This window comes from Protopterus annectens, chromosome 5.part0 (genome assembly GCF_019279795.1).
Source record: "Protopterus annectens isolate FY-2018-M chromosome 5.part0, PAN1.0, whole genome shotgun sequence".
Taxonomy (NCBI): domain Eukaryota; kingdom Metazoa; phylum Chordata; order Ceratodontiformes; family Protopteridae; genus Protopterus; species Protopterus annectens.
The window spans coordinates 1,014,882,090-1,014,954,178 of record NC_056735.1 but is presented as its reverse complement, the minus strand read 5'-3'; positions in this window follow the sequence as shown (position 1 = coordinate 1,014,954,178).

Genomic DNA, 72,089 nt, shown 5'->3' with positions numbered 1-72,089 from the left:
GCTACCTAAAACCTTGAAGCTTTGCTTGTTACTCATATTTCATTTTCTGGAGACACTGTTACTCAGAATCAGCTGGATCTTCTAATAGCTGATATTTCCTAGTTTTATTGGCTGCAAGTAGTTTGGTTCAATTATTTTTGAATGTCTGTGCTACCTAATGACAGCATTTCAATATATGACTCATGCATCAACCATATGTCATTTGATTGATTTCAATGCATTTAGTGCAGTCATTTCACTGCACTCTATATTACCTGAACTGTAAATGCATATAGCTTTGTTTGTAAAAGGAGTGCTCTTGAACCCAAGATTATGATGAGCTACAGAAAGTGGTCAATAGTCTCTGCAGAGTTTTCTAAATAAGGTTGGCAGTTTTTGTTATTCCTGGGTGTAAAGAACTCTCAGCTAAAACTCTTCCTACTGTTATTGACTGTGTTTTTGTGTTTTTGATTTATCCTTTAGTCCTGTACCAGCCATCTTTACAATACTCTTTTTATTCCCACATAAAGGTAGTTAAATTTACCTTGTGATTTTTACTCTTCTCTTGAGGAATGCATTACTACATTTTGTATATTTATTTTATACTCAGCAAGGAGATTTTTTGTAAAATGTTTGCATCTCATACCTGCCAACCATCAAGCCTTCCTTTGATCAGACATTACACTAACACTGGGAACGGCATCATCCTGTCAGCCATGTGGAAAACTTGTATGGTCTCTGGCATAATTATGATGACATCATTTTTTTCAGTTTCTGGCCATACCCCACCAAACGTTTAGCACCCCTATCCCTCATGGATAGAGTAAACATTTTAACATCCCAACATATCCTTGTTTGACTAATAAGTGAGTTATTCATATGCTGCAGTGGTTAGCATTGTTGACTCACAGCAATGGGTTCTCTGGTTTGATCCCCAGCTGGGTTGCTTTCTGTGCAGAGTCTGCATGTCCTCCCTGTGATCGTATCAGTTTCCTCCAGGTGCTCCTATTTCCTCCCACATTCCACAGACATGAGCAGGTGGATTGGACACTCTGAACTGGCCCTGGGGTTTTGAGAATGTGGTACAGATGAACTACGGCAGCAGGGCTAGGCACCTAGCAGTCTAATTCTTGGCTCTAGACAATTGTCACTGTTGAAGTGACTTCCCAACCTCAGGTACAAAAAGGGGTTAAGGAATGAAGGATGGATGGATCAGTTTTATGGGTAGGAGGCTTATTTCTGTTTTTCCAAAACACAGATTGCTTACAATATGAATCAATTAACAGCTTATATTCATTACATGTACATAAATCATCAAGAAGATGGGGAAGAATATGTTGAGTTGATGTTTAAACACATCCAGTGGTGGAAGCAACATAAATCTGTAAATCTTGTGCAATGCATCCTTTGGTCACAATAATGTAATAACTCTGTTTCCATTACTTGTTTATAGGTAAGATATTCTATAAAAACATCTGTATTTTATGAGTGTTGAGGAAATGACACCAAATGAAGGAATACTGTCATAATTAATTAAATTATGTACATGTAATGTGTTGGGAATGGAAAAAAACTGGAAGGGCCAATTGCTGGGTAGTTGCAGTTGAACTGAATGAAACTTGAAAACTATATAAATATGTATGTATATATGCATATGTCTATAAAGAGACAGCTATATATATGTGTGTGTGCGTGTGTGTGTGTGTGTGTGTGTGTGTGTGTGTGTGTGTGTGTGTGCGTGTGTGTGTGCGTGTGTGTGTGTGTGTGTGTGTGTGTGTGTGTGTGTGTGTGTGTGTGTGTGTGTGTGTGTGTGCGCGCGTGTATATAAATAAATACATATTTCTACCTAAGGAAATAAAACTATACTTGCCACTACTTATCTCCTCCCTACTCTTTCTTATCGCGCTTCCATCCTTACTAATCTCCAGGCTTCACAAAATTTGAAACTTGAACACTGCTCTAACAAAGTTTCTAAATTTACAGCACATACCCTTTTCAGAACTCACCATTGTATAGCACTGAAAAGCCTAAACACCAACTAACATATACACAACTTCTTGCCACCTGTAAAATTATCCAGCATCCATCTGCCTGTCCTGCACTAAAAAACATTCAGCACAACTCTGTTCCCAGTTGTTCATCGTTATCCAGTGACAAAAAACTCCTGTCTATCTATAGACCTAGCAAATCTGCTGGGAATTGTCTATACTTGTAAAAGGTTGCTAAGGCCTAGAACTCCTTATTATATCCATCAGATGTATACCCACCCTCCCAGCTTTCAAAACAACTTGCTAGCTAAAATCTGGATCTGTTCTTGATCAAAACCAGGATAGCCTATATCCATAAATATGAACAAGTACCTCTTCATTCATTATGTGATGTCCAGAAAATATTCCACTGAATTGCCACCAAATAATTTGATGTCTCCCACTATCTTGAGTCAGTAACTAAGGAGGTTCAATCCTCACTACTGACTCCAATGCGAGACTGTCAAACAGGAGTAATATTTCACAATTTCCCTTATGAGCACAACAGGAACAAACTCTATAACCTGGGACTGGACTGTATACTTCTGTCCACCCATAATGTAACTCCCTATTACACACTTTAGAGCAATGTATCCCAGTTTAAGACCTTTGATACACTCACACTTAAATAAATTAAATCTCACACATCTAAACACTTCAGGGAAAGCTAGACACAGATTTCCAGCTGTGTCCCTTCCCCAAAGTGATACAGTAATGGAACCATCAATCAGTGTGTCATCATGCCCTTTTAAATGGGTATTCAGTTATGAAAATTAGATATTAAAGCAAATGATAGCAAATGACCTAAGCAGCCAGGCTTTCGGAATTGCCCGGGAGTAATAAAGGCAAGTATAAGCACTCTCAAATCACTAAAGAAAAACACTGATTGAGCAGTCACAACGTTAGTTAATAAAAATATTTAAAGATGAGCAAAATTATTAAAAATATAAAACAGTAATTTCCAATAAACAAACAGAACTCAGTCACCAGGAAAATGAAATCAATACTGAGGAATAGAAATCCAGCATTTAGAAAAACTCTAACTGAATTAACTGATTAATTATAATTTCCTATCTGACTAAAGAACTCTATCCCTGATCTAAACTAAATTATTATAAAAGACCAAAGGCAGGCTTATAGTTTTTGGTGATTTCTTTTGGGAATTCACTGCACAGTACATCTGTGAACAACTCACAGCTGTAACTGACAACTGTAGCTGACAACTGACTTTAGCAAGCTCTGTTATAGAGTAGTCTAACTGTCACAACTGTTCCAGTCCTAATTTTCATTTCATATTTGTAAAATTGACTAAGAGCTGTTTACCAAAGTTCCTTCCTGTCGTTCAGCTTCTGACAGTAACACATAGCAACTGCCAGCATTCTGATGACATCATCTGCGGATCAGCTGAATCTGAAATTATTTGCCTTTAGAATCTTTCTTCACAAACATGCAGTTAGAAATGTAAAGAACATTGTTCAAGTCTTTAAAACATTCTTTGCAAACAGTTTATAAATCAACATGTAAGAACCTATTTACAATAACATAGCTAGTCATGCTGGCATATAATACACAGGTTAATCTGAAATTATGTACAAAACCTCAGTCAGACATGCTAGCACAAATAATAGTGTCCAAATTTTTCACACCGTATATCTTCTTATTCTCCCTTCTTTACTCACTTCCTTACCACTAATTCTCTTCACTGACTTTCTCTCTAAATATACCATAAGCCTTTTTTCCCCTCACTTCATATTGCATCCTATTCCTAGTATATTAAGTTACCTTTATTTGTCTATAAACTGTATAAAATTTCTCTAAATATTAAATAATTGTCATATACCTTGTATTGATTCTTAACTGATGTTTTTATATTGTCTAATTTGTTATAATTATTTAAACTGTAGATGTTTTGTTTTAATTTTGAAGACTCTAAAATTATTGTTCTTAAATGTTTTGTAATAATTTGAAGCTTTCTATCTGGGCTGCAACTGAAAATGGGTTTCTACCCAGTCAGACATTTCTGGTAATCAAATGTCAATAAATAAAAAAAAAAAAAATACAAGACCATATGTTCGACTTTTGAAATTTCAAACATGTAAAAAAAAAACAAAAACAAAAAAAAAAAAAAAACTAAAACCTAGCTACACATTGCTAGAAGGGGGGCAAGCCTCCCCCACCTCCTGCTATTTAAATATACAAACTCCGAGATTGCACTACTGTACGTAAAATGGAAATTTTCCCATTCTGTGCTATAAGGAGCTGTCCGTTCAAAAGGTTCAAACTTGCATAAGTCAATCATATGGCCTCGGCCATATGAAAGTCGGCCTTTTGAAAGCTCAATCATCTGTAGGGGACCCATGTGTGTGTGTGTGTATGTATATATATATATATAAATATATATATATCTGTATCTGTTGCACTCTCTCTCTCACTATATATATATATATATATATATATATATATATATATATATATGTATATATATATATATATATATATATATATATATATATATAATATATGTATGTGTGTACATATATATATATATATATATATATATATATATATATATATATATATATATATGGGTCTACTGCTTTTCATCGAATACCACACATTCGAAAAAAGAGCAGTAGACTACTCAGTTATGCTAAATTGCACTTTCGCGAACTCTGCTTCTATGAATGTATCACACCACAGTGAAGGACAGCAGGAAAATGTGCTAGGTCCCCCTCTGTGGTGCGGTAGTCACGGACCTTATGGTTAGGGCACGGGTCATGGTAAGGGGATAGCTCTACTAGCTATCCCCTTACCATGACCCATGCCCTAACCCTAAGGTCCATGACTACTGCACTAAATGGCAGTACGTAGCCCATTCACTGAAGCGGGTTTTGCGAAAGTGCACTTTCGATTAAGTGCACTTTCGCATAACCCAAGGTCTACTGTGTGAGTTTGAAGAAGTGTATTTTTTAAATTATACAGTAGACCCATATATATATATATATATATATATATATATATATATATATATATATATATATATATATATATAATAAGCAAAAAAAGTCCCAAACCAAAGTGTGCAAAATCCAAAGATATAAATCAGACAAAATCTCAAGGTATGGAGACAGGCACACTGTTAAAGATTCCAGAAGTCTGTTTATTATTCCAATTCCACAAAAATGTACTGTGTAAGCGCTTTTGTAAAAAATTACTTTCTCAGACACATCATAACACTTAATAAAAGACTCAGTTTTTATACCATACCTAATCAACACAAACCAGTTTCCCTCCAAAATATTTAAAGGTATATACATATTTAAAATCATTGTTCATTCATATAATGAACTGACAGAACTGAAATGGATTTTTAGACTCGGAGCCCATAGAGGGTACGGGCTGAATGATACACTATCCCTCTTACCTGTCTTAAGAAATAAGAATATTAAGAAATGAGTTTACATGGCAGAGGTTTTATGAAAACGTTTTATAATTATATGTTTTAACATGTTATTGAACTTGTATTTTATGTTAAATTGATTCATTATATGAATGAACAATGGTTTTAAATATGTATGTACCTTTAAATATTTTGGAGGGAAACTCTATAAATAAATATATATATATATATATATATATATATATATATATATATATATATATATATATATATATATTTATATTTATATATACATATTTGTGTATATGTTTGTGTGTACGTATTTGATCCAACAGGTTATTTTGACTGAATCATACTTTGCCGATGAATCACACTTTGCCGAATCAAAACTGACAGAACTAATTTGACTTAAATTAAATTTGACTGACTCTTGATTGACTGAAAATTGTAAAGAAGCACTGATTCTTTGAATGTGTTTTCACTTTTCTCAAATGTTGTGTGATCGTTGTAAAACAGAGCTTGTACATGTACTTTTAAGATGCATTTCCAGATGTAAGCATATGCATATAGATAGTAAGCATGTGCAGGCAGTAGTGCCATTTTGAGATAGCAGTTAACATGTATGAGTGTGGCAGACAGTCTTTTTACAAGTTTATTTAAAAATAATAATAATCCAGAAGGCAGAATTCGCAAGAAACACACTATTTTAAAATACACCTTTTAAGACTTTATTCCATTAAGTACGTTTGGCTAGAAAATATCGGCCTTCTTCAGACATTCAAAAATCATGTGGCAAACTCTTTTATAGCCTAACCCAACCATTTGAGTCTTAAAGACATAGCATTATAAAACAACAACATATTCAAATGAAATACTTTTAACAATACATTTTTAAAAACATTTATATAAATATTTATATATAACTATCTATCAAAAGTTTTTAATTTTAACTCACAAGAAATAGACACTACATCGTTTAACCCTGGATAAGCAGATGCCTGGATAAGCAGACGCATTCAAGTGTAAAATTCACCACAACTGTCTATGTTCTAAAAAAATACCCCATGACCCCACCTGGGTTTTTTTTGCAATTGTTCCAGTATGACAAATTTAAAACTATGGCTTGGAAATTCCTTTAAATGTTTAACTAAAACACTGGTTTCTTTATATGTACGCATATCATAAATGTGTTCATACATTATGTGGGAACGACTGAGCAAAAATTTAAACAATGCTTGTACGAACACATTTATGATATGCATACACATAAAGAGACCAATGCTGTCTTTAAGACTCAAGTGGTTGAGTTGGGCTATAAAAGAGTTTGGCACATGATTTCTGAATGTCTGAAGAAGGCTGGTATTTTCTAGCCAAAAGTGCTTAATGGAATAAAGTTTTCAAAGGTGTGTTTTAAAATACTGCTTTTCTTGCTAATTCTGCCTTCTGGATTATTCCTATTTTCTCAGTTTTTGGTTCTTGTTTGTTACAAGTTTATTTAAGTTTAAATTACAAAGCCTCATTCCTGATGTGTTTGTTTGTAATAAAGCTGCTTGAACTGAACCCACAAATGTTGGTCTGTTTAATCCTGACCAGATGAGTGACATGGTGTCAGAACTGGGATTAAGAAAACAACTTCTTCAAGCCATGAGGTGCAGAGTGGAAGGTCAAGGCAGATTAAGCTGGTTGCGTGAAACAGAGTTCAGACAAACAAAAAAGGGCCAGAAACAAACTTAAGGTAACAGAATTTGCACAATTGATTTATTTGGCACAGAAAATCAAACAGAGCATTTGTTAAGGCACAAAATGCATTATTGATCAAATGAGTAGCACAAGGCATATTATTAATGAAACGAAAGGCACAGAATGCATTATTAATTAAATGAAATGTTTAAAACCATATTTAATAAAACTAGCAGAAATATTCACGTAGGGCTCAGAATTACCTTTGTTTTGCATAACGAAAACGTTTACAGTAAAATGGATACATGAAAAGTATAATGGGCATAATAACAGATTAAAAGGGCATAACGAGTACAATAAAACGGCAAAATAATCTTAAAAAGCAAGGCAACTGCATATTTTTTTATTAAAAGACCATGTTTGGGGACAAACTACTATTTCTCATAAACCAAAGCCATTCAAAGCATAACTAGAGTTGTTCAAAGTATCTGAGTATGTAAAGTGTTTGCAGAGTGTGTGCTTTACTATGGTGAAATTATTTCAAATAGTTTGCTGGGTACAAAGTACAGTTATATTCCAAAATTCAGTTGCAGTACAGACATTTCAAAAAGTTTCTTGTGCTGTGTACATTTATTTGCAGTCTGCTGCCATTTCCATGTGTTTCTTACACAGTACAGAGTTATTTTGCAAAGTACAGCCATTTGGAAAGGTTCTTGTGCTGTGTACAGTTTATTTGCAAAGTGCGTTCATCTCAAAGTGTTTCTGACTCTGAGATTTTTCTGCTGTGTACATTTATTCACAAAGTACAGTCATTTTGAATTATTTCTTACACTGGTAACGAGCGGTTTCATAAACTGCAGTCATTTCAAAGTGTTCCTGTGCTACGGAAAAAGACCTGGCAAAGTGCAGTTATTTCAAAGAGTTTGTTGTGCTACTGGGCATAATAACAAGTACTGGCATAAAGTTCTGGCATATATTTATGTGTGTATGTTAGTACATAAATTCAAGTACCTTCAATACTGTATGTTGATATGACAGATGCATTTCGCAGATGGAGCCCACTTGTGTTTGATCATAATAAAGCAGAGAATTGGAGAGTATTTGAGCAGGAATACAATATTTTCATAGAAACAGCTTTTTTCAGACAAAGATGTACATACAAGAGTTTTCATTTTGCTTAACTTAGCTGGGTCAGAGGCCAGTGAAGGAGAGGGTTCATTTGTATATGCACCAGCAGTATATGCAGGAGAGGGAGAAAACCACCATATTGTTGTACCGGCTGAATCAAGGGAGGACCTTGAGTGCTTAAAACATAAATTTAGAGAATGTGCCAGGTAAAACTTTTGCAGCTTATATCACTGACTTGTGAACTAAGGTCAAATTGTGCAGATTTGGTGACTAGAAAGATGAGTTAATAAAGGACAGACTTGTGTGTGGTGTTAATACTGCTGCAGTGAGAAAAATGTTGATTCATGACAGTGATTTAATGTTAAGCAAAGCCATAGAGATTTGTCAAATCCATGAGCTCACAGAAAGGCACACAAGTATGCTTGCAAGTGATAAAAGGATGGTTTTAACAACCTCAAGATCAAACGTAGACAGTATGCAGCATGTGGCAAGCAGAAACAGGCCTAAGCACATGGCAGCTGCAACCCCTGTGGGCTTTCCTGGGAAACCTCGAAACTTTCTAGCAACTTCCAAGACTAGCTCAGTAAAAAGTGTATGCTCAGTCCAGTATAAGGGTAAGTCAGAATAGCTCAATTCCAGTCTTATTGTTAACTCTCATAATTGTGGTGCCAATCATGAGTCTAAAAGAGAAAAGTGCTTAGCATTTAGTCAGAAATGTCACAAGTGTAAAAAAATGGAACCACTTTTGAAAGTTTTGTAAATCGAGCAAGCCTCATTAAGTTATTAAGAAAGGTGACTCAAAAAAGCAAGTTGATCAAGTAGAAAGCTGCCACCTGACTTTCTATGCAGATGGTGTATCAGAGGTCGGTGCAACCGTTAATGCAATAAATTTATTGGCAAAAAATGAAGTATTTTGTACTGTCCTGATCAATGGTAAACCCACAGAGCTGAAAGTGGACATTGGTTCGAAGTGTAATGTAATGTCAGCAGAAACATTCTATTTATTTATTTACAGTTTCATGATAGGGGAAGTCCACTGGGCCAAGCAGAGCCCATTTTCAGTGGAGGCCCGGGAAGAAAGTTCCATAAGCAGTTAACAGAATATACCATAAGTATGGAAAATACAGTATACAAAAGCATAAATATACAATTTAAAATACAAATACAAAATCAGGGATTATACTTTTAAAAAACACAAATGTCAAAAAATAGCTATAGATATAGAAAATAAAATATAGATATATAGATAAAATATAGACATTTGCTAAAGTGAGGGCTGGTGAGCAACTTAGTTTGGCCAGTTGTGCAAAACTTGTTGCTTATGGAGGCAGAGATACAAACTGAAGGCGCAGTAGTGCTCTCATGCTATTCAGCTGGGAACACTTGCAGCTTGCAATTGTATGAAATCAGAAGACCTTTGCAGTCATTATTATGTCTCAGAGACAGTTTGAGAATGAAACTGCATCCTTTAACTAAAGAAGTTCATCATGTAAACACTTCAAGGTTCCAGCCTTACTGATGCTATTTTCTCAGCGTATGCTGATGTCTTCAATGACAAGTTGGGCAACCTTCCAGTTGTGTCCAGTGGTCATACCAGAGAGGAGAGTTCCAATAGCTATGCAGGACAATGTCAGGGTCCAGTTAGACAAAATGGTGCAGCAAGGTGTGATTTGTCCAGTCACAGAACCAACTGAGTGGGTGTCTTCCATGGTAGCTGCTCATAAGAAAAATTTATATGAAATCAGAATATGCATTGACCCAAGAGACTTGAACAAGACATTAGAAAGACCTCATCATCCTGTGAGCGCAGTAGTGGAGATTGCTAACCTCATGCCAAATGTCACTGTTTTTTTTTTCTGTCTTAGATCAAAGAGTTCATTTTGTCAAGTAAGGCTTGGTTGCAAATCTTCACTACTGACTACATTCAGTACACCATTTGGTAAATACAGATTCCTCAGGGTGCCTTTTTGAACAAATTCTGCCAGTGAAGTCTTTCAGCGTGCAATGGAGCATTTTTTTTTCAGGGTACCCATGTGCAATAATAGTTGATGATTTACTGGTTGGAGGCAATGGTGAAGCAGAGTATAACAGATGCCACAGGAAAGTTCTGGACAGTCTGTGTAGTGAATTTAAACCTCAGTCATCTGAAATGCAAATTAAGACTACTGGTAGTTACTTATGTAGTTAGTTTATTTACCAGTACAGGCCTACAACCAGGCCCTTCCAAGCAAGCAGCCATTCTTGAGATGTCAGCTCAGACAACGTTCAAGCCCTACAGTGTTTTCTTGGTACGGTTAACTATTTGGGCAAATTTCTCCCTGCCTTTGGAGAGTTATCCGTACCTTTAAGAGAGCTGACATACAAAAATGTTGGATAGTTATGGTTAGAACAACACCAGAGTGCATTTGATAACTTCAAACAGCAAATTGCCAACCCGGCTTCATTGCAATACTATGATGCCCACAAACCAGTAGTTCTTTCCTGTGATGCTTCAAATTTAAATCTTGGTGGAGTTATTCTTCAAGAAGGCAGACCTGTTGCCTATGCATCTAGAAATCTTACCTAGACTAAAAACCTCAAATGCAGTATGATCAAATTGAGAAGGAACTTTTGGCAATTGTGTTCGCATGTTCGAAGTTCCATGATTATATTTATGGCCAAGCTATCCAGATAACAACTGACCATCAATCTCTAGTCAGTATTTTGAAGAAGCCTATGCCTACTGCTCCAGCAAGATTACAAAGAATGATGCTCAAATTGCAAAAGCTTGATGCAGAGAATTTTGACTTTGGTGTCATTGAAGTACATAATTCTTCTACCACGAGAATTGGTGGGCTAAGATCATGCAAAGACTGATCCAATTTTGCAAAAGCTCAACCACTTCATTAATGTAGAATGGCCATTAAAACAATTCAGTGTACCGTCAGACGTGCAACCTTCTTTTCCATACAGAGATGAGATGCTGATAGAAGATGGTATCATTTTCAGGGGTCCAAAAGTTATTGTTTCTACTTCCTTACAATGTGAATATATTCAAATTCTGCATTGTGGCCATTCAGGTTCCGAATCTACAAAAAGAAGGGAGAAAGGACTAGTATTTTGGCCTTCTCTATCAATAGACATTGATAAAGTGATTTCTTCTTGTTCAGTGTGCAACAGTACTAAGACACATTTGCAAAAAGATCCACTTCAGTTAAGCCAAATTCCTGAACCACCTTGGTCAACAGTAGCCACTGATATATTTGAGTGGAACAATCAGCATTACTTAGTGTTGGTAGACTTATTCCAGCTGGTTTGAGATTGATTTGCTACTTAACATAACGTCCAGTGGTGTTATTACTAAGATGAAACATCATTTCTCAGTCCATGGTAGTCCACACAAAGTTATGGTTCTCAGTTTACCAGTCAATTATTTCAGAGATTTGCAAAAGAGTGGGACTTTATCCATGTTTCTAGTAGTTCGGAATACCCACAGTCAATTGGCCTTGTTGATTGTGCAGTACAGAGTGCAAAGCAATTACTAGAGAGGTTAAAGCCTGACAATACTGAGATCTTTTTGAATTTACTTAGTCTCAGAAATATACCCTGTGACAACCTACTTGGCACTCCTGCTCAGAGACTTCTATCTAGGCAAAAAAGTTATACTAACCCTATGAAAAAACTTTGTTCAGAAGATAATCATAACTTTTTAATTTTTTAGTAGACTTTGATGTATCTTCAAATTATCAATTAAGTGTAAGTTAATCAATTAAGATAATTGATTTTGTCTATTTAAGATGGTCTAATTGATTCTATGTTTGTCTGATGAAGGCGAGGTAAGCACCTTGCTGAAAGCACTTACAATTAAACAGTTTTAGTTGAGTTGCCGGCTCCTATTGTTTCCTTTTCGCCTGTTTTAAAAGTTTTTTTGTTCGGTTTCAAGTTGTATTTCTGGATCAAGTGTAAAATACATAGCAACCTAGACATGATTGTTTTATACATGTCTAACGTTGTGTGATTGCATGGCAAAAAATTAGTTCTCTATAATTGCATGTCAAAAGATCTTGTCTGTAAATTGTATGTCATTGAATACTGGCATTTAGTAGATGATCTATTTTGCAAAGAGGGAGGATGTAGAACAGAGCATGTCTATGTACCTTTAAGAATCATTTCCAGATGTAAGCAGTGTGTGTAAATAATGAGCACGTGCAGGCAGCAGTGCCATTTTGAGACAACAGCCAGAGTGTTAACATGTATAAATGTGGTAGTCAGTCTGTTTATATCTTTATTTAACTTTAAGTTACAAAACCTCATTCCTGATGCATTTGTGTAATAAAGCTGCTTGAACTGAACCCACAAATGTTCATCTGTTTTATCCTGACCAGATGAGCCATAGTTGTGGAGCTGATATATTAAAGCAGCTTGGGGGATGCAGGTAAGATTGCCCTAGCAAGAAACATTTTTTTTTTTAATTATGCTTTCTGTAATGAAGTTTTACAAGAAATATGCCTGTTAACTAGCAGGGATTTGATGAGTGTATTTTTTTTCTCTTAATACACATATGTATACATCTTTGAAGTTTCCACATTCAAAATGTATAGGTCATTAAACATGGAGGAATTAAGGTTGTAACCTTTATGAAGATTTTACTTTTCCCCTCTGTTGCATGCCATCAGTAATTGTACAGACAAACACATACCCATGTTGCATAAGAATACTTATACATACACACTCACACACATATATATATATCTGTATATATATATATATATATATATATATATATATATATATATATATATATATATTTATGCACACACACACAAATGTGTGTGTGTGTCTTTGTTTGTGTCTGTGTCTGTGTGTGTGAAAATATATATATAGTAGGTATTTAGTAAGTGGCTGAGGGGAAGCCAGATGATGATAAGTAATAAAGGCCAGAAGAAATATATTGAATGAGGAATGCTTCATTGGTCATTGATGACATTTTTTCTGTTCAGAATATATTTAGGACTTAAAACAATATCAGCATGACTAAATGCAGCAATGTAAGAGAGTGTATAATGTTTGTGGTGTGGTAAAGAGGAAGACAATAAGATAATACAGAAATATTTTCCAACATAATTGGAATTTGATATCTTAGAACTGTGATAAGTATTAATTGTCCTATATTTCTCACACTTTTTCTATCATGATGCATTTTCCTTAACTGTAAATTGCATGTATTAGCATTTGTGTATAATTTATGTATTCTTCACCATAGCGTATACCATCATTTGTATTATGTACTGTTTCATAAAAGTGGACCTTTTCTCCCCAGGCCTCCGCTGAAAAGGGACTTGTGTCCAGTTGTGCTTTCCTGGTAACCGAATATAAAATAAATAAATGAAATGAATAAATGTAAAAGGAGTAAGATGAAAAATGGATTTCTAGAAGAATTAAACTAAATCACATGTGACTGCCTGAATATGAATTTGTCAGATAAGGCATGATGCTCTTTTCTCAAGGGTGTGGTAGTCTCACATTAGAATAATTACGGCAGAAGTACATCAGATTTCCATTTGGTTTGGAGGTGGACAGTGGGCAGGGAGCTAAGGCCTTCTCAGGAAAAATATATTTAGAAAATATCTTTCAGCTGAAGTGAATTAAGTTTTGGCAAGCATGCAACAGAGATATAGATCTTGATGCAGAAGTCTGTAATGATTGATAGGCATGTAAACTGACTTAGGCAGTACAGCAGATGGTAAATTAACCTTTGATCCCTGTATTAAAAAATGTATGTGTGATAGATAAGTAAAACTAAAAGTTTAAGAGTGGAAAAGATATAAAATGATATCCATAATGATTTCCCATGCATTTTTTTAATATAAACTGGATTAGAAAATGGAATAAATGCAAATAGTATCTCAAAAATAGATGTAGTGGATAAAAAAATATCAAAAACTTACAAAGAAACCTTCCTCAATAACATCATGCATGTAGATAATAAAGTAATTAATTTGGCTGTCTGATACTCCTTATCTCTAAATACAAAGCTACAAATGTACTTCATATATATAAGAAATTGGTGCACTAGAAAAAAAATGGCTAATAATTCACAAAAAGTCATTTTTTTGTACTTCCAAACAATAGCTAAACTATAACATTTCAGTATCACTGATCATAATGGTAGTCCAGTGCCTTTTAAAGCATGGTAAAATTACCTGTAGCTAGTTTTCAATCTATTTATTTCATATAAAACACTTAATGAGCTACTAGCAGGTGATTATATACACAGTACTACTGATTTTCTCAAATTTACTATGACTATGTGTGAGGAAAAGCTTAACTATCTGGATGTCACAATCAGGAAAGACAGGGTGAATAACTGTTTTGATTCCACAATACTTATGAAGCCAACCTATTCTAAGATGCTAGTTCACTATGATAGTTGGCATCCTATTTATCAAAAAAAGTCCTTGGTGAAAGGACAGTGTCTGACTGGCTCATATAGTGTCAGATAGAGAGGAATTCTGTACACATTGTCAAATGCTAAGAAAAATGTTGATTAGTAGGAGATACCCTGGGTTGTTATTGGACAATATATTTGATGAAGTTATCTGAAAGATCTCCATGCGGGTATATTTTCCCATATTCGGTATGAAAAATGATCAACCTGTGAGTAACCGAGATAGTAATTACAACTTTAATAAAGCCTTGGTATTAACATATAATAACAGTTTTTGTGACATCAGGCAGATTATCCATAAATATCGGGGTGTATTTGCTATAGATACTGACTTTATTGATATTGTTGGGCAAAAGCCATCAGTAGTATATAAACAAATAGGTGATTTAAGAACATGTTGGAGAAAGTTAATAATTTTTCCCAGGTGGGCAGGATGACTAAGTGTGGACACTGCTCCCAGTGTAAATTTATGATGGAAGGGAATGAAGTTAAACTTGAAGGTTATGGTATCATCAAGATGAATAAGAGGTATAATTGTGGAATAAGAGGGTGGTTTATTTGGCACTGTACTAGGAATGCAATGGTTTCTATATAGGGAAAACAAAAAATAGCTTTAGGAAAACAGTTTACCAGCATCTGTATGGCATTCAGAGGAAAGATGATAAAAATGCCTTATGCTGTCACATTTTAAAGAATGGTGGACATTCATTTTGGTGTACAGTCATCGAACATGTAAACCTTGGACAAAGAGATGGTCCAGTTGATGACTTTTTGGAGTATAAGGAGTTGCAGTAGCAACTTCGTACTAATGCCACAGTGTACCCAGATTTAAATGAATGTATATATATTGGCTCTGTACTGAGACTTTGCAATATAAAGAAAATGCTTATTTTAGGTCTCAAGATAGTGGATATTTTGGTAGATTTTTGTTGTGTATTTTTATGTATTTATATGATTGTTTTTAATGTAAAGAAGTATTTTTAATGTGGCTTATTTCTATATTGTATTGTTTTAATTTAAGGTTTAATTAATGGGCATGGTACATATTTAAGTGATTTAATTTATATTATTTAAGCTTCATGTTGGCCTTTGCAGTTTATTCTGATGAAGTCCTGCTCTGTGGGGATGAAAGCACTAAATAAAATCTACTTAAGGGACTCTGCCTGGCTTCATTTTGTGTTTTACTATTCTGTGGATTTTTTTGTGTTTTTCTTAACTGTATGCAAACAGGTACGTAAATCACGCACCACTCTAGTAAGTTACAAACATTTGTCATAATGCACACATTTTCCATAAAATGAATCTAAACAGATACATTTGAGAATGAGTAATGTTAACATAAGTGTATAATGAGTTAATGTTCCCAAAACAGAAATGCTAGCAGGTGACAATTTACCCTGTCATCTACCCATGACTCAGGTAAAATTTAAAATAAGAGCAGCTAATGTGTATCCATTTTTTACGTACCATTTGCACCATACATAATTAATGATGTACATTAGAATTCCAGGTTTTGGAATCCCATTTGTGAATGTCCACATAAGCTCTTGAAATTTGGTGCATTAACCATTAGCTCAGAGTAATGGGAAGCTGCTCTGCACAAGTACCTAATAGGTATCAATAAATTGTAGCATGCGTAGCACATGCCCAGTATCTTCCAATGATCTAATAACATGACATTAATGCAACTTTTAAATACTGATTTTGATACATTTATAGATCAAACAATTGCTACCTGCTGACTGAGTAGAAACTCAGTGAGCAATTTTTAGATCTGACTTCTTTTTCCATTGGAGTGTTAACATTATCAAGATGGCTACTTCCAGGAGGCTTTGATGTGTCTGAGTGTCCCAATTAAACCAAGAATGAGACTACCCAGATGCTGACATCTACACTGGAGTGGAATATCACATGCAAGCCAGGGCAAGGTACTTTGTGGTGATCAACATTTGAAACTGGATTGCGAGGGAGCATTGACAACATATGGGGATCTATTGGACTGGAATGCAGGTTTGCTACTGCTATGATGTCCAGCATCAGAGGGATGCCAAGGAGTTTCATCGGAGGGTTGCTGAGGAATGTTAACAGCCATTGGATGCCTACAGTAAGTGTCATACAACTACATATACCTAAGCATTCCTGCAGAATTTAGAGATATAACTGTTCCCAAATATATCAGATACATGCCTTTTATAACCATTACATAGCTGTTCTGACAATTAACTTATTTGGGTAAATAAGAAGAAGAAGTGGTGATTGCTCTATATTTAAGTTTGGGGTGATTCCCATGCTATTAATTTATTTACTAATGTTTATAATGTATGTAATACTGAGCATTGCAGATGTAAATCTGTGTTCTGACCTACAATGACATAATTTCACTCATTCACTATAATCATGTAACACTGACTCCTATTGCACCTAAACCACTGTTGACTACAGGTTTTGTAGTTAACTGTTATACTATGAAAGTATCACCTAGTCTACCTGAGTATGCGTGAATAGTAACTCATAAATAACTTCTTTACTTTCGTCCTCTTAATAATGTGAACATTCTTATTACAGTCATGTTTGTTTATGTCAAGAGAAGTTCCTGTCCATCTGCTTACACATATCTTTTCATTTATGTGTTGATAGCTGTAATTTCGTTAGATTATAATGACCAATAGTGGTTATGTGTTGGATATTTCCATATTCCGCTGTTATCAGCAGGAATGCAGATACACACATGCAATAACTGTTTGTTAAGAAGGAACATGTGCCAGCTCTTAGCTTGGCCTTTAAAAAAATAGACCAGAATGCCTATATTTTGGCATGCTGTGGGTTCAACTCCACATAGGGGAAATGTATCATTATATTGTTATCTCTGTACATTTCAAAAATTGTAAAAATATTCTTCTACGTAAATGCTTATCAACATTAATGGTTATTTTGTGCATGCTTACTTATAATTCGGTAATTCATTTAATTTCTACAAATATCTTTGCAATCAGTAATGTTGTGCTAACAGCAACTCTTTAAGTACAGAGTTATGTGTAAAGGTTGGAACAGACTGTTATGTCTCTGACAAAGTCTTTGTGGAATATGGTATGATTTGAAAAAATGCTACAGATTGCGGTTGTGTCATTCATTGTTAAATTCACTTCAACAACCACCTTACCCTTATCTTTTGAGGGAGTCAGTTGTCCTGATCTCCTTCAATAAACACACATCACACCCAATGACATTCGATGACCTTTATTAAAATTCCATAAACATAACTTTATTGACCAATCAATATTTTAAGTTATTAATCACAACACACCAAAACCTGATTACTTACCCAGTTGCACTCTCACAAAACTCAATAATCCCCCCTCTACACTTACCTCATTTCCTCCCAGTCATCCTACTTTCCCATTTAACCCACCCCCCAACTAACTTTCTTCCCCTTTCGCCTTACCCTCTTAATACTCATTACTACTTCTACCTAGACCCCCACTGAAAGATATCATTGGACAGTTGGGTTTGCTACCAAACCTCATTTGGTCATACTTACAGATGAAATGCTGATCAGGGAGATACAGTGATGTACACATTTGGTTTGTGATGTGTGCTTGCAAAGGAATATCTTAGAATGCATTCCTCCAAAATGCATTACTGTGTCCCTGATGTACAGCACCTTTTATATCTCTGTTAACAGAAGCTATGATACATGACACTGTCTCACTGTCTGATGGATGAAGAATTTTCAGTTATTGTTGCTGGCTGTGACTACTGTGCTGACACAAATTCATTGTTGCAGATTATTTAACTAAATTCTCAGCATGCTTTCTTCTTGGAAAATCCTAGGCCATGATCCATTTTAGTAAACCATCCCTGCATATTCATAACCCCAATTCCTTTCACTGCATTCACAACAAATGCTCTCAAGCAAGAAGGATTAGCTGGGCAGGTAGGTCAGAGTTAGAGTGTGGACTTAGATTTGCAGGTTCTCTAATTTGTCTTTAACTCTGATCAAAGATGTAAAGACCTGTGTGTGTAACATTGCAAAATGTATATGGTAATTCTCTGAGGTTGTTTAAAAAAAAAATCCAGAACCTGATCTGAGCAATGTATATCTCTGTTATTTGAGGATTGCATCATTCATTGTTGCGCTTTCCTTTTTCAGGCGATAAAGACAGGACTCGGAATCATGCCCTCTGCATTGAGCAGATGCACATGCTTGAGGACCAGTAGAGGGAGATAGGTATGTTGTTTAATTTTTGTGTTTTGTTAAATGAAATTCACCTGATCCTTCTTACAGGCCTGTATTTTTTATATTACTATGCATATTACTTATAATGTGTGAATACCCATCATGCATCAGCAATGTAAGTGCAATAATCACACTATACCTGTGCTTACAAGTCTGACTGAAATACAAATATGCTTAAATATAATTTAGCAGAAAGCCAGATTTTCTGAAGGTAGGTTTTGAAATGCAGGCCATAATATACATGACAGTTTGGTTTGTGTAACTGCCACATATATTGGGAGGTAGATGATTTTTTTTTTTGCTGTCTATAAAGCATGTATGGATCTTAGTAATTAAGCTGTTGTGCTTAGTCTGCCTGTCCCACATACTGACTGGGGTATATGCTGAGTCAGTCTTCATTCTATGGTTAGCAGACTGTGTGACATGTCTTTCAGATGAACATGGGTATATTATCTGTCTGCAACACTTTGAGTGTTTTGGTTATGACATACTTGTGTTCTGTGTTTGTGGATACTTCTTTACATATGCATGAGTTTGTGCTATTTCATAATCAGCCAGTGTCATCAGGATATTTACATTTTGTAGGGTACTGATTGCTAATAAATGTAGGAAGGTCATGCAATCAGTTATAGACAGACAATACTGTTGTACAACATGTACTGGATTCTCATGTGTCTCCGGCTGCAATGGTGTTTATGACTGAACATTATTACAATTTGTTACTGTTATATGCCTTATATTGAAGTGGGGTCAGCCAATGGCCATGCTGCCTGGCACATATGTTTGTCTTATGGCTTGCATATTTTCCATGATGTTGTCATCTCATTTTGCCTTCATTTTAACAATGTTAATTGGTGGCTTTTCATATGACACATTACATGCAGAAACTACAATTTACAGTCACACACAAACATAACTTATCAGGGAACACATGCAAGGGGAAAAAATGCACATGAGAGGAGATGACACCAGGAAACACAGAAAGATGATTATTGGATGCAGATTGATTGAAGTGTTACGAACATAGATGAGAGACATGATGGGAATTTTTTTCCAGGACATGGGCTATGCATGACTCATTCAGTGAGATAGCCTGAGAGATTATTCACAATGTTCATCCACATCAGGATGGTTCCCTCAGGTCCATAAGCATTGTATAATGCTGTCAATATGATGTTTGCCATATAACTGACTGGACTGTATATATGCTGTTTTACATGCATAACATATAGCTGCCATGCTTATGTGTTACATGTGCAAACATAAAATGCAATATTAACATGTGACATTTAATTTTGATTCAACATGTGTATAACACATTAACACATTATACTTTCCTTCCACATTCAGTTGCCCATCATTGTGACTGTTAAGCTGAAGCTACTACTGCAGCAATTTCTCTGTAAACATTTGTTTTACTGAGAGCAAGTAGTTCAGCACTACTGCTGTGGTATAGTTAAGATTTGTGTATTGCCACATCATGTATGTAAAACAAAGGGGCAAGTCATTTCATGTGCTTTGGATGACAAATGTCATGTTGTCCCACTGGCATGATGTCATGTTTTGTGCCATGTTTTGAAAATGGTGATGCTATGCTGGGTCAAATGAATGTATGTCATACTTAAGTCGTCCTTTTCTGACTGCTTTCAATGCCAATTTAATAATTTATTCAGTCCCAGGGATTCAATAAGCTCTTTTTACCGTGCAGGAACAGTGTAGCTGCTCCTGCACGGAATATGGCTGCTGAGCGATCCACTGTTTTGACATGCACAAGCCTGCCTACACTATTCCTGCATGGACATCACTGCATAATGCTAATTACCTCATTTGCTGGTGAAAAACATGCAAATGAGGTGAATTAGTGATTCAGCAGGCAGGCATCCATGTAAGAATAGTATTAGTTACAGAAATGTATTCGGCTACTAGCCAAATACATTTCTGCAAAAATGAAAACAGAGGCATTACAGCCCACAAAAAGCATTTATTATAATCTTTAGGCATGCCAATGGCCAAATGTATGCCCACTGGCATGGAAAAGTGTTTCATTTTTATAAAAATAAAAGTATTTTTTGGCCGATCTCGGCCATTTAGGCATAGGGCAGGGGCATGCAAATGGGATTGTGCCAACAATTAAAATTCATTATAGTCTATGGCATGCAGAATCAAAACAATACCAGGAAACAGTGGTTGTTAAAGGGAAAGGCTCTGGGGTACTGCAGTAACTATGGACTAAGGCAGTGGGGTATGCAAATAAGGGGAAATTTACTGAATCACAAAAATATTCTAAGTGCCAAACTGCACCTAACCTTGTAGGTGCTATTACATGATCGTATAAGTAGGAGGAGCAACAGAAATGAAAAGGGGATGTGGCATGCATGGTGTAAGTATATTGGAGCCCTATAGTGTCCAGATAAGTTTAGCTAAGCACAGCTAAGCAAGTGGGTGTGTCTGAAGCTGTATTGGCTTATTCCATGAAATAAAGAGCGTGTTTGTGTCCAGGGAGGGCTATTTCTTCATGTTTAAATTAGCTAAACGTGTATGCACATTGCACACCGGGTCTAAAACAAAACATAAAAAAAAACCTGGAAATAGCAAGACTGTTTACATTTGGGCACCGGATTTGCACGGCGAGCCTTGGGGCTTAAAAGGGGAGGAAATGGGAAGGGAAAGAAAGGAAAAAAGAAAAATAGAATAAAAGCAATTAAGAACAAATTATATAGCTAGCAGGTGGAATGCATCATAGTCAGCCAATCATACAGGCAGCATCTGTAGCACAACAGTACAAACTATACAAACACTTTATAGTCTGTTTTTTTCCCACAAACTCTGCACCATTGATGTACACATGTGGGGAAATTTTAATTGGAAAAATGTTAGGGGCTGCCATTGCTTTGATCCATCAGTATGTGCTAACGGCTGAGGATGGAATGGAAGATAATGCTGACAACTGCCACAGACCGAGGAGGAGGGGAAGAGTGTTCAGACCCAGGGTAACTTACCAGGGGCTACATGATCTGGAGATAGTACAGTACTACAGAGTGGACAGAGACATACTTCAGCAAATCCCTGAGCTGTGCCAGCCTCAACAACCCAGAGCCAACAGAGGGGGACCTATCCCAGTGGATACCAAGGTATGTGTAGCCTTAAGAATTCTATCTACAGGTACTTTACAAAGACCTACTGGGAACATCATGGGAGTCTCACAGGCATCTGCATCCAGAGTACTCCACCAGTTCCTGGATGCCATGCTACTGCATGCCAGTGAACGGGTGAACACATTTACTTCCCCAACACCTGTGAGGAGAGAACCAGCAATATGTGTCTCTTCCACCATGTAGCAGATTACCCGGAGGTACTTGGTGTGATAGAATGCACACACATCCATATCAAAGCACCACTCAGTGAACAGGGTAGAGTCTACATAAACCACAAGTGATTCCCTTCTTCAATTGCCAGGTCATGTGCAATACCCAGGGCATTATTCTGAATGTCTGTGTTGGCAGCCCTGGAAGCTATCATGGCTCCCACATCTGGCATTCAGCACAACTGCACCAGGCTTTTGCCAGTGGGGGGATCCCATATGACCATCTGGTGGGGGATGCTGGCTATGCACTGGAGCCGTAGATGATGACACCCATCAGAAATTCACACACACCCACACAAGAATGCCATAATGAGGCACACACATAAAACAGGATCATTATAGAGCATGTGATTAGGCTGTTCAAGTCACAGTTCTGCTGCCTTAACATATCTGGTGGAGCCTTGCAGTACTTTCCAGCCACATGTGTACAAATGTTCATAGTATGTGCCATGCTGCACAATATGATCCTGCAGAAAAACCTGCAGCAGAAGCAGCACGGGGAAGGGCCACACAGCACACCACCATTGCCAAGGTCCCCACAGGCACAGAGGGACTCAGAGGAGGAGGCCCCTGAGCCTGCATCTGTAGGCAGATGGAGCATGCCCAGTATGCTCAGGCCTTAGCAAAGAGGCAATGCATAGCACACACACTGATACTGTAGGGACCCCAGGGACAGACACCTCTCTCTGACTTGCACACACAGTAAAATGGATGACACACACATCACATTACCTGTAACTTACCATGTATAGGCAGTGTACTGTGTGCAGCCAACATAGGCATCCCTCAAGCACCATCCTCACAACTACTGCAGGCACAAGGTAAGTCAATCTTCTAAACAATAAATGAATGGATTAGTATGTTTTGCCAGCATATCTATGGTAATGTTGCATGCATGCAAGGGAATGGGGTAGCCTACTGGGATAGGAGCAGACAACTGACAGTTATGTCGGACACCAGGAAATGTCTGCCCAGAACTGCCCTCCACACACTATGCAGTAGTACCCAATGTGGCAAATCCCACTGCAGTACATGTGTGGGGACAACTAACTGGGGGGTCATAGGTCACAGGCATGGATTTCAGTGTGGGGGTCCCATACCCACCCCTTACAGCCACACAGAAAGTCAGTTGAAAAAAAAAACAGAGAGAAATGTCTGGTAAAGGCACAGAAATGGTGTTAATGTTGAATTACCCCTACAGACTCACACAGTGATAGCATAGCAGGGCTCGTAGTTGTAGTAAGGCTATGAAGGGTAAGCAGTCTGAAATTCAAATGTATGCCATTTCAATCTGATCTGCACTCTTTACTGATATTCCTTTATTCTCCAAGACAGGGCCCAATAGTATGGTAAATGGAACCAAAATGTTCACTTGACAGGTGTGCCCCTCATATACCCACAGAAATGCAATACCATGTATGTTTGCAGGTAAATAGCAGCATAGCACATATTTGCAGGGCTGTACCAATACACATGAAAACATGTTGCCGGTCCGCAATATGAAGGGGTCAATGAGCTATGTGTATGTGTGGTTAATACTGTCAGGATCTGGCCGGCACATTCTCCTGGCAGTCTTCTTGTAGTGCTGTAGGTACAGTGCTGTCTTTGACACGGCCATGTGCAGATAACTGTAGTGCCAGCTGTTATGCATGTGAGTGACACCCACTGCTCTGCCACTGACATACCTGGAAGTCACAGTGCTATGTGGAATATATTTCACATACAATGGACATCTTGAAGGATGTGTAGCTGAGGTGCTAAGGCTTTTGTGAATATAAGTGCTTTTTGGTTCTGTTGCCAGTGGTTATTCTCAAGAATCCTTTTTTTCTTATGTTTGCTTTTACATATAATGGCCATGCCTGCACAACAGAATGCACTCTGTACCCACAGCCATATCTTGCAACCTCTGACAGCAAGATGGCTGGACAAGGGCAGAAATAAAAATGAAACAAAGGCACAATGATAGGCATGTGTTGTAAATATCGTCCTTACATACTGAGAATGTTGGTAGATTGAGGGGTTTGCAGTAGCGGGAATTGTCTGTAGGTTATGTAGTCTCAAACAGTAATGCCTGTCATTATTTTGTAACATCACTCTTCAATTATATGTAGCTAACTTGCCATAAAAACACAAGTTTACGTAGACAGGATAAAACCTTTAGCCAAACACCTGGACAACCTGCAAATAAATGGACAGGTGAGAGGTATGGCCACACAAGGCTATGACGTCTCAAGTTAGAAATATACCACACAAGCAGGAGATCCCCAGCCAGTATATCACCAAATTGCTGGACTATTTACACAACATATCATCACTCAACTGGCTATAGCCACACCTCACAAATGGCCTTGTTGGGCAAAAATGTACATAGCTGCCCTCATAATGTTGGTCTATGCATCATACAACTAATATTCCTCTGGTAAAACACTGTGATGATCTGAGGATGTCTGGCACCAGGTAATGACACAATACATTGCAGTGTCAGACTACAGATATGTCAGAAAATGTCTGCTAAATAAACCCAGCACCTTGAGGAAAGTCATGTGTACTCCTAAGAGGTATGGCTGTAGCACAAAAAAACCTGGACTGAAGTACACCTATCTCTGGAATGGAGTTCCACTCTAACTATGGAAGGTCACAATGGGTATGCTTCTACACTTAGAGAATCACAGGACATGTTGGAACCCACATTGGACTATATGACTGTATTGTGTATATATGTCTGTGCATACAGACAGCTATGTACATCTTAACTCTCCACACGCATACGCATCAGACAGGATTACCCTCAGCTAGCTGTCAGTGGCCCATATGTGATATATATGCATCTGTTGCTTGAGATACACAGACATATATATGGGCAACAGATAACATATGTCAAGCATATACACACATAGATGTTGGGAAGTGAGAGACAGACAGTGACAGCGAGACAGAGATAGACACACAGGGGGACCCAGACAGAGTGAGTTACACACACAGATACCCTGAATGGCGTACAGTGATGTCCTGCTGTGGACAATGGCATACCAGTTGTAAACAGTTGCACGTGCCAGCATAAAAGGTGAGCACCATTGTGTAATAGTACTGTGGTTAGTTTGTAATTTCATATCACCTGTGTGTGTGTGTGTGTGTGTGTGTGTGTGTGTGTGTGTGTGTGTGTGTGTGTGTGTGTGTGTGTGTGTGTGTGTGTGTGTGTGTGTGTGTGAGTGTGAGTGTGAGTGTGTGTGTGTGTGTGTGTGTGTGTGTGTGTGTGTGTGTGTGTGTGTGTGTGTGTGTGTGTGTGTGTGTGAGAGAGAGAGACAGTTGTGTGTGCAGAAGTGAGGGAGTGTTTGTAGGTGAAACAGTTTTAGCCCATTCCCACCCACAACACTTCCAGTGCCCCACTTTATTAGTCCTGCTGATGTCTTTCCCCTTATCAGCACCTTTGACCAGGTGTCAGCCCAGTAAGCTCAGTAGCATGTGCGATAACTGTGTAACACTATAGTGCAAATCACTAGATAGGCAGTGGTTCTACTCTCAGATCTGGCAAATGTTTGTGAGTGTGTATAAGTGTGTATGTTTGTAAGAAGAAGGATTTTGATAGGTTTCCCACCCATGCCCACTTTATCAGTCCTGCTGATGTCATTCCCCTTATCAGCACCATTGGGCAGTTGTCAGCCTAGTTAGCTCTGTAGCACGTGCAATAACTGTGTAACACTATAGTACAAATCTCTAGATGTCAGGGTTTCTACTCTCAGGTCTGGCAAATGTGTGTGTGTGTGTGTGTGTGTGTGTGTGTGTGTGTGTGTGTGTGTGTGTGTGTGTGTGTGTGTGTGACCGCAATAACTGTGTAACACTATAGTACAAATCACTAGGTAGGCAGTGTGTGTGTGTGTGTGTGTGTGTGTGTGTGTGTGTGTGTGTGTGTGTGTGTGTGTGTGTGTGTGTGTTTGGGTTGAGAATCATATCATATGTGGGTTATACCATTTTGAGTTGTATACCACCCTGCACACTTCCCATCACCCTACTTTACAAGGCCTGCTGATGTTATTCCCCTTAGAAGTACCTTGGGACAAGGTAAATTCATATAAACTCTGTGGCACATATGATAACTGCGTAACACTATGGTAGAAATAACTAGATAGGTAGGGGTTCTAATCTCAATACTGGCAACTATGTGAGTGTGTTTGGATGAGAATCATATCCTGTGTGGGTTATACCATTTTGATGTGTGTGTACCATCCACACCTGTTTACCACCTCACTATGGCCTTACTTTATATAGGATGTTAATGGCATCTGTCTCACATGCAGCATGTTAAAATCATTGTACAGGCCATTCCAGTCATCTGTACAGATGTCTATGGAATATCTGGATGTTTGCAACCCATATGTGGTCTGTGTTTCCTTACAATGGCCATGTATGTGATATTGTTGCCAAATATGTCAAAGTTAGTGTACTGACACACATGCCAGCAGCAAATATCATACCTGACTGAAACATCATGCTGATACAACTTCTGTTACCCTATCATTTGTTCAGGCTTGTGGGACCAATACATGAATCCAGTTGCTATTTCTGGTGGGTTATCTCACCATCCATGAAGGCATTCTCAACATTACATTTTGTAAGAGGTAGCGGGTTATGTCCCACACATATAATCTATGTGGGGCATGTCAATGTCATGTGCATGTAGCACTATAGTACATTAAAGTGGATATGTAGGTTTATGAATCTGTCCATTGCCAGTTGTGTTTCTGTTACTGTATGCACATCCCCTGTGTCAGTCTTTACTGTGTGTATGCAAAGGACATACCATTTTGTCTCCCTGTCCCACTCTGTGAACTCAGGAATGCATACCACAAACCTGTCATACACAGCACCATACATGCACCCCCCAACTGCATCAGGATTGAGTGTATGGGAAAGAAATGGCAGGGGCAACAGGTGCTGATATGTGAATCTGTTGTGGTCAATCTAATGGCTATACTGTTGAGGGACCTACTGACAATACACCAGTAACCTGTTCCATATGTATGAGCCTGTGGTACTACACAACACTGAGTTGACATGTCTGAATGCCACCTGTCTGTGACAAAGGGATGTATGCCAGGTCACACTGTCTGACAACAATGTCCATCACACACTGTTGCATGCATACACACCTGGTAAACATACATATAAAGCTGTACCTTGGCTATGAAATGGTCAGTGTATTTCCACTCTGCCATACTCCAAGTTGGTAATGTCTGCAGACACACAGACACCTGGGACACAAACAGAATACAGAATGTCAGACTACATTCTGTCAGTGGAACTAACAGCAATAATGCATCATGGCTAATAAGGTACATACACCTTTATGTGTACCCATAAAAAATGCACACAAACAGCACCTTACACAGTATTACATAGCTACACTGTACTATATTCACCCTGTGCATCAGACCCATATTAGCCTGTCACTGCATCAATGGTATGGATGACAGGGATGTGGCACAGGTATCATCATATGCACAGGTTGTGGTGTGGGTTTGCCAGATGCCTAGGCTGGGCCATATGGTTGACACCCATGTGTGTGTGTTTGGAGCAGTATCCTATAGGTGGGCTGTGCAAAGGTGCTGTGTGTGTGTGTGTGTCTGGAAGTGACCAGCCTGTGATACATGTGTGTGTGTGTGTGTGTGTGTGTGTGTGTGTGTGTGTGTGTGTGTGTGTGTGTGTGTGTGTATGCACACAGTCATGCCATGTGGCTGACCTACACAGGGGTAGGTTGAACAGCTGTGGACCGTATATGGCAGGGTGTCCAATTCAACATCTCTGGCCACAGACATGTGAACTGGTCCTGCCAGGGGTCACACAGGCACCACCAGGCCCAAGGCCAGATGCAGTACTGCTTCCTGATGGTGACTGCTGTCATCTGGATCCATGTCCCTGAAGGGATCGGCCATGATCATGTGCCCATGGCCTGCTCCATTGTGATGTGAACAGCAACCCACCCTTGGTAGTGCTGGTGTCACTGCCACTATGGTAGTGTGAAGGTGCATGGCCCCGTACACTCTCAGTTGATGTTGGTGCTGACTTACATCCACATGGCAGATGCCCATCTCCCACAACACGCTCTAGCACAGACATGCCACAGTCGATGATTGCCAAGGTCTCACCCCACCGTCAATTCATGACCTCAGTATTTTGGTGTGTGGCCTCAACAAGGTTATGTATGTCACCATGTAAATCAGGAAGAGTTGCATCCATCACCTTGAGTATTTTTCTGGTGTTGCAGTCACTACGTGCCTGTACATCCATGACAGCCCAAAACATGCATCTGGGACACCTGCTGTGGCACTTGAAATAGTGGCATGATGAGCAGCAGTCCTCCTGAGAGCACCCCTGTCCATCTACCTGTTTGGGACCTCACCTGCACTCTGGCTATGGACAGTGTCTACACTCACACCTGCCATAGTCACCACACTAGCCTGTTCCATGCCACCACCTCCCAACTGTCCATCACCTATGGCTGCTAGGGACAGGGCATGTGTGGGCCTTGTGACTGTGTGCGGGGACATTGTGTATGACTGTGGGATGCCAACTGATGGCACATTCAGCCCCTGACAACACCACCCGTACCCAAATATGACCATCATCATTGCCAGAGTCTGCAGAGACACTGATACCAAATTCTGAGCAGCATGGACCTTGACCACCATGACCATCTGTGGGAGAAAGACAATATGTGTAAATTAATACCTGCACTATACCATTTTCTGCTACACACACACACACACACACACACACACACACACACACACACACACACACACACACACACATACACCCATACAGGTGAGGAGGCAGACAGGCATTATACAGACCTCATAACAGCCAACTGGTGACATTAACAACACAGTCAGGCCACTACATACACACCCTGGACAGGCCCTCACCATCATGCAGTGCAGCTCTTTCCACTTAATGCTACTACTTATATACATCTCTGTGAAATGTGAGTAGTGTTAGTAGGTGATGAGCATTCAAGTAGCAGACACTGCACCTATGTACACATAATTGCTGTTCACCTGCATAGTACAGTGACAACTCCTACAGATCATACAACTCAACTGTGCAGAGTGTCATTGAATGTCTACATGTGTGGCTCATATTTCTGTCTGTTTGTCATAAATCCTGTGTTTTTCTGACATATTACTGGGATGATATGGGGACTGGTGTCACTATTTGATGACATATTTTGAGTCTCACACTTCAAAACCTGCAGTACATGTATGTTACAACAAAACCAGTTACAGTAACAACCTTCTAAGCTTACAGTGGATATTATAAGTGTAGACACTCCTGTTAACATGCCAGGTTTGTCTGATAGCTAACATGAGACCACAGAAATCATGTGATAACATTTTCCACCTTTAATGTGACCTATAACGTGTGCAATTCAATTGAAGAACAAACACATCGATTAGCGGTAACATGTAGAAGTTGAAATACGTACAATAGGCTGGTTGCATGACTATGCACACCCTTAAACTAATACTTTGTTAAAGCACCTTTTGATTTCATAGCACAAGTCAGTTCTCTTGGGAAGGTGTGTATCCGCATGGCACATCTCGGCTTAGCAATATTTGTACACTCTCCCTTGCAAAAACCCACCAACTCTGTCAAATTGTGAGGGCATCACTTCCTCAGGCACCCCACAGATTCTCTATTGGATATATGTGTGGACTGTGGTTCGGTCATTCCAAAACTTTGATTGTCTTTTGCTGAAGACATTCTTTTATGAAGTTTAATGTATGGTATGGGTCATTGTTGTGTGGAAAGGTGTAAGTCCTCTCCATCCACAGCTTTCTAGCAGACTCATGAAGATATTGGGCCAAAAGGGTCTGGTATTTTGAACTGTTCCTAATCCCCTTCACCTTGGCTAAAGGCTCACTTATAGCTTATGAACATTAACCCCAAAGCAGGACACTGCCATCACCATGCTTTACTACAGAGATGGTGTTCTTTTGGTGATGCGCAGTGTTGTTCTTGTGCCAAAGAAACCTTTTGGTATTGTGGCCAAAAAGTGCAAACTTGGTCTCATTAGACCATAACACATTTCCTCACGTGCTATTGGGAAACCTGATGTATTTTTCCTGAGAAATTCCCCAGTCCTGGATGTTGTTCTGTGTGTGAGAAGGCTTCCATCATCCAAAGCTACCCCATAGACCAGACATGTGGAGAATATGGGAAATTGTTGTCACATGTAGTTCTCAAACACTACTTGCCGCTGACTCCTATAACTCCTGTAGTGTTGCTATAGGTCTCCTGGCAGCCTCCCTGACCAGTTTGGGTCTTGTCTTTTCCACACATTTAAAGGGATGTCCATTTCTTTGAATGCCACTGTTGCCCCATATTTCCACCACCATTTGATGACTATCTTCGCTGTGTTCTATGGTAAATGCAATGCTGTGGAAATGTGTGTGTACCCTTCCCTGGGCTGATCCCTTTGCTGCTTCATAAGCTGTATGCAAACTATGGCTGTTGCTGTAGCAGGCAACTGAGTAAATTTAGAATAATTCTGGTAGGACAGCTGACCGTTATTTGCTGTTAATCAAAGACTCTCTGCAATTGATGGCAGGTGTGTATCCAAGAAGACGTAATGCTGTAATAATATTGAAGCTGCATCAACACAGTATTAGCTTCAGCCTGTGCACATATATGCATCTAGCTTCTTGTAAGTTTTTTATGTACAGATTTGTTTGTTGTACAATTGAATATTACAGGTTATAGGTCACATGAAATGTTGGAAGAGTTTGTAAATGTTCTATTGTGCTCTCATTTTTGTATATCACAAATAACTGGCATTCTAACAGGTGTGTATACACCATTTATATGCACTGTATAACACAAATTTGTAAAATATGTCCCTAGTTTTGGGCCTTCATCCCCCATTTTGTCAGCCTTTGCCCAGATTTCTTGCAATTACAGGTTGTGAGGTATGCTACAGATATTTGACATCTCCTGCAAATAGGCCCCTATAATGACCACTGCGATGCAACTCTGTTAAGCCCACCACACGTGAACATGCAGATATTACAAAATGTTTGAAAGTAGCAGTTGTGTGCTTGGTCACATGCATGATCTTAACAAGCCTGGGGTACTGGTGAGCCACAACAGGAAAATCCCATACTCACTGGTGTCAGGCTGCTGTTCCACATGCAGACCAGAGAGACCTATGTAGTGTGGGGGAGAGGTATTGTCAGCAGACTCACATTTGGCATTAGTACAAGATGAATGCTACATTTCTGCACAGGTACAGTACAAGCTATGATAGTACACAATTTTCTACCCCTCACCATGGATGTGCATTTGTGTGCATTACTAAACCAAACCCACAAATGCAGTTTGAACTGTCATATGCATCTAGATACTCTGTAGAAGACAGTATGACTGCTACGTGATTAAATTGATGTGCACTGTGGCCTTATCTGGATGCTCCTTGCCTGTTGGCTGGGTGCTACCCACCTCCACAACTGGTGTTTTATGTGTTTGCTGTAGTGTGGGGGCTGCCCCAATGTTGTTAAGCAGCTCCTCTGTTGCTGTAAGTGGGGCTTGTGTGGCTGGACCCCCACCTGTAGCACTAGGGTTCCTGGCCATGGCAGCAGCCCTTTGCCGGGCACAACATATCAGGTCAGTTGCCCGATGCCTGACCTAATCATATGTGCGGCCATGGTGGCCCAAGGTGTTCACTCAGTGGACAAAGTCATCCTTCAGGGCAGTCTGCTCCTGCAGATTTTGTCAGCTCCGGCCGAACAGCACCGCATGGTGCTGTATTATTGCATCAGTGATAGCTGCATTCTCCTATGCAGTGTATGCTGGCTAACACTGCATGCTACCTGGAAGACATAAACAGGGAAACACATCACAGGACCTCAGACATTGCCCAGAGTTATTTACAGAGCCAGCACATCAATACTGCCTATCATTAGCCATCACTTACAACCACATCATACTCCTGTCATATATCAGCACAATATGAACTTGCATTGCACTCCTGGTCCTGATGTGTCATGCCCTCCCCCCCCCCAATGAGGGCAAGTACATTGCATAAACCACCATTCATCATTCACGTTTGTGTAGAGGGATGACAGTGTCTGTCTTCCTTGCAGATGGGGTGTGACTGGTGCTCAGGCTTTGCTTGCATACAGTGTGTAATGGAGCTGGAAGCATATGCCTAAGTTCATGTAGGATGCAGACAGGAATGTTAACAGGTCCCATAGAGACTTGCTTTTTTTGACTTTGATTAGGCAGTATGCATCTGCTCCCTGATGATGAGGGGAGAGGTGTGGATGCTGTGTATATACACCTATACTGATGGTGAGCCAGGGGGGTGATGTTTGCCCTAAACCTGTCTGCAGCAGGTTGGCTATAGCTATAGTGTGTGTGTATGTGGTGTGATTGACCACCGTTACAGAGTGGGTTGGGTTGTTGCCTCTGAGATTGCAGACATAAGTGAAGACCACCTTGTGAATGCACTTGATGGATGTGTCCAATTTGTACTCATAGTTAGCCTTACAGTAACCCACCTGTGACATTATATCCTCATTCAGACAAAGGTTGACTTGCTGCCAAGTTGATGCATGCTCCTACATTGCCCTGTACAGCCAATATAATGACCAAGTATGTGGTTTGTGTATTGCTGCTGTCCAGCAAAGGGGCTTCCTGTACTTTGGTGGACAGGTTTTACAACTAAGGTATTGCTGAGTCCATGTAGCTATGTCAGTGGTCATATAGCTGTTTGTAGTACGCATGGACACAGTGTCATAACATGGTTGGACGCATCTCCAATTTCAGCCTGATAATCATGCTTATTCTAATACCCATATCTGTGTCAGGGCAATGCAACAACCTGTAGCTGTAGAAATCTAACTGTTGGATGCACAGAAGCTAGGATTACACACTTATATAACATGTACAGCTATTTACCTGACATTTTGCATCCCATGTCTGTTGTTATGAGGCAGCCAGGTACACCTAATTATACATCCATGTGCACAGGTGATACCTGATAATCATGTCTGTTCTATGTCTGTATGGCACACTGTATTTACACTCTTGCTGCTCAGTCATTCCTGTCAACCTGTTAGAGCAGGACATCTAGAGAATGCCACACATACAAGGGGGTCAATGGTCCAAAATTAGTGATTCATAGCACGGTAGCCTTTGAATTCACAGACATACCCTGAAGGATGTCTTACGTTCATATGGCAGGAAGAGAAGAGAAAGGCTAGGAATGTGGTAGTGAGGGTAGGAACTTTTAATGTTGGCAGTATGACTGGAATGGGGACAGAGTTGGCTAATATGATGGACAGAAGAAAGGTTGATATATTGTGTGTGCAAGAGACCAGATGGAAGGAGAGTAAGGCTGGGTGTATCGGAGTCAGGTCCAAATAGTTCTATCATTGTTTGGATGGGAGGAGAAATGGTTTAGGGGTTATCCTGAAGTAACAGTATGCCAATTGTGTTTTCAGAGGTGAATAGAGTCTCTGATACAGTGATGTTTATGAAGCTGGAAATTGATTATGTCATTTTGACTGTTGTTAATGCATATGCTCTGCTAGTTGCGTGGGTGATGGATGAGATAGAAAAACTTTGGAGTGAGTTGGATGACATGGTGATGACTGTACCCAAGGGTGAGAGAGTGGTGATTGGAGCAGATTTCAATGGGCATGTTGGTGAAGGGAACAGAGGAGATGCAGAACTGATGGGTAGGTATGGTGTTAAGCAGAGGAATGTAGAAGGTGAGATGGTGATGGAGTTTGCAAAAAGGATGGACATGGCTGTGGTCAATACATATTTTAACAAGACAGAAGAGCATAGGGTGACGTACAAGACTGGACGAAGATGTACACAGGTGGATTATCTCTTATGCAGGAGGGCCTGTTTGAGGGAGATTGGAGACTGTAAAGTGATGACAGGGGAAAGTGTAGTTAGGCAGCATGGAATGTTGGTCTGTGGGATGTTGTTGGTGATCTGGTAAAGGAGGAGGACTTTGAGGGCAGCACCAAGGATAAAATGTGGAAACTGAAAAAGGGTGATTGTGAGGATGAGTTCAGGGAAGAGTTAAGGCAGGCAGTGGGTGGAAGTGAAGAGTTACTGAATATCTGGGTAATTACAGCAGAGCTAGTAAGAGAGATGACTAGAGAGGTGCTTGGTGTGACATCTGGACAGAGGAAGGAGGACAAGGAGACTGGGTGGTGGAATGAGGAAGTACAGGGGAGTATACAGACAAAGAGGTTGGTGAAGAAGAAGTGGGATTGTCAGAGAGATGAAGAAAGTTGACAGGAGTATAAGGAGATGAGGTGCATGGCAAAGACAGAGGTGGTGAAGGCTAAGAATGAGGTGTATGAAGGGTTGTATGAAAGGTTGGACACTAAAGATGAAGAATAGGACCTGTACCAATTGGCTAGACAGAGGGACCGAGCTAGGAAGGATGTGCAGCAGATAAGGGTGATAAAGGATAATGAGGGAAACGTACTCACAAGTGAGGAGAGTATGTTGAGCAGATGGAAAGAGTACTTTGAAGGGCTGATGAATGAAGAGAATGAGAGAGAGAGAAGGTTGGATGATGTGGTGATAGTGAATCATGAAGTGCAATGGATTAGCAAGGAAGAAGTAAGGATAGCTATGAAGAGGATTAAGAATGTAAAGGCTGTTGGACCAGATGACATACCTGTGGAAGCATGGAGGTGTTTAGGAGAAATGGCAGTGGTCTTTTTAGCAGATTGTTTAATGTAATCTTGGAAAGTGAGAGAATGAGGAGTGGAGAAAAAGTGTTTGGGTGATGATTATAAGAATAAGGGTGATGTGCAGAGCTGCAGTAACTACAGAGAGATAACACTGATCAGTTACAGCATGAAGTTATGGGAAAGAGTAGTGGAAGCTAGGTTCAGAAGGGAGGTGAGGATTAGTGATCAGCAGTATGGTTTCATGTCGGGAAAGGACAGTACAGATGTGATGTTTGCTCTGAGAGTGTTGATGGAGAAGTACAGAGAAGGTTGGAAGGAGTTGCGTTGTGTCCTTTTGGACTTAGAGAAAGCATATGACAGGGTGCCTAGAGAGGAGTTGTGGTATTGTATGAGGAAGTCAGGAGTGGTGGAGGAATCTGTAAGAGTGCTACAGGATATGTACAAGGGTGGTGTGACAGTGGTGAGATCTGAGGTGGGAGTGACAGGTGCATTTAAGGTTGAGGTGGGATTACATCAGGGATCAGCTCTGAGCCATTTCTTATTTGCAGTGGTGATGGACAGGTTGACAGACAAGATCAGACAGGAGTCCCCGTTGATTGTGATGTTTGCAGATGACATTGTGATCTATAGTGAGAGTAGGGAACAGGTTGTGGAGACCCTGGGGAGGTTGAGATATGCTGAGGAGATGGGAGGAATGATGGTCAGTAGGACTAAGAGAGAATATATGCATGTGAATGAGAGAGAGGATAGAGGAATGATGAGGATGCAGAGAGTAGAGTTGGCAAAGGTGGATGAGTTTAAATACTTGGGATCAACAGTCCAGAGTAATGACGTGTGGGAGAGAGGTGAAGAAGAGAGTACCAGTAGGATGGGGAGGGTGAAGAAGAATGTCAAAGGGAGGGTGGAGAAGAGTGTCAAAGGTGATTTGTGACAGACAAGTACCATTAACAGTGAAAGGGAATGTCTACAAGAGGGTAGTGAAATCAGCTATGTTATATGGGTTGGAGACAGTGACAATGATAAAAAGGCAGGAGTCAGAGCTGGATGTGGCAGAGTTAAAGATGTTTAGATTTGCACCGGGTGCAATGAGGGTTGACAGGAGAAGGAATATGTATGTTAGCAGATCAGCTGTGGTTGTACAGTTTGGAGACAAAGCCAGAAAATAGTGGGATTATGTTGGTTTAGACATGTGCAGAGGAGGGATGCTGAGTATATTGGGAAAAAGATGGTAAGGATGAATCTGCCAGGTAAGATGAAAAGAGGAAGCCCTAAGTTAAGGTGTATGGATGCAGTGATAGAGGACATGCAGGTGGTTAATGTGATATAGCAAGATGCAGAGGACAGGAAGAAATGGAGACAGATGATATGCTGTGGCAACCCCTAACGGGAACAGCCAAAAGAAAGAGAAGGAGATGTTGTAATGTCAGTCTTCACAGGTTCATGTTATGTGTAAGAGGCTTTATATATGAGGACAAATCCTGGACATTCCACGGAACTGTGAACAGTTGAGAGGTCTGTGTATTTCTGGTGATTATTGACAGACTGTCAGGATTGTATAGTAGTGTAGTGTGTCAATGCTATTTGGCCTGTGAAGGGAGAGAGGGAGGTAGATATATGTATTATGGCTCTTTTTCTATCCGACTGTGCACGCTGCTCCATTTTCTGGTGGTCTATTGGCTGTATATATTTGTAGGGGTTGACTGAGACATGTCCCAAACCATGGTCAGGCGTCATAATACACTGTGAATTGGGCCAGTACATGTAGGAGTAGTGCGTGAGTGGAAAACATGATGAGATGTTTTGCTTCACAGAGTCCTTATATTTTAATGTTCATTTGGCTTATCAGTATGTCACTATGACTGTGGTATAGTTGGTTTTGGGTACGCCCTTTCACACTAGTTTCTGTTTTTCAGTGCTGTTACAGCCCTGTAGTGCCTGATATATTTGCAAATACACGTGATTCCCCATAGCGGATTTGGGTTAGTATTGTGTCAGTCTGACTGTAGTTTGGACAGTGCTTATACTTAGCAGCTGAGTGCAGTTTCCCTAATGTGATGTTATGTCCAAATATTTGTAGGCTATACAGTTGCCTGGCCCCCATACGTGTTGTGTCTTTCTGACACATCATTGGGATGATGTGAGGATTTAAGTCACTAACTAGTGAGATGTAATTGAGTGCTGGACTTGTTGTATTTCAGTCAATTAAACCTGTAGGGTAACGCCACTGGGATAACCCTTTAGGAACAATGCTTTTTTGAATACACTCACAGAAATAAAGCACCTCTGATTGTAATTTCTTATATTGAATAATTTTGTGATTGAAAACTTTCAAATGTGAGAGCAAAGTTCTTTGCCCATTATCATTCTGGTTAATTGCTGTATTCGTCCCCACATCAAAAGCACCAAAACTAGCAGGTTCTTTAAGGTAATCCATCACTGATGGGAATGAGTGATTGTTGTATGTTAGACTGTCCAGCAGCAGCAGTTCTATTAACCATTTTATTAGCCTTTTTAAAATCAGCTTTCCATCATGAAGTACTCCGCCTCTTTGACAAGCAGGGGCTGGAGTTTCTTGAACTATTAATTAAGCATTATGCCAGAGAGATGGAGCAATTAAAAATTGATCTAGATGCCCTTGAAAGGACTATTAAAAATTATCCTGATTTCGAACGCTATAAATATGACTATAGTCGTATCTTTGTAAGTATCAAATCTAACATTTCCAGAGGGCTGGACACTAAAAAGAAAAATATGGGGCAGGACAGACTTGATTATGAGAGTGGCACTGCCTATCCCAAACTGCCTGATCTCCAAGCAAAACAGCATGGCTCTGTAAGCTCTGCAAGCATTACTATGACAACTAGTAATGCTAACCCCTCACATTCTGATAACATCGATGGGGATTCCATGGAGGATGAAGACATGAGTGGTGAGAATGACCACATTAGGTGTAGTGAGCATATGAGGGATTTACAGCACTGTAGGTTTATAAATTTAGGTTCAGGACTTACCAACTGCTCTCAAAATCAACAGGGTTTTCATGGAGGTCAACGGAAGCGACAGCCACAGTCACAACAAACCCAGAGGGTGTTACTGCAGCAACTGTGTCAGCTTATCTACTACAGTATTTTAGATATGTCCCTATTTTCATGGCTTTCTCCTCACACTTTGTCAGGCTTGGTCCAGATTCATTGCACTAAGGGATGCTGCGCTTACCTCTCAACTGGCTGAATTGTTTCAGAATGTCCAGGTTTATTGCTCATATTTCTTGTCTGTTCCACAGATTCTTTATTTTTATTTCCCTGGTAAATCACTGTGATGATCTGGGGATTTTTGTCATAAATGATAACATACATTTCAGTTTCAGAACTCACATCCTTCAGAGCATGTATGTTGAAATAAAACCTGTCACTCTAGCAACATTCTAGAGTTATAAGAGCAATACTTAAAATATGTCCTTAGTTTTGGCCCATTGTCCCCCCATTTGGACAACCTTTGGCAAAATTTCTTGCACTAAAACCTTGAGAGGTATGGTTCTGAGCTATAACTCCACTACATGTTATGGACATATATGTATATATATCTATATATATCCATATATATATATCTATATATATATATATAGATATCTATCTATATATATATATATATATATATATATATATATATATATATTAGGTGGTGCAGCGGTTCGATCCTTGGCTGGGGTGCCTTCTGTGCGGAGTCTTCATGTCTTCCCTGTGGTCAAGTGGGTTTCCTCTTTGTGCTCCTGTTTTCTCCCATATCCCAAAGACATGCTGTAGGTGGATTGGACACTCTAAATTGGCCCTAGGTGTGAGTGTGTGCATGTGTGTGCCTTCTGTGGAAGGTTGGGCATCGGGCTGGCAACTCGACACCGTAAAACTCCACTACCAATCATGAGCGGACAGGTGATCCACTGTGGTGACTTCTAACCAGGAAAAGCCGAAAGAAGAAGATATATATATATATATTTTTTCCCCTTTTTATATATATATATATATATATATATATATATATATATATATATAGGTTTACTATCACATGTTTGACATAACATTGTTCGAATGTACAGTGTTAATGTCGAACCGAACATTTCAGTGCAGTCTAATGTCGAAAATTTCTACAACACTGAAATGCTCCTACCTACACAACATACTACAACAGGTTTTTGCAGGGGTCAAGCCCCCCTGCATCCCCCCAACCCCCCCCCTACGTATATATACAAACTCCAAGATCACACTGCAGTGAGTGTAAGGGTACATTTCCCCATCCCCACTATAGTGCGATCTGCACCGCAATGTTGGAGCTGACAACAGCAGCCATTCGCTCATGTCAGCTTCGGCATTGTGATGATCGCCCTACCTGTTCTTATATATATATATATATATATATATATATATATATATATATATATATATATATATATATATATATATATATATATATATATATATATATTTATATATATATATATTATATTATATGTATTTGGCTATTTATATTATGTATATATTTTTTCAATATATGTACCTCTCCAGACATATATACATGTGGATATGTATATATACAAAACCTGACTAATTCTACAGAATCTTTTCCCTACTGTTAAATGACTCTACTGCATATGTTTGAGAAAGCATCAACCGTCCCTACAGCTCAAGTGGTGTAGAAGTACATTGCTCTGACTATGGTCTACAGGGCCCTGGGTTTGAGACTTAGTAGCACTGATTATTTTGTTGCTAGGCAGGACAGTGGCTGATGAAGACAGAGAAATTAAAGCAGTTTTAAGTTGCATAAAGCAGGTTTGCAATGGTTTGCATGACCCTCAGTAATGCCAACACATGGTTAACCATAGAGATGCTTAATCTGTGTTGGCTTCACGTAGCATCACGCAAACTCGCTTACTCCTATGCTAGTTTCTTTAAAAGACAAGAAAAAGGGGTGATAGTAAAGTTGTGAAAAAGGAGCATGCAGAGGGAATAACAATATGAGAGATAGCTAGGGATGTGCAGGACGAGTGTAGGGAAGGTCCATAGCTGTCCATTTCTTATACAGCAACAGCTGTGCATTTCTGCAGAATTTGGAGGTGAATTTGGACACTCAAACCCCAGAGAAAGGGGTGAGGACATCAGTAATGTGTTGTCAAGCCAATTGGACCAGATTATATGTGTCCAGTGATCATGTGTGTGAAATGGACAGCTATGTATGGGGCACATTTTTTGGGGAAGAACAGATGCCCTTTGTATTTTTTTTTTAAGGTGAGAGTGGGATGTTGGGGAAGGATAGTAGGTAAAAGTTGGGAGGTAAGTTGGGTAGCAAGACCGACAAGATAGACAAGACAGCAGACAGGGGCGGTATATGACACATGTGGGGGTAAACACCTTGGACGGGGAGGGTGGTTGGGAATCGGATGGCCATGATCCCCCAAATGGATACACTGGGACTGAGGTCTGCACCCATGGACAGTAACCACTGCACCTTCATGGCCCCAAAGGTGGCTGTGCTGGGGGCTGGACAGGAAGGGCAGGATGACTATCAAGATGTGCCATGCAGCCCTCAATCTGTTGCAGCTGACAACCAAACTCTTTCTGGATGGTGCTGTACATCAAACCCTGGACCTGACTAAGGGTGACAGGTTTCTGACCGCACCCACTCCCAGGGGGGGGAATGGGCTCTGTCCCTCTAAGGTGGTACCACCCTAAGGTGGTGCAGGGACAGTGGACAAGGAGGTCCTAGGTTGGGTCTTAGATGTGCTGGTGCCCGGTGCTACAGCCAGATGAAGTGGGAGAGGCAGATCTGCCAGGATCTGCCTTCCCAGACATGCTATGGTGTTGAGGTTTTACAAAATATGTTGGTTAGCCATGAACAACACATTTTTAGATTAGTTATAAAAGCATGCATGGGTATTCTAATTGAGCACATAAAACAGTTTTGAAACAGCTGTATATTAAACAGAACACATGCAGAAAATGAACCACAGTAAGCATTATACCATCACACAGGTTACATTGACAGCAACAGGCCACCAATGATAATATTTGGATGAGGTTCATTAATATTCACACAATTCAATATTTGTAGAACAGTAGGAAAAATGTCCCAACAGTAGGTTTGGAGAAAACATACCCGTTGATTATGTGTATTTATTATTGATGCATATAGAGATGGAGGAGAGAGAGGGAAGTCAATTAACAACTGTATAGGCTTCAATATTTCACAACTCTACTGATCATCACTCTACTCAATAGTCTCCAGATCTGACCTAATTTTACATCTACCTATGGCCTGGGGTTGGACAGTGGAAGTGTTGTACACAGCGTATTAGTAAATACTTCTTACAGCTGATACAAGCATTTCCTTATCTGGCAGACCTGTGGATGGAATTTCTGTTAACAATACTTGGCTGTTTCTACACATAGTCACATATTTAGGGTAACATATGTGACACCGAAAGGGATGCCCTGCACTCATGCTATGTGACTGTGCTGCTGACATACTCCACCTGGATTTCCATCTGTCTCCCTGGTTATTGGCGCAGTGACCACTGTCCATGACAGCGTGACACTTGAGGAACATGTATCGGGCAAAGTGCTTGGTGCATGTACTTATCTTGCTGTCATTTGCAGGCATGGTGTTGTACAGTGGAAGTGTTGTACACAGTGTATTAGTAAAGCCGTCTTACAGCTACTACAAACATTTCCTTACCTGGCAGATATGTGGAGGAAATTTCTGTTAACACTACATGTTTCTACATATATTCATATATTCTTGGGTGGAAATATGCATACATCTTACTACCACTTCCAGAATTTGAACTTTGTTTGTGCAAAAAGATACACCAAGGTTGTATTTCATCACCATGAGCTACTGAGGAACTGATGTCTCTTGCTTGACTGTTTTCTGCCTAATACTCTCTGGGTTGGATGATCTAACCTTGTAATTCTGACATTAATGCATGGCAGACAGTTATTAATACTTTGAGATATTACAGTCTGGAAAGCAATGGTTAACACACGGCAATGCTGCAGGGGGTACAGTATAATACTTTACACATTACTATTCAGAGTTCAGATCTTGGTGCATAGAACCTTCCATGTAGTTTTATATCCTGTTTTACAGCTCCACAATCTTTCTCAGATGAGCATCATGTAATTCATGCTGTCAGAGCCATAGTTGCTGTGCAGAATCCATACACATTTATATTCCTACCACAACATACCACAGTAAATACAACGGTCTGGTGTTTGTAATTTTATTGAAGGGTACTCACACTTTTATTAATGGATATCCTGTACATCATTATTAGTCTAGCTAATGTAATTTATTCATTACACACAGTACACACTTTATCTACTGGCAGTAGACAACCTACACCTTTGTATTATTTGGCCTATATACTGCAAGCTAATTTATAGTCATCAGCCTCCCAGCGCAGCCTTAACAATCTGTTGGCATGGGCATCCACATTCATAGCCCTCTCATCTGCAGCTGTAATGGAGATAAACAAAGATTTATACATACCTGTCGATCACATACTCAGGCTGGACTTTGGTAAACACTAATTAATACTGATAATTACACACTGCTGGGACATTTTGTGCCTGTGCACCTTGGATCCACTGGTCCATGATCTACCTCTTCCTATGCTTGAGGTCAGCTAAATGGTGCCGGACTTGCTCTCCAGTTCAAGGGTTGCCAGTAGCACTGGTGAGATCACATGCAAGACGGTCCCAGACCCCCACTTTATATTCTGAGCCCTGGTACTGGCCCTGTGGCAGTTTCTCCTAATGGTCTTTCACTAGGAGTCCAACCATGACACTGGACTCCTGGATACCCCAGCGCTGCGCCCAAAGGAGCACACCCTCATCTACACCAGCCATAGTGACTGAAAAGATCAGCTGCAACTAGTTATGGCTGTATTCCACCCTGCTATGTTTAAATAGGGCTGCATCCCCCCCCCCCTTTGCCATCACTGGACCATTTTGAAATGCTGTGCTAAGCTAACCAGCTTGCAAACCCCGTCATCTAAGGTGAGCATTGCTTAAAGGGGTAGATGCTAAGCACTGCTTACCAGTGTGCAAATTCACTTAGCTAAGCTAATTATTGTTTAGCATTTACATTTCAGCAATGTTTACACTGGCATAGCATAGCTGAGCACAACTTATTATTGCTCTGCTTTCATTTTATGGAGTATCAGGATTGTGGGATTAATTTATCATTACTGACATATTGTAATGTGTATGTTTACCTTCCATGACATCCCACTGTGTGCATTCATTACATTATACTCTTGTGTGACTATACACTATATGGGACACTTGTGTTTATATGGGGGGGTTCACATCTTTTCTATACTCAAACCCCACTTTTCGACCTGCTACACTACCCTGGTTGACAAATATATAATTTACTACCTAATTAAAAAAAAAACTTTTAATACTGCTTTCCCATATAAAAGTGAACTGACTGCATTGGGGCTTGAACCATGAATGCATGCAAAGCGGAAGCTCTAACCAGTATGCTATCTTAAAACCACAAATACTGAAGCGGTTCAAAACAGTCGCCTAAAACAGGAGAAATATCCAAATGGGGTCAAAGAAAACAATTTTATTAAGCTCCAGAAATGATTTTCGTCGCTTTTAAAAAGACAACTTCTTCAAATTATAACCATTTTTAAAAAAATGGGGGTTTAAATTCCCTTCTTTCCTGTCACATGATTGCAATCAACAACATCAATGGCTATCCATATGGCGCTTAGCAAATAAAACCCCACTCCTCCTTTCTCTTATAACAAAGTTCTATAAATGTTATAAAAATCAGTAGTTACATACATAAAACTTCCTTATGTGTTCAAATAAAAAAACATTTACTTTAAATAAGTACTTCATGAACCAGATGTCACATTTGAATGTATGAACTAGAAACAAATTATTCTCTTAAACTACCATTGCTAAGATTATTTTGTATTTAATGTGAAATGACCACCAATCTTTTTCAAAACATATGTTATAAAAATATATGTATAAAATATAAATATATATATATATATATATATATATATATATATATATATATATAGATATAGATATATATATATATATATATACATATATATATATATATATATATATATATATATATATATATAGCTTGTTAAGGGAGACAATTAAACTGGATAATGACATTAAAAAAGATATAGATTTCCAAAGATACCAGTTTGAGTATGAGTGGATCTACAGTAGTATAGATCAGTATGTATCTAAAATAAATGCAACTAAAATTAAGAAGTTGAATCAGGACATCAAGGATTATAACAATGGAGTAGCTTACTCTAAACCTCCAATATTACAAGGAAATTTTTTAGCAAGTCCGCATGGGACTGTGGGGGAAGAAAGGAGTGAGGAAGTGGTAGAGGACACTAGTAATGCTAGTACCGGAAGTGGGGGTACAATGTCGGATTCCCTATGACGGAGTGAATGGTTAGCCAATAATACAAAACATAGTTACCAATCTCAGGTAACAAATGGTCCAAATTTTCAGAAAAGAGCTTTGAACCATGTACCTCCTGCAGGCCGAAAAGCCCGAAGCAAAACCAACAACAGGTGGAATTAAACACGATGCCAGTAGAGAATTGGATGTTATATATAATTGCAAGGTAATTCACAATTCTAGTTTGGATTTTAAAATATTCAGTTATTCAGCGTTTGTGTTCCCTGATGAATTAGTGGAACTGTTGGCTATAGGACATACTTTTGTGCCTTCCATACGGGCTGATTTAGCAAATACTTTGGTTGAACTAAAAATGTTTGTGAGGAAATTGAATTTGTGTGCATTAATGGGGCAACAAATGAGCGTGAGGAGTGAATATTACATTCCTAGTATTTATCATCCACCCCTACATTCCACAATAGCACTATTCGACCAATTATGTAAATTGGATGTACGTTATGTTTTAGGTAAGGCTCTCCCAAGAAATACATGTGTATTTAACATCAGTGAAGGGGAAAAACATATGTTGGAATCCTTACTTAAAGAATTATGGAACCAGACAAGGGGGGTGGTTTAGCAGTGATGAACTATGAAGATTATAACAACAGGATGATGGACATACTCACCACTAATACTTATGTGGAAGTATCCAGGATCAGGTCCTATATTAATGATATGTTTATAGAAGCTAGGATAGATATTGAACTTTATAACTACCTCACTATGCCGGCACCTAGGGTCCCTATCCTTTTCGGAATACCAAAAGTCCATAAATATTTATATAATCCACCTATGCGACCATTGGTTGAAGCAAAGAACAGCATCACACATGCATGTGCAAAAGTTGTCAATAACATCTTGAAAAAATATGTTAAAAGTGAAAAGCAGATTTCTAAAGATTCATGGTCATTTCTAGAGGAGCTTAATAGAATTTTCTATAGTGAGGAATTTAATTTCCTCACTATAGACATCAAAGATCTTTATTCCTCCATTCCACATTTGGAAGCAATTGAATGGGTGGCCTCTATAATGAGGCAAAAAGAGGCACCATGTGATGAAATTCAGTTACTTGGGGAACTCCTGGACATAATTTTATCTTGTAATTATGTAACATTTAATAATAAGTATTAGTTCCACAAAATAGGTGTGGCCATGGGCTCTCCATGCAGGGCAAGTGTGGCCAATTTGGTAATGGTGTATTGGGAGAGGAAGTTCATCATGGCCAACCCACTCATCCAAGAGAAAATTCAATTTTATACATGATTCTTGGATTATATTTTTATCCTGGTTAAGGGAGATATGCAAGTTGCACAGGAGATAGTTGAATTCTTTAATTCTACATCAGAATTCCTTAAGTTCATATCATGTTTTGCCCAGGATAGAATAGCATATCTGGACGTGGATTTAATTAAGGACATTGGTAATGCATGCTATATAGCAAAAATATTTTGTAAGGATACATACTCTAATTCATACTTGCAATTCTCTAGTTGTTATCCCTTTACACAAAAGAAATCTGTAGTAAAGGGGCAACTAGGTAGGGCTGCGAGGATGGTCACAAAGGACCATGATTTTCAGGAAGAGTGTAAATTTATGAAGGAATTATTTTTTGAAAAGAGGTTACCCCCTAGCCTTAATTCAGGACCTGATTGATAAAGTCCAGCTTAAAAGGGACAGAGCAATATATATGCCCATTCTCAACCAATACAATGAGCAGACTATAGAACCATGGCTTGTCAGACAGGACATTAGCCCTTACAACTTCACAATTACATTTAGTATAGATGCCAAAAGTGTGGTTTCTATAATTCAAAAAAATTGGAATATACTAATGAATGATGGTACATTGAGGGGCAAACTCCACCAGAAACCGGGGATTGTTTTCGAACGGGGAAACAATTTGAAGCAAATTCTAGAAAAGAAAACAAATAAGTTGGTGAATGTAATGGGTATGTACAAATGCAATATGTGTAGATATTGCAAATACATGGACACTGGCCAAACATTTGAGGTCAAGGGGAGGAAATATAAAACAAGGGGTAAATTTGATTGCCAGAGTAAGAAAGTGTTATACATAGCAAGGTGCATACACTGTCCGGTCTTCTATATTGGGAAGACTGACAGAAGACTCCGTGAACGGGTATACAAACATGTGTATGCCATGGGGAGACATAAGGCAAAGAACGCACTTGCAAGACATATTACAGAGTACCACCAACACCAGTTTACATTTTGGGCAATAGATCAAGTCAAGAATGATGGGGGGGGGGGGTGGATTCACTTATTTTAGAGAGAAGTGAACTCTTTTGGCAATTGAGGTTGGATGCTTGGCATTATCCAGGAATAAATGAACTAAGCTCCATTATATATATTTATATTTTATACATATATTTTTATAATATATGTTTTGCAAAAGACTGGTGGCCATTTCACATTAAATACAAAATAATCTTAGCGATGGTAGTTTGAGAGAATAATTTGTTTCTAGTTCATACATTCAGATGTGACATCTGGTTCATGAAGTACTTATTTAAAGTAAATGTTTTTTATTTGAACACATAAGTTTTATGTATGTAACTATTGATTTTTATAACATTTATAGAACTTTGTTATAAGAGAAAGGAGGGGTGGGGTTTTATTTGCTAAGCGCCATGTGGATAACCACTGGTGTTGTTGATTGCAATTATGTGACAGGAAAGAGGGGAATTTAAACCCTTGGTATTTTTAAAAATGGTTTTAATCTGAAGAAGTTTTTTTTTTTTTAAAACAATGAAAAGCGTTTCTGGAGTTTAATAAAATTGTTTTCTTTGAACCCGTTTGGATATTTCTCCTGTTTTGGGTGACTGTTTTGAACCGCTTCAGTGTTTGTGGTTTTTTGAAGTATTTTTGCACTTTTCAAGTTTGTCTTTCAGTACGCTATCTTGCTTTGAGAATTTCAGCTGTATGTTTCTATTTAGCTCCTTGGGATGTTTAAGCTATGCTGAGCACAGCTGCGCGACATGCACACCCAGTCAGTTACGCTTACACTTTATTGGGATGGAAAAAAAATAAAATTCATGGGTTTTATTTTTTTTGTTTGTACTTTAGAGATATGAACATATCTATCAGCCTCTTAGGGCAGGACATCTGGACAACTACATCAAACATGGGGGGACTCTGGCCACAACTGGGGACTCTTTTCAAATATTCCCTCTTGGGAACATGCTGACTTATTTGATATGCCAGTGTGTACACTGGAATACTGATCTGAACAGTCTATGTGCTGGTCTGTAGTTTGGGGGGATGTACCTGCTTGTTTTATTAACATTCAGTGACCCCAGACACTGTTATTTATGTACAGTGTAATTGGATACTGTTTTTTAGTTTTCAAGGTGCCATAAGGCACTTCTTGAGTGCAGGGGGCTTGTTAACTGTACGAGCACTACTTGAACACACCCCCTGCACTCGTTTCTGGTTCATGTCCATGTAGGTTGAACAGCAGCACGCCTTCTTGAATATGCAAGGTGCGCTGCTGTGCTATAAGGACACAAACCACTCTGTGCAGGAATAGTGCTATTCCTGCATGGAGTTTATTGACTCCCAGGGAGTAACAGTTTAGTATCCCATGTTTGGTGTATGTTACATTTCCACATATATTCCTTATTCACATAAGTTTGCACCTTTTGGCAATATTTGTACACATTAACTGATGATTGTACATGTATCTGCACATAATCTGATCCATATAGAAACACTGTTGTAACTTTGACATGACACATTCACTGACATTTCTTTGATGTGCTGTAACAATGCTCACTGGACTATGCTCTGCTCAGTAATGAGCAGGTGTGTGACATATACTTGCAGTTGTTTATTCCACATCACAGTATACATGTATGTGACTGAACTTCTTAGCTTGCTTACCAAAGCCTGTTGATGTTACATGATTGCACATTACTGTGTACATGTGAGTTATACTCCCATTTTGGTGGGCATCGATAATGCAGTCTGCCCATGTGACATACATTTGCCATTTGCTTAAATGTATTTTGGGTTGGCTTCAACAGCACCCTGTGTGGTGTACCAATGCATTTTGTAATGTGTAACCCTTTGCCTTTGTTGCAATTATGGTCCATTGTCATGTATTACTTTGTTTAAAAGGTCATGTTTCAAATCTTTGGCCATTATACAGATGCAGGACATAAGCATACAAGTCACTAGCTACTGCTTACAATACATCCTTTTTGTCATTATACTTGTGTTTTAACCATAGTATTTTGTTGAATTCATATGTACTACCTGATATTTTGTATTGACCTGTAGTGTTATATTTGTGAAGGTATTCTTACATGTCATTGGTATCTTTAAGTGCACTGACCTTGCTTTCATGTGCATTCCATACAGCCCATGACAGTCATACATATAAGCCAACACCTGTGTTTGCATTTGATATGGAATATGTGTCTCACATATATGCATTGCATTACATGTTTGTTTGGGTTGTGTACACCTAGTTGTGTATGTAATTGCAAGTTTGCCGTTTTGCTGTAGTATTGCTGATTGTCACTGTACTTGATTATTTGCCTTTGATATGCATGATTGGAGGTTCTATCCTCACCTCTGCTAGAATTATCTAGCATTCCTTAATCTCCATTTGCTCATCTTTGATGTAGAATAGCTTACCCTTGTACTACTGACAGACTATGTGAATATGTGTTTACTTATACAACATGTACTGTATTCCATATTTTTTACTCTACAACACACACATCTACCATTAGTCATACACATCCAAGTGTAACTGCCACACAGTTTACAACTTGTCATAATGTGATATTGCATAGGTAGATATGTTGTTTTGCATTTTACCATGACTGGTTTGCATCCTATCCCTTTTGACAACTTTCCATTGCCTGTGCTGTGCATTGTACCTTCTATGTAACTTACCTGTCTTTACTGCTGCTTTCCAACCTTTCTCTGTCTTGTGTCATGATATTTGTTCTATGCGCATACCTGCTGTGATGGCCTTCTCCTCCTCTTTTCCTATCTTTATCTTTCCTTCTATTCTTTAAAAAAACAGGGCCTGTTCCCATCAAAAAACAAATTGCACCATGATGCTATGACTTTCCCTCAGAGTTTCCCATTCAAACATACCTCTTGTGTGTCCCTTTTCTTCACCCATAACCCACATCTGCTTTTCTATTGCTAAATTCCTTTGGGTATGTACATTAACAGTGTTTCCCACACATGTCCCACACCCATTGTTAGCTACTGTCAGCTGTGGTGATTTGGCCATGAGTGCTCTTCATATTTCTTCATTTTTTTAATTAGAAAATTTACAGATGTCATCAGAATCTGTAAGTGATATATAACGTAGTTTAATAATAACAGACTTATGGAGATATTCCATAATTGTCTGTAAACTTACTGGAGAGATTATGTTATAGATATGTAGTTATGAATATCAGACTGCTTAGACTGTGAGAATCTTTTCATAACTTTGTTAATGTACATAGAGTGTGCCAGGACTACTAAGATACTCCATTGTATGGTGAGATACTCTCAGTTCACTGTGGCATGTTTACATACAGGTTCATAGGTTCATAGGCAGGTACTAGGCTATCTGCCCGAGGGCATTTATAAGCCTAGCCAGGGTGTGTCAGCTTTTGCTGCCCCATTGATTAACTGAGCCTCTGTCAAGAAGAGCCAATGAAGTGATCCCAGGGGTGTATTTTCTGTTACCCATCCACTCATCAAGGTTTCTCTTGAAGAGTGTTAGTGAGGGGCTCTGCCTAATGTAGTTAGGAATTTTGTTCCAAAGCATGGGGAGTCTCTGTGACAGGAATCTATCTCTCCAGCATGTTCTACTTATTGTTGTGGCAAGGTTTAGCTCACTAGAGCGAATGGCTCGCAGTGACTTGGATTTCTTTAGGTGGAGCATGTCCATCAATTCTGAGTTGGACATGGCTTTGTAAGTCAGGCAGAGATCACCTCTGAGTAAGCGATATGCACTGAGTACAGCCAGAGTTTTTCTAGTCGGGTTACGTAGGACATATGTTTGAGGCCAGTAATCCTCTTGGTGAGGTACTTTTGTGATCTTTCCAGCTGTTGGAAGTGCCTTGTGAGGTACATTCCAAATTGGGCATTGTACTCTATGATGGGACTGATGATTGACAAGTAGAGGGGTACTATAACCTCTTTATTTCTAGATGCAAACCATTTAGTAATTAGATGGGCTACATAGAAGGATTTCCTAACTACTTTGACAATATGATTTTCAAAGGAAAGATTAATATCAACCTGGGTCCCCAAATCTCTTATTACCTCTTCTGTATTAAGGGGGCTGCCACCTATGTGGTAATTCATGGGACCCAAATGAGATGACTATGCATTTTTTGGCATTTAGCTTGAGGCCATGACTTTGACACCAGGTGTCCATGCCAGTAAGGCCCTTTTGGAGAATGTCTGTGTCAGCCGGAGAGTCAGTTATGGCTCCCAGTTTGCAGTCATCGGCAAACTTGGTTAGCCATAGTCCTCCTGTGTTTACCTGCACTTCTGAGAAGTATATACTGAAAAGTAGGGGTCCCAGGACCGAGCCTTGTGGGATACCACTTGTGACTGGCTTAGAGTTGGACCTGGAGCCTGCTATTCTTACTGTGTGAGTACTGTCTGTAAGCCAGTTGGCAACCCATCTCGTGACGTAGGGGTTTATGTTCAGGCTGGTGAGTTTTTCTATAATTTCCGAGTGGGGAATGGTGTCAAAAGCCTTTGCAAGGTCAAGGTAGGCTGTGTGAACCACCTTCTCCTCATCTATGGCCTTGGTGACTGTCTCAAAGAAGTCAACCAAGTTTAGTAGGCATGATCTGCCCTTAACAAAGCCGAACTGGGTCGGGTCAAGTGTTTGGAGGTTCCCAATGTCTTTGTTAATGAGTTCCATGATGATGTGCTCCATAGCCTTGCAGACCAGGCTAGTCAGGCTTATGGGGTGATAGTTACCAGGGTCAGTTGTGGCCCCTCCTTTGTGGAGCAGAATAACCATTGCGGTGCACCATTCTATGGGTACGTAGCCTGTGGAGAGGCAGAGGTTGAACAGTGTGTTTAGGTGGGGGGTTAGTTTGTTCTGTAGTTTGTGCAAGACGCAGCCTAGGACACCATCTGGCCCCATTGATGCTGTGCTTCTGGCTTTTGAAAGGGCTGATTTCACCTGTGCATCTGTAATTTCCGGGACACTACACTTTTCCGGTATTGTTGTGGGCCCCTTTAGGGGTGAGAGGGGGGAGAAGTTTGCACTGAATCTATCTGCCAGGATGTTGGCAATATCAGTAGGTTCAGTATATTTTGTGCTATTTTGCACTAGCTCAGAGCATATCTGTGAGTTGCCACTTAGATTCTTGACATAGCTAAAGAAGGCATTGTGGTTATCTTTCGAATCCTTGGCTATTTTTCTTTCGAAGTTAGCATTGGATGATTTTATGAGGGACCTTAGTTTCTTACTGATACTGATCAGGGATGGCTTTCCTTCTTGGGATTTGCTTTTTTTCTGAACTAGTTTCCTCCTTCTATCGTATAGCCTGTTTATGACAGGGGTCCACCAGACTGGTTTCCTTCTCTTAGGGGAGTGAGTCTTGGTTTTGCTAGGGATGGCATGATCCATGCATCCTTGTAGGTGCTCATAGAGTGCATTTGTAAAGGTTCCTGCATCCTGGACAATGTTATCCTTTAGCGTGAGAGCTGTGAAACTTACCACCTCTGTCTTAAGTATGGTGAAGTTTGCTATAGAAAAGTTTTTCACAATGGTTTCCTTGGTTGGGGGTAGTGTTGTGATGTGGACATCCAGAGTGATTAGTTTATGGTCTGATCTAACCAGTGACGGGTTTACCTCCAGTGCGGAATACCTGTCGCCCATGTTGGTGATGACCAGGTCCAATATGTTTTCACCTCTGGTAGGGGAGTTTACCAGCTGATCCAGGGCATTTGAGTTGATAAATTCCAGGAAGCGCTGGACCTGGGAGTTTGTACTTGACTAGTTTTCCCAGTTAACGGTAGGGTAATTGAAATCGCCCAATGTCAGGGTGTTCGGTAGGACCTTCATGTTTTCTAATGTCTCCAGAAAGGCAGAGTGGTGGCCCTGGGTCATGGAGGGTGATCTGTAACAGGCCACAATTTGCATTGCTGATTTGCCCGATGTTAGTTGCACATGGATGATCTCAGAAGTATCATGCTGCACCACTAACCTGGAGGTGTAGTTATCCTTGATGAATATGGATACACCCCTCCTTTTCTGTTTCGGTCCATGTTCTGTGGCTGAAATGTGTGGTATGAGTTGTAGCCTGGTAGTGCTGGGGTGCTCTGTGGTGCCTTGAACCAGGTTTCAGTTACTGCACAGATGTTGACATTCTCCATACTGAGGAGTGCTCCGAGCACATGGATTTTGAGATTTAAACTCCTGGCGTTGAGTAGCATAACCCTCATTTTTTTATTTGTGCTGTTTACAGAGGTGGGTTTGACTTTTGAGCCTTGCCTAAAAAAGGCACAATGGGGGCAGCAAGAGCCTTGGCCAGTATTCGAAACCCTAGGAGTGACAGGTGCAAGCTGTCTCTTGCGAAGCAACGAGGCAAGTCGAGCATGTCATCCCAGGCTGACAGATACTGGATCCCCTTTGAATGACCCCAGATGCTTAGCCAGTTGTTGAAATTGATCATTTTTTCTTTATACTGCGTTATCATTCTTAGTGATGGCAGGATTATACTCAGGGTCAGGGTTATACCCGCCTGGGCTACATGATCAGAGAGCTCTTCCATGTCTCTTTTCATGTAGTCCAGTAAGGTATGTCTCAGGTCATTCACACCAACATGAACAATGACAGAGTCATATTTGTACTTGTTCTGGAGTGACCTGAGTGCTTGTGTTATGTGGCGGATTCCGGCTCCCGATAGGCAGCTAACAGTAAATTTCTCCTTGTCCAGCCTAGTGAGTAGGACGTCAGTGTGCCTGACTATAGAGTCGCCTATTACTCGTGTGTTAGGTATGTTATTGTGCCTTAAGGCCTTTGATTGTGCGGCATACTGATTTTGTGTTTTATGTGTTGTCTGGTTTGTGACAGGAGGTGCAGGTTTTTTGGGTGCCTGCTTTGGAGGTCTCTGATGCTTTTGTAGGTTTTTATTTAGAGCCTCCAAGTATGATTTTGTGTATTTATGTGTATTTTTTGCCAGTGCTAGTTTAGTATGTCTGTGAGAGGCTGCAGGTGTGGTGCAAGTGTTAACCTTCTCCTGATGACTGCCTGTTCCAGTCTTGGGTGGAGAGAGCTTAGCCTCCAATTTAGCTATATAATTGCATCTCTTGCATATGTTAATGTTTTGTCGTAGGAGGAGAGGGTCGTCTATGTACATGAGGAAATTGTAACATTGCCTCAGGATACCCAGGTTCACCAGCTGGACTGGAGAGTATACCTGAAATTGCCCTTTGGTCATGCTTGAATAGTAGGGTGAGCTGCTTAGTCACTTGGTTGGTGAAGGATGAATAATGGGCCTTGCCCTGCTGGGCAATCAAGTGTCAGGGTATATTAGTGCTTGCTATTAGGTCTGAGCAAGTGCTGGACTGTAGGTACTTTTTAAGTGCTTAGGTTGAGAGTTAGACTACTTTCAAGGGAAAAACTTAAGAGGAGATTTGGTGGAGCCAGGAATAATTTAGCCCTAATTAACCAGCACTGACTGGACGTGCAAAACTGTGCAAACGTGTTTTTTACAGCAGGGAAATGAAAGAGATAGAAATTAGCCCAACAGGACCTACAAACTACTAACTTCTGGGCTAGAACCACTCCTCCTGGGACAGATGGCTGCTCAAAGCTCCCTCTCTTACAGATGAACAGAGAAATCTCCTTCTATCCAAGTAAGGTATGGGCAACACATAAACTTGTAACATAGCCCTGAATTCAGCATTGGCCTGAAAACTGGACTATACTAGCTTAAAAAGGTGGGAAACAAGGAAAAAATGTTTTTGAAAAGATAAGGCATAAACAGTAAAAAATACACTTAAAACAGCTTTAAATGACTAAAAACAATAAAAAATACATTTAAAACAGCTTTAGATGACTACAAGCAATCAGAAAAGGCTTTTAAGCAAATTACCCAATTAACCAGTAAAAAAATCTCAAAACTGAGACCTGTTCCTGTAGTCTTCAATCAGACAAGTTCTAACTGCACACTCCTGCCATTGGGGTGCAGGGGAACCTTCTCCAAAAAAGAAGGCCTGGATTAGTGCTCAAGTTATACAAACAAAGCTAGGTTCAGCAAGCCTGAATCTAGTTTATGTGACAGCAAACAAGGCACACCAATTTCAGTAAAAAGCAGTTCAAATATGCAGGCACTATAAGCCTCTAACCAGAAATTCCCAGCTTAGAAGGGCAGAGTCCAGCCTGTCCTCCTGCAAGAGTGCAGAACACAAACCTTCTTAATGTAAAATGACTGGCCTGAAGCCCCAGTACTTAAACCAGAACTAATACACTTTTAGAATAACAGACACTGAGCCTTCAATCAGCAGTTCCCAACTTAGAAGGATGTAAGCTACCTGTCCTGCCACAACAGTGCAGACCAGAAACCCTCTTAATGTAAAACAACTGGTCTGAAGCCCAAGTGCTTAAACCAAAAGGCTTAGAATGATAGGTACACTTTAATCAGGTTACTATCAAGCAGTAATCAATAAAATTGAATACTTTTAAGAAGGCTTGGATTAGTGGTCAAGTTATACAAACAAAGCTAAATTCAGCAGGCCTGGATCTAGTCTATGCTACAGCAAACAAGGTGTACCAATTTCAGTAAGAAACAGTTCAAATATGCAGGCACTATAAGCCTTTAATTAGAAATTCCCAGCTCAGAAGGGCAGAATCCAGCCTCTCCTCCCACAAGAATACAGTCCACAAACCTTCTTAATGTAAAATAACTGGCCTGAAGCCAAAGTGCTTAAACCAGAACTAATACACTTTTAGAAAAACAAACACTGAGCCTTCAATCAGCAGTTCCCAACTTAGAAGGATGTAAGCTACCTGTCCTGCCACAACAGTGCAGACCACAAACCTTCTTAATGTAAAACAACTGGTCTGAAGCCCAAGTGCTTAAACCAAAAGGCTTAGAATGATAGTTACACCAAGCAGTAATAAATACAATTTAGTACTTTTAAGATGACGCAAAAGCAAAATAAAGTAGGAAGAAACCCAAATACAGTAAAAGCAGATGAATAAAGTGCACATTTTTTTTTTAGTGAGCAAATGAGATGGGCTCAGGAGGAGTATCCAAATGCACATTTACAAGAGGGGCAGGCAGTTTCAAAGCCACCAAGATTAATACCAAAACAAAAGCAGGGAGGGTGGATGGGGAACTAACTGAAAAACAGAGCCACAACTTCCAGCTAGATAGTATTCAATGCAACACAAATAAATCAATTTAAATGCTGTATTATTTGAAAAAAGCGCAGATAAAGATATTACATTGTTATCTGCAACTTTGTCGCTGATATTGGTGTAATGCATCGGATTCCTCAAACCTTAGGGAATCTGCCCCATTATGAATGCAAATCACTGAAGGTTATGCACAGACACTCTAAGTAAGCTATATGTGCCATTTTAAATGCCATTTTTTAGAGAAATTTAAGTCTGAAATGGTGGGAGGCAATACATAAACATGTTTCTGAGTGCAGAACTAAAATGGCACTATAGTATAATATAGTAATGTATTTCTTTTGGGGATTTCTCTCTTGTGCAGCTATAGAGTTGGTGCATATACATTTGGAGGTAGTGGGGGATTGACCACCATATGAGGGACTTTCTACCATGCAAAAAAAAAATAGCAGTTAATCTTTTTTGCCCTTCTGTATCTTGGCCATTAGGTTTCAGGATATCTGAATTTTCACATTTTTAATGTATAATGTTTCATCATGGAACCCAAAGTATCAAAGTGACTGGAAGACTGAGTCTCTCGGAATGATAATGCAATCGATTCTGCTTTCTTTCAGAATGTGGTGTTATGTTACTAGAATAATATCCATGAACTATTATGGAATTCCTATATATGTAGGCATTTAGATCTGAGGAATGTCATTCACAGAAACATTCTCTTGAAACTATATCATTGAACAAGCATAATTTAGATATTTTTAAGAAATGTCATTAAATAAGTCAAGATTTTTAAAAACTGTATTAAAATAAAGAGCATGTAAAGTGCATGGGTTTGTGCATTTTTCTGTGTTTACTTGTGATATGCAAAATGTTAAAGGAATTGAAAAAATCAAATGATTTTATACATATCAGGACTGGGGTGATGTTGATCAGATCAGAATTTGTAAATATATTTTGCTGAGAATAATGAAATGACATGTCACTTTAAAAGTCTTGTTGTAAACAAAATGTTTGTGTGGGAAGAAGAGTCCCCCCAAATACACACACACATGCGCATACACACACACACACACACACACACACACACACACACACACACACACACACACACACACACACACACACACACGCACACACAGACACACACACTCACACACACACACAAGCACACACACACACCATCATGTTTGAAGAAGAGACATTGTACCATTCACATTATTATAACTAACCCAGAATTCAACACATCAGTGGAACGTGCAGTTTCCTTGATGTGGCAAGACTTGATTGGTCTGAGTTAAATGATATAATTGATCACCTCATACTTTTGTGACAGCTTCACAAGCTACCTAGTCTGAATCTATGCTGTCAGTATCTCTTCGTATCGAACAATACAAGGTAATATAAATTCAACTTTCTGTTTAATAGTGGTATTTTTACATTGCTGTGGAACACTGAGAAGTGTAGAATATCCAAAAATCAGAAACCTCACTGCATAGATAGTTACACTTTTCTACCAGTCCATAATATGGATATGTAAACAGAGATGTAGATAGACATAAGCCACGTGTTCCACAGTTCACACCTTACAAAAATATTTAGTGCAACAAAAGCTGCAATTAAAGTTTTAAAAAGCTCCAGGCATCTTTTCATGATTTATGCTTAGATATTTACATTATATATTTCAATGTCATTTTATTAGAATCACAAGATCATATTGGCCTTTCAATAGGCACTATCCCACCAGTATACCCAGTGGTGCAGCACTGTCACCTCCCATCTAGAGGTTCTCTGGTTTGATTCTTGGCTTTGGTTCCTTTTGTGTGCAATCTGCATGTCCTCCCTGTGTTCCCACGGGTTTCCTCCCACATTTCAAATACATGCATCTGGAGCATTTCTGCCTGGGCCTCTGCTAAAAATATGCTCTGTCCCACGCAGACTTTCCTGGTAAGTAAATGTTAAATAAATAAATACCAATAAATGGTGTTCCATTATTATGCCCTGCAGCACCTACCAGCTATTTCCTTCCAGTTGATGGTTTCCCCATTACTATGACCTTTTGTGTAATACCTTCTACCTACTTTCTTCTATCTAAACATTCCTACCTGAACCCAGGATCACTGGGATTACATTGCAATCTCTTAGGTACTATATTAAATTTCTTGCTGAACTTGAGTTAGACCAGATTTTATTGAGAACCTTTGTCTGTTCTGCTCTAAACTTGGTTTAGAAACTAATTAAAATATACATTCTTTGGCCAAGAAGCCATGCTGATTTCGTATCTTGGAATAAGATAGCCACCAGATTTAAAGAAAATTCTCTTTGAAATTTTCCATCGCCTTCCATTCTTTGACTGGAGACATTGAAGGGAGATGGAGAAAACAATTTTGAGAACATCAAAATCTAGGGAATGTTCTTTCCTCAAACGAGGCAGTTGCAAAAGATGGTAGGAATGTGTTGATTTTAGAAGATGAGGTAAATGCTGCCTTTCAACTGGTCTGATTCAGAAGGCTTTTGGAATGGTGCGATCTGGCTGGAAATGCTGAAGGCTCTAGTTCTGTTGTGGCCAAGCTGCCTTTTCAGTTTGGTATGGGAAACATGGGCAACACCACTATATTAGCTAATTGGGATGGTGTTTTCCATTGTCTAAAAGGGGAATAGAACTCCACAGCACCCCGGGAATATCTATGCCAGAGTGTAGCAAAGGAGAACTCATATATTAACTGAGCTGCAAGTTCTAAATAAGCAATGTAGATTTGGTACAAATTGATGGAGTGGATCTGCACATGTTTCATACATATATACTTTAATGGTCATGGAAGACTGTCAATAACATCTACATTCTTTTGGAGACTTGCAGATGGCAGATAGCCATGTGCCTTAAAATGTCCTGTGGAAAATGCTAAAATAGTGAAGAATCCCAGAACTTTTTTGCATGCTATTCAGTCCTTGTATGTAAGGACTGGTGGATGTGTCTACCTTCTTAATGTTAAGTTAAATAAAAATAAGGTGAGTGTAGGATTCCTGTAAGTGCATGTGATTTATCTTACCTCCTGTTTGAGATCATTATTTATTTATTTAGTTGACATTTGTTTAGCAGGATAGTCCATCTGGGTCAAAAGAACCAATTTTCTGCATAGGCCCAGGGAGAAAATCTCCAAAGTAACATGCAATTATGTACATATGTATTACTATAATTTTTGATTTATACAGTAGTAGAAGGTAATTAACAGTAGGTAGATAGTTTAACTTGACATGTAGAAATATATGTCCAAAAGCATTATAACTTCTTCTGTAAAGCAATACAATCAACAAAATCCAGGAGTATACATACAATAAATTATGATCTTCAAAAACATTAGAGGATCGGTATCTTATGATCCAACATAGGGACATTATAAAAAGGATATCAAAGCAAAGCAAATATCAACACTGTGCACAGTTCTGGGGTATGAATTTGAAAACTTTGTTGTTTGTAGGTGATGTTCTTCTATCAACCTTAATTGATTATGATGTTCAGTGTTTATTGGAATGATTCACTTTGAAAGTGAAGCAGATGTAAAGAAAACCAACTTCATCCAACCAGAGGTTTTTGATCTCTCCTGGACAAGAAAGATTGTACTCTGCATGTGGATAAGTGTAAGTATATTAGGGTCTGTTCACAAGTGAAAATAGATTGAATAGCGTCACTGACTAGTGCATTAGTGCAGTGGTAAAATGGAACAAACATTTCTCCTCCTTGTTAAGAGGAGTCACTTGAGGTGGTTTGGGTACTTTGGGAGGATGTCCCTGGGTGCCTCCTTTTGGAGGTATAACAGGGTTGCCCACTGGAAGATGTATTATGGTAGACCCTATGACAAGCTTGAGGAATTATATTTCCCAGGTGACTTAGATATATTTGAGGAACTCATCATTTAAATTGGAGGTTAGGGCAGTGATAGCAAAGTTTACTCTACCCTGCCCATCTGACAACTAATGAGAGCACATGAAGGGAAGAATTGATAGATGTGTGCATGGATAAATGGATAAATGTATGGAGTGATGGATAGGTGGATGGATGGATGTATGAATGGATCGATGGTCGGATGCACTGATGAATGGATGGAGCTTCCATGTTGATAAGGGTTAGCTCATTGCATTATAATTTACCTTTTGCATCATGCAACCATTTTTGTAGAGGGTACAGCTAAATAATGCTGTTCATTTCAAGGTCTCTGATGTTCTCCATATTGGTCAGTTATCTAGATACCAGAGATGCTATTACCTTGTCTTATTTTAACTTACTTGACACCTAGTTCTTGTCTTTTCAAGAGTATATTACTCTGTCTTTCCATTCTTTTCTCTGACCCCCATGCTTTCTTTCCACTCTGCTATGATCCTTCCTGTTTCTTTTTCTTCATGCATTATATTTCCATATTTTCCTTGGACAACTTAATTAACTCTTCTTCTCGACATTTCTTCTGTTTGCTATGTGCCTAATAAATCTTTCACTGAGTTTTCTTAGCATAACAACCAGTTTTGTTTATACTCTATACTTAGCTTTCATGATTTCTCTTATTACCATTTCCTTTGCCACTGTACAGTGTGTATTCTTTGCTTTCTTCCCTCTATCTCATTTATGCTTTATCTTCCCTTACTGCTAACCTTTTTTTAATAACTATAGTTTCCCACACATTTAGCTTTTTCTTGTTCCCATTCCATTGCTTCTCATTGCTGCTCTCACTCTGAGTTTTGTTCCTAACTTTCCTAGAAATATTGCTTCTCTCCTAAGTTTATTGCTCCTCTCTAAGTGACAAACCCATCCTCCATTTCAGTTCCTGGTGGACTACCTCTCACTAATCCAATGTCTGTGTTTCTGTATGCATCGTTACTGGTTCCTTTATCACTCTCACACTCCCCTGTTAGGTTGGCACTAAATGTTATATTCTGTTGCTTCTGGCTCCATTGTGGAAAATGGATGAATCTATCAATGCTCAGAATTTCATTTATCTCAGTCACCATTTTTCTTATTGGAATTGGGATGCTTCAGTCTGTTTCTGTCTAATCTAAGTCCCCATCATTATATTCATTTGCCATTTTACTCATATACACAGAAATGGACATTTTACTCTCCTTGATTTAGATGTCTTATGGTCATTACGAGATATCTCTCCATGGGTTCCCCTCATATCTAGTCTGACTACAATAGCTGTAGTATTGCGCACAGTACTTCTACTTAATGCTCTACCCACTTTGTCCTTCATAGAGACCTTGCATCCAAGTCCTGCCATGTCCTACTTCAAATTCTTGTTAACTCAAGTCCCTGTCCATGGTATGCCAATGTCTTCTTCTTCCTCACATAATCTTTAACATCTCTACTTTGATACTAAGGATCCTGGTATTGTATGTTACTGCATTTGTGCTCCTTAATATATTCCTGAATATTGCTACTAATGATGCTAGTAATGCTTCTGAAAATGCTAATTCACATCTAAAAATCTATTACCCATGACAGTCATCATATTTATTTATTTAGTGAAAAACAAAAAAGTAGGCTTCATCAACACAAAAACTCACAGTTTATTGACAATAACAGTAAGCGCTTTCGTTGGATATAATATTCCAACTTCTTCAGACCCTTTGGGTTTTTGTGTCGACGAAGCCTGCTTTTTTGTTTTTTAATAGTCTTTTGTTTATTATTTATTTATTAAACCACAAATGTCTGACCGGGCAAAACTCATTTTCAGCAGAGTCCCAGGTACAAAAGCTTTCCGTTTCAGTTACACATGATGTACATTTATAACTGCAGGGTAAAAACACCTACACATGAATGTGTTTACATGATTATTAAATAATTTTAAATATCTCTTATATGAACCTTTATTTACCTTTTAGCACAAAAAAACAAAGTGAGCAATTAACATAAATTGGGTAATTATTATATAGAGAAATAACATGCAGTAATGATTAATGTATTTATAGCATGATGGCTGCAGGGAAAATATCAAAATGGGGTGTTTTGAGTTTAGTAATAATTTACAGACAGACAAATAGAATCTAGCTTAAAATGATGAGAGGTATGAAAGGAGAAGTTATGGAAATGAGCAGGAAGATAAATGGACAAAGGAAGAATTGCAGAATGATGTACTGATAACTGTAGTAGGATGAAGGGAGGGTATGTAGAGGTGGGATCCATACAGATGCTCGACTGCATCTTTCACCGAGTCCCAAATTGGTGAGCATACTTGCGCGAAAGTGCTTTTCACCGAAGCAGCACTTTTGCATAATTTTCTTGTTGTTCCGGTCGTACTATGGTCTGGTAAGGGAAAATTGCCTTTTCTCCACTGTAGTGTGACCTCAGAGTGAGAATATTAAAGTGGGGGGGTTGCCCCCTACATAGTGGGGTGCAGGGGGCTTGCCCCCTGCATTCAATGAGATTTTGTGTGTTTTTTTTAACCTACTTTAACGAAAGCACTTTGTAGATGAAAGCGGTTTTGTTAAAGTGTGTTTGGTGGTTTTGGATTCAGACTTTTGATCTTTTGATCAAAAGTCCTAGATCCGTAGAGATATGGGGCCTATGGGGCCATTTGCATTTGTATCTTACTTTCAGTATTGCTGATAAAGTACTATTCATAACTTTAGTATCACTATAAGAGAACAGATCTGAGCCTGAATATTGGTACAGAGAAGGTGAGATAAGGCAGAGAGAGAAAGAAGGTTTTATGATGTAATGTATGTGTTTTTGTGATGGAGGTGGGATATGATGTGGGAATATTATGGTAGTGAGTGAAGTGAGCTAGTGTTGTGAGTGTACAAAGCAATAGCAAATGACTTACTGTCATTGTGAGTTGAAAGTGTAAGAGTTTAGATGGTGGGTAGAAGAAGGTAGAGGTTTGGTACGATGATGACTCTGTGGTATATTAATGAAAGGAGTGGTTTGAGAACTGGAGAGAAAGAGGCATAATAAAGGGTGGGGAGATGTTTTCACAGTAGTGTATGGATAGTTAAGGTAGTGCAGAGTGATAGTGTTGTGTGCAGAAAGGTGTGCAATATGAGTTTCCAGCAGGGGAAGTTGAAGAAGGGAGTAGTGTATAAATGAAGGATGAGACTAGTAGTATCTAAAAAAAGAGTCTCTATTATAAGATCGACTGTTGAAACCATCGAACAACATATGGTCGACACCATATGGTCGTTGTCTTCAAACGTCAACCTTATAAAAAGATAAAAACAAAAAAAAGAAAAAAGTACCCTAATGGGTTTAAGCAAGGGGGCAAGCCCCCCTGCACCTCCCACATGGGGAGCTGTGTCCCCCACACTCCCCACTAATTAAATATACCAACTACGAAACTGCACTACATTGCAGTAAATAGAAATCTCCCCTTATGGAGATTTCCGTTTGCACGCTCAAGATTCTGAGCGTTCGATATTCTCGTGTCAACAATGTCAACTTCAACATTGTCAGCTTTCAAGAATATAATATAGACCCTAAGAAATGCTTTTGAGGTATTAATATTGGTGTCTGTGTGTGTGTGTGTGTGTGTGTGTGTGTGTGTGTGTGTGTGTGTGTGTGCATGCACATGTGTGAATGGTTGATAAATGTATATGTATATATATAAATATCTATATATATATAATAATTTGCAAGTGTGTGTGTGTGTGTGTGTGTGTGTGTGTGTGTGTGTGTGTGTGTGTGTGCGTATGTGTGAATAAAGATGCTGGTAAGCAGGAGTGTCTATGGTAAAAAGTGTGTTGAGAATGTCTGTAAAGAAAGTTTTAAGTCTCTGGAATGGGCTGCAGCAGGAAGTGACAGGACAGAAATTGGAAGATGTTTTTTAATGTACATGTCTTTAAGAGATGGGTACTATATACTAAATTTTAGGAGGAGTTAAGATTGAATAAATGTAAGGGTCTGGTGGTGACTTGAGGGCAGGAAGGGAGTAAAGTGGGCAGAAAGAAAGTATCACAGTAGCAGGAAACAATCAGTCAATGCAGGCAATTTTAGCATAAGTAATGGCAAAGAGATGCATTTAACATCATGTACATTGCTATTTATGGTCAATAAATGCTTAGTTATTAGTTGGAGACATGCAAACTCATTCCTAGCCCAAATTAAATTTGCTAACAGTAGATAAATGATTAAAGTGGGGGATGGGAGGCAATCACGGATGTTTCCTTAGCCTGAACTTATGCAGTTGTTTTTACAAACAATGAAATGATGAACATGCAAGGCTTGCTAACAAATAATTTAACAGGGACTGCTAGCTCCATCACCAACAATAATAAAGACTTACAGCAGAGTTATTTGTAACTTTACATGCCTTTTGTAAGTTGAAAAAGAAAAGTAGAATATTGTACTCGAGGGGCGGGGGGGATCAGCCTTGTTGTGTTTTGTAAAAGAATAACCCAACTGTAGCTTGAAGTAACCTAAAAGAGAACTCTGGTAAGAAAAGAATAGGTAAGATGATAGTTTTTTTTAAAGTAAAGAGTCAAAGACAGCTATAAACCGTATGTTAGTGTACAAAGAACAAGAAAAAAAAAATATATCACTGTCTCATCAATGCATACATATTCTCTAACACATCAGTCAGTCCATCAAAATTCTACTACTGTCTCATCAGCTTTTCCCATGGCAGTTTACTGGTATCTATATGTTGGTGCCTTTTCAATTTGTTGCCACTTTTGTCACCTTCTCTGCAGCTGTCTCAGGTGTAGAACCTAGTATTGTCTTTACATTCACAACACCCTTCCAGTTTATCACCTCTATCCACTGTATGCCTAGAAGATTCTGATTAACAGAACACTTGTTCCACTGTCCTTGTCATATGGTATGAGCCCACACTCCCAGAACCATCAGCCCTAACACTTCTTGCAATTGCTAAACAAATCCTTGAACACTGACTGCTAAGACATTCATTGAAATGAAATCCCATTAATTTAGTTAAGACAGACAATCTGGGTTAATAAATATGGATTTAAGAAGAAAAGAAGAACAAATACATGATAACGCTTCATCAAATTACATAGTATCACCAATTCTACATCTACTTTCTATAGTGTTTTTGATACCACTGCTTAACAGAAAATACCAGAATCCATAAATAAAAAATACTGGCTATTCATAATATATTCTAAAAGGAATCCTACAATCAATCATTAAGCAAACTATACTTCTAGTTAAGAGCCATCCCTCACAGCTTTAAGTACCTGTAGGGCAGATAATTCCCTCTTAGATATTGCTATCTGAGAAGTAGTTGTAGCATTTTTTCTGTAACTATTGGCCATTTTTGTAATTTTTAGATCTTTGTCTCGCCAAAGCTGCTACAGTATTTTCAAGTCCAATGTATCCTAACTTTCTCCCAAGGAAGTTTTTATTTATAGAGATTTACAGTAATGGGGATGCTTTTCACTTTTCCACTTATTACCTGGTTTTAAACAGAATACTGGCATAAAGTGTAACTTTTTGTTATGCATGCAGACTCTCTCTCTCTCACACACACACACACACACACACACGCACACACACACACACACACACACACACCCCCCTGACAACTTAAAGTTTTTCATTGACTGCATGTGGCATGATAGCACAGAGATCCTTGATACATTCAGATTTGGAAATGCAACATTACTTCAATAACTGTTTTAAATATTGTATTTGTGATATAATGTGCAGATATTTCATCATTTTAAATTATGCCTTTATTCTCTTTACCCTGCAAAATACTCAAGCCCAGAATATGTGTCTTGATATAGAAAGAAGGGAACATTTCAGCCTGACATACAGATATCACACATATAATGTGACTCAATTTTCACCAAAGCACAATAAAAACTCCTGCTTTACATTAAAAACAGGCATTTTAACATGTGACATATGCCTCCATGTGTCCATATCTGAATCTGATGCATATGTTATGTGACACATGTCTGTGTGCCATACTGGTAAGAGTTAAAATAGCCACCTTTAAAACTCAGTTTCCTTGCAACCCAGAGTATAAAGATTCCATGAGAGTGCTGACTGTATTATGTACCTGGTGTACCTATATTGATAGAGACTAATAGCTGGAACAGGTGAAAAATTCAGCTTCATTCTTTGAAAGAAAGAGAGGCATTGACAGAAGCAGAAGTATAATTAAGTGAATTTATATTTTAGTCTGTCGTTTTCTTTTCTAAGAAGACAGAAGACAGATGACAGACTCTGGTACATATTAACTAGTCAGATGTTTTGAATAAGAAAATTTAATTAGATAAAAAATGTTGCAGTTGATTGTACAACCCATAAATATGTTGCTTCCATTGTGGTTTTTTTGTACTGTATCTCCAGCAATTTTAGTATAGTGTCAGGAAATATGTTACACTTTTGTTAGTATATACTTGTATTTTGAATCAGTGCCAGCCTTAAATTTGGAGAATACAAAACATGTTAGCTTCTAAGCTTTTAAAGAAATCCTTTCCTGGAGTAAATTTGAAACAGAAGAAATGTTTTTAGACAGATATTCACAAAATAAGTTCATATCCTTTGGATAGTAAGTGAGTCCTGCAAGTATTTGTTCATCAGTGACCCTGAATTTCCATCTTTCTAAAAATACTATAAATTCTGAAATGTGAATAGTGTAACTGAAACAGCATAATAACTGTATGAAATTTACACTGTAGTCCAGAATATTTAATATAATCTGTATTTGTTGTTTTGCTTTACATTGAATCAGCTTTATTATTCTTTTTAAATAGTAATTATATGTGCAAGGAACTCACTGCAATAACAATAAAGCAAACAAAGACTGCAAAGATTTATATAAACAAATATTGCTGTGCAATTACTTCATAATTTTTTTCGCCAAATATTGCGTTAAAGAGATAGAGACAATATGTTGGTCATGGTGAAATTTATATGGTAGATTGTATTGAGTGCCTGCTAGTGCCTCCTGTTTAGGGCTAAATGATTCCATCAATAGTAATATCAGCTTAAAATCAGGACCACCAAAGCATCAACCCTGGGATTCAAAATAATCGAGTTATCATTGTAAACGGTGTCTGTAATTTTACAATGCTGTTCCAGTACTAAATTACAGCTTTGTTCTAGGTATGATGTCACACTTGCAGAAGAGTACTCCCTACATTGTGTAATATTATGCAAATGTCACAACTGTCTAATTTACTCACTAGTCCAACACACTTCTGCACTCCAAAAAGTTTTAATAAAATAAGTGAAGCTTTCGGGTTAACCACCCTTCATCAGTACATAGCTCCAAATGGGTTTCATCTACAATTATATAGGGATTAGAATTGAAACACATGATTCAACCAGACTAACAAACACAACTATCAATCACATATTTAAATTACTACATTTAAAAGAACTGTTTGCGATGTCTATTTAAAACACATATACATATATTCTATAAATACTTATATTAAAATGCATTTATCTACACCCAAACATTCTTTACTTTTAACCAATTTACAAAGGAAAATCTAAGAAATGCATATTCTATCAAAAATTATTTTTGAAAGTAAATGAAATAAATGAAATAATGTGTGCATATATTCATTCAGATACATGCATATATAAATATAGAAAAAAATGTATAAAAACATCTAGATGTTATCCCTTTGCCTCTTGATTGACACAGGTTTTAAACTAACTGCAGTGTTCAAACCTGGAGCAACTTCTGCTTCTAGCCTAATGATCCATTCGTACTCTTTTAATTCTAACATATTGTTAATATCACCTCCCCTCATACCTAAATTTATTACACAATATTACCCTAAATTTGAAAACGTGGCCCTCATTTTCTATAATATGCTTACTCAGTGCATTAGTTGGTATCTCCCTTCTAATCTCTGACTTATGTTCTATAATACGCTCTTTTAGCTTTCTAGTTGTTTTACCAACATAGAATGCTGAACAATTCATGCAAGTTGCTAGGTATACTACTCGAGAGGTATTACAGTTAGCCGACCATTTAAAGTTATACCTTTGTTAAGTAATGAGGTGCTCAAAATTATTTGACAAATCATAAATATCCACACAACAAGTACAGTTGTAGCACTTCTGAGTTATACTTTTATGGTGGTGTTCTATCCTTTCTTCCTTGAAATCTTTATAACATAATTTTTCTTTTAAATTCTCTAGATTCCTAAAAGAAAATCTAGGTTTTATTCCTATCAATTCCTTGATTTCTGGCATAGCTAATAGTATAAGCCAGCTTCTCTTTATAATGCTGCATACATCTCTCGTGTAGACATTAAAAGTAGTAGCGTATCTAATTACCTGTTCTTTTTTATCAAACACCCTTGCTAATTGTCTCGTACCTTGACTAAATATCGGTTTATATTCATCACTTCTTCGAGCCCTTACCTCTTCATATATGACATTTATATATTGAGGAGAATAACCAATTTCTATGAAATCTTGTATCATCTCTCCTACTTGAGAACTAAAATTATGTTCCTCTGTATTTAGTTTGCTAGCCCTTATTAGCTGTGCTTTTAACACCCCTTTAAAGGTGTGTGGAGCATGCATGCTATTTTTTCTAATGTACCTATTGGCATTCACTTCCTTCTTATAAATCATTGATTCTATTCTATTAACTTTCATATAAAGACAAATATCCAGAAACACTATATTGTCTGGTGAAAAAGTCATTTTAAAATTCAAATATTTTGTTGCTGCATTCAGATAATCAATATAACTCTTCAGTTCATCACAGGTACCATCCCAAATAAAAAAACAATTGTCTACAAATCTTTTGTAGAACTTCACCTTAGTGTTAAGACTGTTATAATCTCTCAGAACAAACTGCTTTTCCCATTGATACAACACTAAATTTGCATATGTATTCACCACTGGGGTGCCCATTGCCACCTCAGTTAGCTGAAGATATAGCTTTCAATCAAATAAAAAAACATTTTTAGTTAACACCATATCCAGTAGTGCACAATTATTTTCTATCTCTCTCGCTTGCATGCCTGTTTCAGTAATCTGAAAGCATCTTATCGCATCTAATCCATATTAATTTGGAATTACTGTAAAAAGTGAGACGATGTCTAGTGTTACAAACATGAAAGTCTTCTCAATGTTAGACTCATACCAAGTATATAAATCAGACAAAATATTAGCCGTATCTTTCAATATACTTGGACACTTAGCTAAATATTTGCCTAGTTGTGCTTGCAAATATTTAGATATCGGCTCAGTTATCCATCCATTGCCCGACACTATGGGCCTAAGAGGGGGGTCATCCAGACACTTATGTATTTTAGGAATGCCATAGATTTGTGGTATTCTTGGACACGGTACAGAAAAATAGTTAAATAGTTCAATATTTATGTCTTGCGGCAGTTGTAAATCATAAATCATCAAGTTAACATCTGTTATACATCTTTAAGCTTCATTAGCAGTAATCTTTTTAAAAGTTACAGAATCCAACAAGAGACTTCTAAATCTTTCCAAATATTTATCCCTATCCATTATGATCCACTATGAAAGATACAGCTATTTTTTTGTCTGATTTATATACTTGGTATGAGTCTAACATTGAGAAGACTTTCATGTTTGTAACACTAGACATCGTCTCACTTTTTACAGTAATTCCAAATGAATATGGATTAGATGCGATAAGATGCTTTCTTATTACTGAAACAGGCATGCAAGCGAGAGAGATAGAAAATATTTGTGCACTACTGGATATGGTGTTAACTAAAAATGTTCTTTTATTTGATAGAAAGCTATATCTTCAGCTAACTGGGGTGGCAATGGGCACCCCAGTGGCGAATACATATGCGAATTTAGTGTTGTATCAATGGGAAAAGCAGTTCGTTCTGAGTGATTATAACAGTCTTAACACTAAGGTGAAGTTCTACAAAAGATTTGTAGACAATTGTTTTTTCATTTGGGATGGTACCTGTGATGAATTGAAGAGTTATATTGATTATCTGTATGCAACAACAACATTTTTGAATTTTAAAATGACTTTTTCACCAGACAGTATAGCGTTTCTGGATATTTGTCTTTATATGAAAGCTAATAGAATTGTGAATGCAGTTCTCTGATTGGTCTTTATGTGTGGTTCAACTATATATATGGATGTGTACTGATACTTTGACTTTTTATTGTCTGTATTTCACTGAAGAAGGCTCTGAGGAGCCGAAACCGGTTTGATGGTTTTGTTATTGTTCTGATAACATCAGAGGCATAGGGGGATTCTTCCTCCCTATGGGAATAAATCATCAGTTTTGTATGTGGCATTTGCCAACACTTGCTGGCTCTTTTGTTTTTTGAATATTTCTTGCTTGGCCGTGCAAGGGTTCCACGGGCACCTGTTTTGTGTTTGGACTGTCCTTTTCCAGTTGCTGGGAACCGTTGTTGGCTGGTGCGCAACTTATGAAAGTTTCATTATTATTGAGACATCAGCAATCTTTTGTCATTGAATCAGACATATACATTTCATTTCTGTATCTTTAATGTCACATTTTTATGAACACTAGAGTATCGGAGGAGCGGACTTCTGGCAGATTGCTGTTCAAATGCTGTATGGTTATGCTTTGTATATTTACGTAGCCATACTTCCTGTTTGATCCATTTGCGAACATCGCCAGCGTCTTGGAGGAGCTTCCTGCATTTACGCTAGCTTGGACTTGTTTTGTGTCCGTTTTTTCAAAGCGGACTTAAAGTATATCTGTTTTGTTTGGTCTAGGCTCCCTAAGTAGTGACAGTATTTGGATTGTTGGACATTTCTGATATATGTGTTGATATATACATAAGGTATGTTCAGGCAAGCTTGTTGCTCACCTTCTTTTGATTAATAAATTGTTTAGTCATTGTTGCATAAGCTAAATGTGGCATGGCTACGCTATAGTATATGTACGTAGCCATACTTTTTGATTTATATGCCAATTTTGCTAGCGTTTTCGAGGAGTCTTTTTTGAGGAGTCTTTTTTTCCCTTAACGCTAGTTTTGAACTGTTTGGTGTCCGTTTTTTCAAGCGGACTTAATGTATATGTAGTTTGTATGGTCCAGGTGCTTAAAATAGTGATATCATTCACATTTTGGGCTATCTTTCATATGTGAGTTGATACATATATTAGTTATGTTTAGGGGAGCTTGTCGCTCACCCTTTTTTTGATTGCTTTATTGTTTAAACATTACTGCCAAGTTTTTTAACATATGTTTGTATTTTTGCATTTACATGATTCTTTTTGAACATAATGTGGGGTTGATACATACAGATTGCTATCTATATATAGATCGAACTATTGTCTGATCCCCTTGTTAATGTTGATAGCGTTTTTCACGCTTTTTGGAATGGTTTTGGGGTGTGGTTCCATTTTGTGAATTTCATTCATTTGCTCCAATATTCAAGTTTTTTAATGAAATCGACATTTACGGCTCTGTGTGAGTGAATGTCCATAACTTTATGTATACATGAGCTTGTTGCTCATGGTTTGACTGACAGTGGATTACCATCTTTACAATAGTTAGGTTTTGCCAAAGATGTTTGCTATTCTTATCTTTATAACAATTTGGTTGGCAATGGACAAGAGGTTGATGTGAACACATTTTTTTGGGCCTAACAGAGCTTCTGGGTTTATATCCTATTATAATTTTTGACCACAGTTAACATTAATGGCATTATTATAGATGTTTGCTGTTCTGGTCCCAAGATATAGCTTTTTCTATCTAGGCAGTGTGAATATAGTTACAGATTGCCAACATCATTTGGTGATATACACTATTTCTGTTCTAGGCAGTCACATTGTGGTCCATTGCAGACACAATGTGTTATTATAACCTTTATTTTTATTAGCACTTTTGACCTACAGGATTTTTGGACCCTACCACACCATTTTAATAATACATCTAAAGGTGTGTTATGGAATATTGGCACTGCTGATTACCACTGATACACTAAATTGGTGATAATTTTTGGAATTATTTCATTATATCAGGTGGTTCATGGCTAATGCATAAATATATTTTTTATTGTGCCTCATATTCTATGAGGACTGGTGGTGCTCTATAGTTGGTTTCTAAGAGCACATGACTATACTATATATTGTATCTTAGGGCCTGTTTATACCAATACGCAGTGGGACGACTCTAGTGGTGCTCTTAGGTCATCTGGGCTGTTTTATTGTATTGGTTAAAATAGTTGATTATTGATCCATAAGACTTATACACAGTACCAAGTTATATTATATATTATTCTGTTTATTGGTATTCAGGTGTATAATGGTCTTGCTTTGGACAATTTTGATGTTTCGTGGGA